At 41.8% G+C, this 56,333-nt stretch overlaps 1 protein-coding gene and 1 long non-coding RNA gene across 8 annotated transcripts; one reads left to right on the top strand and one right to left on the bottom strand.

Annotated features, from left to right (window-relative positions):
• Positions 1–2,554: 2,554 nt before the first annotated feature.
• Positions 2,555–18,972, bottom strand: LOC115191980 (SLAM family member 5-like). Of its 7 annotated transcripts, none has more exons than XM_029750064.1 (6): positions 18,792–18,972; positions 7,387–7,704; positions 7,014–7,295; positions 6,773–6,893; positions 6,109–6,179; positions 2,555–5,135 (listed from the first exon to the last, which is right to left on the bottom strand). In XM_029750064.1, the coding sequence occupies exons 1-5, from the start codon at positions 18,859–18,861 to the stop codon at positions 6,155–6,157; spliced, it is 816 nt and encodes a 271-aa protein (XP_029605924.1). In that variant the 5' UTR covers positions 18,862–18,972; the 3' UTR covers positions 2,555–5,135; positions 6,109–6,154. The 7 variants fall into 7 exon arrangements, with proteins under 7 accessions (XP_029605924.1, XP_029605920.1, XP_029605926.1 ...); XM_029750060.1 differs by having other exon boundaries at positions 6,777–6,893; XM_029750066.1 differs by having other exon boundaries at positions 6,773–6,830.
• Positions 18,973–22,851: 3,879 nt separating this feature from the next.
• On the top strand, positions 22,852–23,775 carry LOC115191513 (uncharacterized). The gene is made up of 3 exons (XR_003877714.1): positions 22,852–23,142; positions 23,366–23,418; positions 23,708–23,775. It is a non-coding gene; the product is annotated as an uncharacterized LOC115191513 (long non-coding RNA).
• Positions 23,776–56,333: the final 32,558 nt, after the last annotated feature.

Genomic DNA, 56,333 nt, shown 5'->3' with positions numbered 1-56,333 from the left:
AGTGATGGCTGTTTAACAGTCTGATGGCCTTGAGATAGAAGCTGTTTTTCAGTCTCTCGGTCCCAGCTTTGATGCACCTGTACTGACCTTGACTTATGGATGATAGCGGGGTGAACAGGCAGTGGCTCGGGTGGTTGTTGTCCTTGATCATCTTTTTGGCCTTCCTGTGACATCGGGTGGTGTAGGTGTCCTGGAGGGCAGGTAGTTTGCCCCCGTGATGCGTTGTGCAAACCTCACCACCCTCTGGAGAGCCTTACAGTTGTGAGCGGAGCAGTTGCCGTACCAGGCGGTGATACAGCCCGACAGGATGCTCTCGATTGTGCATCTGTAAAAGTTTGTGAGTGGTTTTGGTGACAAGCCAAAATTCTTCAGCCTCCTGAGGTTGAAGAGGTGCTGTTGCGCCTTCTTCACCACGCTGTCTGTGTGGGTGGACCATTTCAGTTTGTCCGTGATGTGTACGCCGAGGAACTTAAAACTTTCCACCTTCTCCACTACTGTCCCGTCGATGTGGATAGGGGGGTACTCCCTCTGCTGTTTCCTGAAGTCCACGATCATCTCCTTTGTTTTGTTGATGTTGAGTGTGAGGTTATTTTCCTGACACCACACTCCGAGGGCCCTCATCGTTGTTGGTAATCAAGCCTACCACTGTAGAGTGATGTCTGCAAACTTGATGATTGAATTGGAGGCTTGCATGGCCACGCAGTCATGATGAACAGGGAGTACAGGAGAGGGCTGAGCCCTTGTGGGGCCCCAGTGTTGAGGATCAGCGGGGTGGGGATGTTGTTTCCTACCCTCACCACCTGGGGGCGGCCCGTCAAAGTCCAGGACCCAGTTGCACAGGGCGGGGTCGAGACCCAGGGTCTCGAGCTTAATGACGAGTTTGGAGGTTATTATGGTGTTAAATGCTGAGCTGTAATCAACAAACAGCATTCTTAAATAGGTATTCCTCTTGTACAGATGGGTTAGGGCAGTGTGCAGTATGATTGCGATCAAAACTCTTCAGAGAACTGGTAGGATTCTCTTGTGCATCCTCGCCAAAAGGTGGATATCAAGGAGGGGAGGACCGTGTTCCGTTTGCCTACTAACGAATTGAGACTCTCCTTGACCACTTACCGGTTTTCCGGGTCACGGAGGACAGACTTTTTACCAAATGATTAAAGTCAGGGGTTTTATTTAATAAAACGGGCCTCTGTTAGTTCCTCATGGAATAACGTTTCACAGCAGCCACACCTCTCTACTGCACTGCACACAGTCAAATTAGCTCCAATATTGCCTTGTTAAATCTTGTTCATTCTCTTAAATTAAATACCATGACTGTTTTCTCATTAGCTGGGATTGTCGTTTGAAATGTTTGATAGAACATACTTTGGTGATATCGTTATCAACCTACCGCAGACCCCTTAAAAATAAATGTGAATGCAGGGTGTGCTGTTAGTTTGCTAACACTCTTTAAGAGAGACTGGTAGAATAGCTAGCATAGCTAGCCATCGCTAGCATTCACTGGTTGAAGGTGAAGTAACTTTTGAGTGTAATGGAGTGGACTATTACATAAATACATGTCATTATGGTGTCCAATCAAAAACACATATGTTGACCAATGGGTAAAATAGTATGTTAATTGTGTAGATACTCCTCTAAGAAAACCAATGGTCCAAACCCATGTCTCTATCATCATCTGTTGTAAAGTGCTTACCCTTAGGGATGGCAAAAATGAAGGCGACTAAATCAATGGGCCAGAGAATGAAAGTGGTCAAAAATCTGGAAAATAGCATTGTGTCAGCTAGACAGGATGCTGTGCAAGTATTAGGCTAATTGACAGACACTGTTGACATCATAATTTTTCTTCTAGAATCTGGAGGACATAAAATAGATATTGATTTCGAGACATACCATGTAGTATTTTCATATTTTAGTATACTGTACGCTTTTCATATTAATTCAAAGATTCCTGTTCTTTTTCCAAGATTTCTCACAAACAACTTTGCAGAGGACCGACACATGTAAAACCCTCAAATGTTACTGCGAGAAAGCGCCACCGCTCTGTCAGAGTTCGGTGCTTATTATCAGATGCATGAAGTTACGAAATCAGATTTTTTTTTATATGTTAATGATATGTTAGAGAAAGACCCCACTGAATGACTCAGAACATGAATAATCATATTTTACTTTCCCTTTTTTTTTACTTTATTTTTTTTAAGATAAGGAAGTTACATTTCATCACCAAAGCACGTTTTCATCCATTTAGAGTTGGTGGATGGGAGCCATAATCCAGGTATAACGGGAGCTATAATCCAGTGTCGTTATTGCTTGGATTAACTGCTTTCCATTGAGAAAGATTACTTCCGTACCCCACTTCCGTGATTGTAGTTGAAAACGTAATTTTGTGGAGTTATGCTATAGATCAGGAATCAAATTAAAAGTGTAAAGGTAGGCTACTCACCACTTTATCCATGCTGCTACAGACTGAAAGCTAACGTGTGTTTTATATACGAAGGTTACTCATTTCCTGTAACAAAACATGGGAGTTAAACAAATTACAACATTGCGCAATCTGATTTTCTTGGAAAATTACATAACATTTGTATTTATTCCAGACCCTCATTAGCTACTCTTCCTGGGGTCCAGTCACCATTACGCAATTACATACAAAATAAAACAGTACATAACACAACATATTATTACGCTCTACTCTACCACAACATATCTATAATACATAATCAATAACACAGCAATATAACAATATTAAAATGAACATAAATACACAAACTGATAAATGAGGCTCTCGTGTTTTGCTACCAAATGGGATTTAAAAAATAGCATCAACATGGCATATTTCTCAAATGTTTTAATTGTTACTCACAATAATGTGATAATAATGGCACATTGGCACAAAAATGCGTGACCAAAGTCTAAAGCACAGAAAGGTTAGAGAACATTTTGGTTGCACATGATTTAAGATACACTTACACAATTGACAGTACACTGTCTCAGAGGAAACACTGCATTATGTACAGTATACTGTCTCAGAGGAAACACTGCATTATGTACAGTATACAGTATACTGTCTCAGAGTGAAACACTGCATTATGTACAGTATACAGTACATTGTCTCAGAGTGAAACACTACATTATGTACAGTATGCAGTATACTGTCTGAGTGAAACACTGCATTATGTACAGTATACAGTACATTGTCTCAGAGTGAAACACTGTGCATTATGTACAGTATGCAGTATACTGTCTGAGTGAAACACTGCATTATGTACAGTATACAGTACACTGAAATATAAAAACATTCAACCACTAGATGGAGGAAATGGATTGGAAGAAAAGGCCAACGTTTTCTCTAAACAAAGCTGGAAATGTATAGGATTTTTATATTAAAAGTTAGTAATTCACTATTTGCAGTCATTATTGTAAATATATCTTCTTTAAATGTACAGCTGCCTGGCATGCAAAGTGACAGGAAAAAAGGTCACACAAACTCACTAAATAGAGAATCCACCAACCAATTACAGTGGTCCCTCCTATTTGGCCCTGGAAGTAGGTGACATTAAAACTACAATCTGGAGTTGTGATTCTGGAGAAATGTTTCCACTCTCAAACTCATAGAAGCAGCCATGGCTTCAAGGAATGATAGTTTACACAGGTATTCTGAAGCAATGCATTATTTGTTTACAAAGATTTAAATGACAACAAAAACAAACGGGGAATGGAGTAATATACCATCATATTTTGGGTTGTGATAGGGTATGTAAAACATTAATATATTTCAAGCAAGGGTATTGATGTATTGATGATCAGGAAATATACACATTTTATGACTTTAAATGAAATGTATGGGTAAGTCTTTGACTTAATATATTGAAGCTCAGTACAAAATGTTTATTTTTATCAGTTTGAATAAGTAAAGAGATTATTTTTAAAATAGTGAAAAGTGAATTATATCTTCATATTCAGTCTCAGTAACTACTCTGAAATAGAGTAGTATAATATGAAATAGCCTACGGTGCAACAACTCACTATGGTATCAACAGATTTGGTATTTTCGGGTCACAGTAACCTGTGCTAGCACAGATATATACAAAGGCTGCACTAATGTAGGTTGAGCACAACATGCTCTGATAAAAGGAGAGTGTACAGTGTCAGCAGGAGTCTGCAGGAGAAAGTGATTGTATTCTTAAGGGAGGATGTGCTACATAGATAAGGACAGCCAATAAATGGTCCATCATAATAAACGAAAAACAAGCTAATTAAGAGCTACAATTTAGCTCAGACCTACCTTTTGCGAAAAGCGTTAAGAGGAAAATGTCACTCAAGATCAAATGGCAAATCAAGATCTATCCCTCAGAAATGTTTCAATACAACATACATGTTGGAAGGAAAACATTTATCAATTGACCTTTTGTTTCTAAAGGAGCCTAACAGCCATTGCTTCTAAGGAGTAGGAGGCTTTATCTCAAACGCCTGCTTTTTTCTATTATGTACACAGCTGCTATCCGCTGGCAAGCTAAACAATGACCAGCTATAAAAAGATACAGGGGAGGCACCTACATTTAAACAACAGAACAGACAATATTGAAAAGAAGCTTTGGCACAGCAGTAGCATAGCAAACACACTACAAAATTGGATTAAAAGACATGTTCCATTTGTTTTAACCTATACATTGGGATTTGGGATAAAAGGCACTTGAACAGAGAGATGATCCTTATCCTGCTAACAACTCAATGCATAGTTATTGAATTGGTCCGTATCAGTGGATGTCATCGAGGTCTCTATTTGACAGAAGGTCTGTGAGAATGACCTACAAAGAATGCCTGAAATTATATCAGCACAGCAGTTCCAGGGGATTTTTCTCCCATAACAACTCTAAAGGTTTTCTTGGTGAATATTTTTTTTTACTATTATTTGGTTTCAATGTCCTCTTTATGATATACTGTCACCTACATGATGTGAGTTATCCTATTGACTTCCCGTTTTTCTCCTTCATGCCGTGTCAACATCCCCGCTGGCAGCCATGCGATGTAACAGGAGTGTATCATAAACTGATGTCAGGTTAGGGTTTTCTCTACGTGACTCCAATTCTGGTATATCTGTTCTGTGTGACTCCAATTCTGGTATCTGTTCGCTCCTCCTAGGCAGGGAGAAGGAGGTAGGAGAGGGAATGACGGAGAGGGACAGGGGAAGAAGGGGCAGAGAGAGGGGAGATAAAAGTGGTTAGGAAAGTAACACAATTAAAAAAGGATCTTATGCTTCTTTATTAGAAACGTTGTGCCAGAGGAAGGAAACGGGACACGCCTGACGCTCTCTTGTCTACTCTCATTGTTCTGCATTAAGGAACTCAACAGTCAACACAACACATCTGGAACCTTTCCTAAAGCTTTTGGGAGGAATCATGAAGCCTAACTTTAAAAGTCCACAGACTTTGCAAATACTGTAAAAGACTATATAAAAATCAAAGGAATTACTAATCTAATCTAATCAAATGTTATTTGTCACACGCTTCGAATACGAAAGGTGTAGACCTTAGAGTGAAATGCTTACTTACTGTACAAGCCCTTAACACTTATTTTTCTTCAAACTGCATTGTTGGTTAAGTAAAAAATAGATAATAATTAAAGAGCAGCAGTAAAATAACAATAGCGAGGCTATATACAGGGGGTACCGGTACAGAGTCAATGTGCGGGGGCACCAGTTAGTCGAGGATTGAGGTAGTATGTACATGTAGGTAGAGTTAAAGTCACTATGCATAGATAATAAAGAAGGATTAGGAGCAGCGTAAAAGAGGGGAGGGGGGGGGCAATGCAAATAGTCTGGGTAGCCATTTGATTAGCTGTTCAGGAGTCTTATGGCTTGGGGGTAGAAGCTGTTAAAAGAAGTCTTTTGGACCTAGACTTCGGTACACCATATGTGCTGTGTGGATTCTCATTGTGCAACCAAATGGGCAAAACTGGTTGCAATGACATCTGGCCGTGTATCAAACTCAGGTGGTCTGTGCAACTCAAGACCACATTAACCCACTGGCACAGAGCTAAAGCCTACAGTTGTAGACATGAGGGCTGCAAAAGCTGCTGTATTGTCAATCAGCCTGTAACATTTTTCCTAACCTGATTATCTGTTCGTTTTTTAGGAGTTATCTCTGCATACTCAGTGTCAACTTGCACTCTTTCGGATGAATCTAAGAAGACAAATAAATGAAAGTAAATATAGGGCTAGGGTGAAGTGTGACTAACTGACAGAGACATACAGACGCTCACCCCGAAGGACAGGTTTTTTAGTAACTAATTTGTTACTATGAGTACTGGTCTCTGTGCTTGCAGCCATTTTGGTGTCAGATAAGCCAAGCTATTCAAGTGATCATTGTCAGAGAGCGTGTGTGTGTGTGCCTGCCTTCTGCTTGTTCAACATTTAGAGAAGTTGTCTGGGATAACGACACTGTCTGACCAAGTAGAGGAAGTGTGGAAGATATGACACTTTATTTGACCTGCATCCTGTGTTCAAGCAAACATTTCCTACCTTTTCCAAAACACTACCCTTGATTGTTAAAAAAAGGCTAAGCATGTTTTGACTTAGGGGAGTGACCTCACACATCTCAAAGATGACTGTCCTGTGTGGCTCAGTTGGTAGAGCATGGTGTTTGCAATGCCAGGGTTGTGGGTTCAAATCCCACAGGGGACCAGTATGTCAAAAGAAAATGTATGCATTCACTATTGTAAGTCGCTCTGGATAAGAGCATCTGCTAAATGACTAAAATGTACAAAAAATAAATACCTGCCTTGTGAGTGTCCATTTCTACTCTTCTTTAGATAGATTGCAAGTCCAACCAGCCCTGAGGCAACCAAAACGCAGATTACAGCAATAATAAACAAACCCAGAGTCTTCTCATCACTGTCTGAAATAAAACACAAGGAAATTATTTTTGTAAAGTATGTTTTGAATGAGCTCAACTACACTTCAGTTTGACTTGGTAATTGCTATTTTCTGGATGGATTTAATTCAGAATGTCTCTTACCTGCATCATTAGGATGACCATCTTCGCTGCAACATTTTGGGACATGAACTGTCTCATTGCTGACAGGGTTAGCAGCCACACAGCTGTAGGTGGAGTTGTAGTCCTTTCCCTCTACCTCCAAACGGAGAGATAGATCGGTGGTGAGGTCAGGACTGCTGGTCTGGTTTAATATTTCTTCTCCCCTGTACAAGGTCAAGGTCACCTCTTTTTCGTTGTCCACATAACACACCACACTACAGGAGCTGCTGTCACACTCTGTCACCTGAGGTTTGGAAACAACATCTGGAAGAAAAAATATGAATAAATTGGAATTGGATCCTATATTAAATATTTTAGTAATGTACAACACACACACACACACACACACACTTACTGTATACAGTGAGCTCAAATGTTATAATTTTTTTCCCTTCATCTGTATTCTCCACAGTATAAACCCCAGCATCGTCTATCTGAAGGTCTGACAGAGTGAAATATCTTGTAACATTGTTCAAGTGGAGGCGGTTTTCAAATCTCTTCTCAAGGGTGATTTTGCCTTCTTTACCAGGGTACACATTTGCAATACTGCCAAGGTCTCCATAAAGTAAATTGCCAGACTTGATCACCCTCTCTGGAAAAGAGAAAGACTGTCCCACGATGCCTTTCACCCGCTGACTCTCAGACTGGACTGTTTGCTGGGAAGCACAGAGTACTGTGGAAAGAGAGAGACTCAATATCAACACAATGACTGCAGTCACACACTAAATCTCACAATACCTGGATAAGTGTTTAACATGTCGGTAACCACATCCATATGATATTGTGATCTGATGTCAGACTGCACTGAAGATGACAATGAAATTCAATCATTGTGCAGCAAAATCAATTTTTGCTGCACGTCTGCAATGTAGTCATCTGGAATGACACTACTGACTTGAGTATCTCAGTCCTTATTAGTTATTTACAGGCCTAATGTGATAATTGGGCTCAGGAAATAATTGTTAGGACTGGTATTTGTTCTTCCCCAATTGACTGTTTTTCCCCCCAAATAAAAGTCAAGGATATCACTGAAAAAGCACATGACTTTACAGAGATATTTCATTACCGGCTAACATAACTTTCCACTATAGCCTCTTAAACAGCCTAGATTGTATCATTTGAATTTCAGGGTCAGAGGAACATTTCAGCATGATAGAGGACTATTGTAGGCATTAGCCTATGTGTTATTTGTTGAAACAAGGTTTTGTGTTGAGAACACAGAAACAGAGATCAGGGGCATAATGGTTGTCCTACTAGCAGCAGGAAAGAGGCAGGAATTCTGTACATATGGACACTGCAAAAATATTCTGATTATAAGCAGTTGTAGCCTGTAGAAAGGTGTCTGCTAAACTACTCAAATGTAATTATCTGGACAGGCGTAATGTATATCAATAATCAGTGGTGGAAAAAGTATCTAATTGTCATACTTGAATAAAAGATACCTCAATAAAACATAAAAATGAGTCACCCATTAAAATACTACTTGTGTAAAAGTGTAAATGTGTTTGGTTTTAAATCTACTTAAGTATCAAAAGTAAATGTAATTGTAAAACATACTTAAGTATCAAAAGTAAAAGTATGAATCATTTCAAATTCCTTATATCAAACAAATCAGAGAGCATTATTAATTATTTCTTTTTATTTATGCATAGCCAGGGGCACACTCCAACACTCACACATAATTTACAAACTAAGCAGTTGTGGTTAAATGAGTCTGCCAGATCAGAGACAGTAGGGATGACTAGGCATGTTCTCTTGATAAGTGCGTGCATTTGACTTTTTTTTGTCCTGCTAAGCATTCAAAATGTAATGAGTACTTTTGGGTGTCAGGGAAAATGTATGGAGTAAAACATATATTGTATTCTTTAGGAATGTATTGGAGTAAAAGTTAAAGTTGTCAAAAATATAAATGGTAAAGTACAGATACTCCCAAAAACTACTTAAGTAGTACTTTAAAGTATTTCTTTTTTTTCCCTAAATAGTATCTTTCTTTTTTTCCCTAAATAAAAATGTCCTAACTGCAAAAGATTTGAAGGTTTTAGGCATAGCCGCAGGAAGTAGTTTGGGGGTGGGGGTGCTGCTATTGAGGGTGGATGTTTTTTTTGCCCGCACTACAGACGGCTATATCCGCTAATACAGGACTATTAAAGGCCCAGTGCACTACTTTTGTGAAAAAACAAATAAAACAATTCGCTTCTGATTTTTTTAGGGGGTGCAGCAGCACCCTCAGCATCCCTACTTCCCGTGGCTATGGTTTTAGTTGTTGAGTAAGGTAGAACAAATGTTTCAGTGTCACATCCTCTGAGGGGACATAGGCTTAATGTATGGGGCAGGTTGGCTCAATTAGGCATTAGGTTACCCAGGTCATTAGCTCAATAATCTGGTTATTGGCTCATAGGCCCAACAGCATATTATTGGGCTTGTACAATAACAACTTTTCAGTATTAGTTCTACAGGTGGATAGAAGAAAACTCATGCACACCCTACCAACATAATGTATTTGTCCTCCAATAGCGAACTGTATACATTGTCTATCTGAATATGTGACTGTGTCTCTGCTTGTGAACACAGACTGGTTTCCTTTCCCATCATTCTGTCACATCGTGTGGTCTGCTTTTTCTGTCATGTTAGTGGTTTGACCACACTGAGAAGCAGCCCCACACAGTCCTCCCTGCGTACAGGAGTCCAATCTCACACACAGACCTACTGTATGTGGTGAAATAAGTTTCCACTGCAATGAATATGTTCCACTGCAGCGAACAGAATAGTTCTCAGTAATGCTAAAGGTCTACCCGTGACTCTTATAATTCTTTCAGTCGTCTGATCAATGTAGACCTGATAGGGGTCTTTGGATTTCTAAAAATAAAAGTGAAATTGCACTGGGAAAAGGAAGGCTATTTTGCATGGGTGGGAAGGCCTAGGAGTGTAACTACATTACTTTTATTCAACACTGTTTTCACATTGTGTAAGCAAATTAACCTCCCTGGGCAAGGTGGGATGTTTGCGTCCCACCTAGTCAACAGCCAGTGGAATCGTGTGGGCGCGAAATACAAATACCTCATAAATGCTATAACTTCAATTTCTCAAACATATTACTATTTTACACCATTTTAAAGACAAGACTCTCGTTAATCTAACCACACTGTCCGATTTCAAAAAGGCTTTACAACGAAAGCAAAACATTAAATTATGTCAGGAGAGTACCCTGCCAAAAATAATCACACAGCCATTTTCAAAGCAAGCATACATGTCACAAAAACCAAAATCACAGCTAAATGCAGCACTAACCTTTGATGATCTTCATCAGATGACACTCCTAGGACATTATGTTATACAATACATGCATGTTTTGTTCAATCAAGTTCATATTTATATCAAAAACCAGCTTTTTACATTAGCATGTGATGTTCAGAACTAGCATACCCACCGCAAACTTCCGGTGAATTTACTAAATTACTCACGATTAACGTTCACAAAATACATAACAATTATTTTAAGAATTATAGATACAGAACTCCTTTATGCAATCGCGGTGTCAGATTTTAAAATAGCTTTTCGGCGAAAGCACATTTTGCAATATTCTGAGTAGATAGCCCGGCCATCACGGCTAGCTATTTTGACACCCACCAAGTTTGGCCCTCACCAAACTCAGATTTACGATTAGAAAAATTGGATTACCTTTGCTGTTCTTCGTCAGAATGCACTCCCAGGACTTCTACTTCAACAACAAATGTTGTTTTGGTTTGAAATAATCCATAGTTATATTGAAATAGCTCCGTTTTGTTCGTGCGTTGAGGTCAGTATCCAAAGGGTGACGCGCGGGCGCATTTCGTGACAAACATTTTTGAAATATTCCATTACCGTACTTCGAAGCATGTCAAACGCTGTTTAAAATCAATTTTATGCGATTTTTCTCGTAAAATAGCGATAATATTCCAACCGGGCGACATTGTATTCGTTCAAAGAGAGAAAGAAAAAAATGGAGTCCTCTCGTGCACGCGCGCTCCAGTGTCAGTGTTCCCTGCCTGACCACTCACAAACACTCCTGCTGTTTTTCGTCCAGAGACTGCAGAGCTCTCATTCCACTTTCTGGCGCCTTCTTAGAGCCAATGGGAGCCTTAGAAAATGTCACGTTACAGCAGAGATGCTGTATTTTCGATAGAGATGCCCTAGAAGGACAACAAATTGTCAGACAGGGCACTTCCTGCATGGAATCTTCTCAGGTTTTGGCCTGCCATATGAGTTCTGTTATACTCACAGACACCATTCAAACAGTTTTAGAAACTTTAGAGTGTTTTCTATCCAAATATACTAATTATATGCATATTCTCGTTTCTGGGTAAGAGTAGTAACCAGTTTAAATCGGGTATGTTTTTTATCCGGCCATGAAAATACTGCCCCCTAGCCCCAACAGGTTAGCTATGCAAATTGGTGATGAGACAATGAACATTGTGGTGATAGCCTCCCTAATGTTGCATGTTCTTCAGCACAAGGAAGCTAGCCTCCAGCTTACATACTCCAGACAAGTATGCATACGGTTTAAGCCTAATATCTTTCTGAGTTTATGTCTCACCCACACATACTCACATACCAAAGTCTTGTTCGTTTAGGATAAACATACTTCCATAGGGATTGTAACAAAGGATAGACAACACACAGACAGCGACTTGTTATAAGAAAAACAGTAAATAAAAATGTGTGCAACAGTTGAGGGGCTATTTCTGCAGCTGGCTACTGTAACAGTAAAACTGACAACAATTAACAACAAAGCATTGGCTATGCCATCAACTTGTAATTCATTTGCAGTATAAATGGTTATTTTGAATACAGCAATTGCAGTATAACTGCAAAATAACCAGTGTTAGGACATAACCACTACACCAGGGGTTAGGCAACCATGGTCCTGGAGTGACGCAGGCTATTCATGTTTTTCATTTAACCAACCTGGAAGGACAGGTGTGTTGAATTTAGGTAATAACTGAACTGATCAATTAGCTCAGCTGGTCAGGTGTGGTGCCTAGTTGGAACAAAATCCTCTATTACCTGCGGCACTCCAGGAAGAGGGTTTCCTATGCCTGTACTACACAATTACTGAATTGTACAGTATAATATAACATTAACCCTGCAGTTACAAAAGTGACTGTAACTGTGTTATTTTGGATGCAGCTATTGCAGTAGCAATATAATAAAACAACATGTGCAACTGCACAACTGCAATGATTTTTGTAGGGAAATATATTTCTCAATGGAAAATGACAGATCATTTCAAAACATCAGTTATGAGTTACTGAGTTATTGTTCCAAGTTCCAAGAGCACCTGGAAAAATTATATCTAGTATTAGATATCATATTTCAAATGATTTCGAGGAAGAGTACATTTGAGAAAAACAAGTGAGTGAAAGATTAAGAAGGACTAAGAATACAACATCAGAAGACTTTTATCCAGATAACTCAACTGGATAGCTAACAAGCTAACAGTTGTTTACAGAGTTGCTAAGAGTTTCTAGCTAATGGTTACCTGGTGTTAGCTAAAAAACCTCGCTAGCTAACAAATAACAAAAAGGACAATCAAAAAGGTCAAAGGACAGGACAAAAGACAGGAAAACTAGAACCTAAACTTACACAAGCAAGAGAAAACAATTCAGACAAAACAATCGATGTAGGCTTTGTTTATATTCAAAAACATATAGCTACAACTAGCCTAGTGCAAACCAGCTGTAACATATACTGTATCCAACTGTAATAAACTAAGACGGATACATTTAAAAGCCCCAAACTCAGCAACCTTGCAATCCAAAATGCAGGTATTGGTATTGCCAGTGAAGCAAGAGAGCACACAGAGGCCCTAAGTGCAGACTTTATGCAACAAAAATACAAATAAATCAAGGTGGATCTTCTCATTTTCAACGAACGTCCAAATTCTTGGCATGCATCCCTGCGCAAGGCAAACAAACATCTTAAAATGTGTGGAAACAAGACCATGAGACAATTGTATGTGGACACAAACCCAACATGTAATATTAATATATATAATAACAGAACAGAAATGATCCAAGGCTCTGAGGTCTTATAGGCAGAAACTCAAACAGGATGTACCAGGGACGAGAACCATTCAACGCTGGTCTGAACAATCGGAAGCCACGCTTCAATATTGTTTTGAACGCACGGACTGGAATATGTTCCTTTCAGCCTCAGAGAACAACATCGACCTATACGCTGACTCGGTGAATGCGTTTATAAAGAAGTGCATTGGAGATGTCGTACCCACTGTGACCATTAAAACCTACCCTAACCAGACACCGTGGCTGGATGGCGGTATTCGATCAAAACTGAAAGTGTGATCCACTGCATTTAACCATGGAAAGAGGTCTGGGAATATGACTGAATATAAACAGTGTAGTTATTCCCTCCGCAAGGCAATCAAACAAGCGAAATGCCGGTACAGGGACAGGGTGGAGTCGCAATTCAATGGCTCAGACACGAGACTTATGTGGCAGAGTCTACAGGAAATCACGGACTACAAATAGAAACCAGCCACGTCACAGATACCGAAGTCACGCTTCCAGACAAACTAAACACCTTCTTTGCCCGCTTTGAGGATAATACAGTACCAACGTCGTGGGTCCCTCTAACAAGGACTGAGCCCCCTCTCTCCTTCTCCGTGCCTGACGTGAGGAAAACATTTAAACGTGTTAACCCTTGCAAGGCTGCTGGCCCAGACGGCATCCCTAGCCGTGTCCTTAGAGCATGCACAGACCATCTGGCTGGTGTGTTTACGGACATATTCAATCGCTCCCTATCCCAGTCTGTTGTCCCGACATGCCTCAAGATAGCTACCATTGTTCCTGTACCCAAGAAGGAAAAAAATAACTGAACTAAATGACTACCGCCTCGTAGCACTCACTTCTGTCATCATGAAGTGCTTTGAGAGACTAGTCAAGGATCATATCACCTCCACCTTAGAAGCCACCCTGGACCCACTTCACTTTGCCAAAAAAACAAGTCAAATCAAATCGTATTAGTCACATGCGCCGAATACAACAGGTGTAGACCTTACAGTGAAATGCTTACTTACGAGGCCCTAACCAACAATGCATATTCAAAAAATAAGGATAAGAATTAGAGATAAATGTAACAAGTAATTAAAGGGGGGTACTATACAGGGGGGTACTGATACAAAGTCAATGTGTGGGGGCACCGGTTAGTTGAGGTAGTATGTACAGGTAGGTAGAGTTATTAAAGTGACCATGCATAGATGATAACAACAGAGAGTAGCAGTGGTTTAAAGAGGCAGAAAGGGATGGGGGGCAATGCAAATAGTCCGGGTAACCATTTAATTAGATGTTCCGGAGTCTTACGACTTGGGGTTTGAAGCTGTTTAGAAGCCTCTTGGACCTAGACTTGATGCTCCGGTTCCACTTGCCGTGTGGTAGCAGAGAGAACAGTCTATGACTAGGGTGGCTGGAGTCTTTGACCATTTTTAGGGCCTTCCTCTGACATCGCCTGGTATTGATGTCCTGGATGGCAGGAAGCTTGGCCTCAGTGATGTACTGGGCCATTCGCACTACCCTCTGTAGTGCCTTGTGGTTGAAGGCAGAGCAGTTGCCATACCAGGCAGTGATGCAACCAGTCAGGATGCTCTCAATGGTGCAGCTGTAGAACCTTTTGAGAATCTGAGGACCCATGCCAAATCTTTTCAGTCTCCTGAATGGGAATAGGTTTTGTCGTGTCTTCTTCACGACTGCTTTGGTGTGCTTGGACCATGTTAGTTTGTTGGTGATTTGGACACCAAAGAACTTGAAGCTCTCAACCTGCTCCACTGCAGCCCCATCGATGAGAATGAGGGCGTGCTCGGTCCTCTTTTTCCTGTAGTCCACAATCATCTCCTTTGTCTTGATCACTTTGAGGGAGAGGTTGTTGTCCTGGCACCACACGGCCAGGTCTTTGACCTCCTCCCTGTAGGCTGTCGGTGATCAGGCCTACCACTGTTGTCAAATTTAATGATGGTGTTGGAGTCGTGCCTGGCCGTACAGTCATGAGTGAACAGGGAGTACAAGAAGGGACTGAGCACGCACCCCTGAGGGGGCCCTGTGTTGAGTATCAGCGTGGCTAATGTGTTGTTACCTACCCTTACCACCTGGGTGCGGCCCGTCAGGAAGTCCAGGATCCAGTTGCAGAGGGAGGTGTTTAGTTCCAGGGTCCTTAGCTTATCGATGAGATTTGAGGGCACTATGGTGTTGAATGCTGAGCTGTAGTCAAGGAATAGCATTCTCACATAGGTGTTCCTTTTGTCCAGGTGGAAAAGGGCAGTGTGGAGTGCAGTACTGATTGCATCATCTGTGGATCTGTTTTGGCGGTATGCAAATTGGAGTGGGTTCAGGGTTTCTGGGATGATGGTGTTGATGTGAGCTATGACCAGCCTTTCAAAGCACTTCATGGCTACAGACGTGAGTGCTACAGGTTGGTAGTCATTTAGGCAGGTTACCTTCATGTTCTTTGGCACAGGCACTATAGTGGTCTGCTTAAAACATGTTGGTATTACAGACTCGGACAGGGAGAGGTTGAAAATGTCAGTGAAGACACTTGCCAGTTGGTCAGAGCATGCTCGCAGTACACATCCTGGTAATCCATCTGGCCCTGCTGCCTTGTGATTGTAAACCTGTTTAACAGTCTTACTCACATCGGATGCGGAGAGTGTGATCACACAGTCTTCCGGAACAGCTGGTGCTCTAATACATGTTTCAGTGTTATTTGCCTCGAAGCGATTATAGAAGTAGTTTAGCTCATCAGGTACGCTCGTGTCACTGGGCAGCTCTCAGCTGTGCTTCCCTTTGTAGTCTGTAATGGTTTGCAAGCCCTGCCACATCCGACGAGCATCAGAGCCGGTGTAGTACAATACGCTCATAGTCTTGTTTTGATTATTTGCCTGTTTAATGGTTCGTCGGAGGGCATAGCGGGATTTCTTATAAGCTTCCGAGTTAGAGTCCTGCTCCAGGTCCACAGACGACGCAATCGCCATCACACTGCACACTGCCCTATCCCATCTGGACAAAAGGAATACCCATGTAAGAATGCTGTTCATTAACTACAGCTCAGCATTCAACACCATAGTACCCTCCAAGCTCATCATCAAGCTGGAGGCCCTGGGTCTCAACCCTGCCCTGTGCAATTGGGTCCTGGACTTTCTGACGGGCCACCCACAGGTGGTGAAGGTAGGAAACAACATCACTTTGCTGACCCTCAACACTGGGGCCCCACAAGAGTGCGGCTCAGCCCCCTCCTGTACTCCCTGTTCACCCACGACCACGTGGCCATGCAAGCCTCCAACTAAATCATCAAGTTTGCAGATGACAACAGTAGTGGCCTTGATTACCAACAACAACGAGACAGCCTACAGGGAGGAGGTGAGTGCACTCGGAATGTTGTGTCAGGAAAATAACCTCTCACTCAATGTCAGCAAAACAAGGGAGATGATCGTGGACTTCAGGAAACAGCAGAGGGAGCACCCCCCTATTGACATCGAATTGACAGCAGTGGAGAAGGTGGAAAGTTCTTCGGCGTACACATCATAGACAAACTGAAATGGTCCACTCAGACAGCGTGGTGAAGAAGGCGCAACAGCGCCTCTTCAACCTCAGGAGGCTGAAGAAATTTGGCTTGTCACCCTAAACCCTGACAAGCTTTTACAGATGCACAATCGAGAGCATCCTGTCGGGCTGAATCACAGCCTGGTATGGCAACTGCACCACCCTCAACCGCAAGGCTCTCCAGAGGGTGGTGCGGTCTGCACAACGCATCACCGGTGGCAAACTACCTGCCCTCCATGACACCTACAGCACCTGATGTCACAGGAAGGCCAAAAAGATCATCAAGGACGTCAACCCCCTGAGCCACTGCCTGTTCACACCGCTACCATCCAGGAGGCGAGGTCCGTACAGGTGCATCAAAGCTGAGACCGAGAGACTGAAAAACAGCTTTTATCTCAAGGCCATCAGACTGCTAAACAGCAATCACTAACTCAGAGAGTCTGCTGCCTACATTGAGACCCAATAACTGGCTACTTTAATAAATGGATCACTAGTCACTTTATAAAATGCCACTCTAAGTAATGCTACTTTAATACTGTTTACATATCTTACATTACTCATATCACTTGAATAAACTGCATTTTATACCATCTATTGCACCTTGCCTATGCAGCTCATCCATATACATATATGTACATATTCTCATTCACCCCTATAGATTTGTGTGTATTAGTTAGTTGTTGGGGAATTGTTAGATTACTTGTTAGATATTGCTGCACTGTCGGAACTAGAAGCACAAGCATTTCACTACACTCGCATTAACATCTGCTAACCGTGTGTATGTGTGACAAATACAATTTGATTTGAATACTAGCTAAGTGGCTAACGTTAGGTAGCTGGATAACATTAGCTAGGCCAGGGGTTAAGGGTTAAGGTTAGGGTTAAGCTTAGGAGTTAGGTTAAAGGGTTAAAGTTAGGGTTAACTAAAAGGGTTGAGGTTAGGGTTATGGGAAGGGTTAGCTAGCATGCTAAGTAGTTGCAAACTAGCTAAAAAGTAGTAAGTCGTTGAAATGTTGCTAATTAGCTAAAATGCTACATTTGTCCGTGATGAGATTGAACTTTTGAACATTGAATTTAAGAATTAATAGTTTGGGGGGGCTTCAGTTTGCAAACGATATTGTGTGTATCACTCTCACAGCCATCAAACAACGGTCCGTGCTATACATAATCCTTGGGACGTCCCTATCCCATTGAAGTTGACATTGAAAAATGGTTAAGGTATGGGTTAAGGCAGGGGTGTCAAACTCATTCCATGGAGGGCCTAGTGTCTGCAGGTTTTGTGTTTTTCCTTTCAATTAAGCCCAAGACAACCAGGTGTGTGGACTTCCTTACTAATTAGTGACAGACAGCCTCTGACCACATAATGACAGAAACCACAAACATTTCCTGTTTAATGTCCCACTCGAAAATAGCTTAAATGCCACTGAGTTTTAATGTACATTTTACCTGATGACTTTTAGATATTGATATCCATGAAAGAATTTCATCATTTTGGGATGAAGCCATGTCCATTGTCCTTCAATGATTCATCATGGTTGACGGAATTCCCAAGTCCCAACACAATAAAGGTGCATGCTTTATTATCCCAACCATAGTCATTAGTATTTTCAAACATCAATGGGCAGGCACTGTGAGCCTAAACACAGTGAACATGTGACTTCTGTCATTTGGCCAAAATTCTAATAGAACACAAATTAGTTTCAAATGACAAGCTACAGTCTCAGTCTCAGAGAACTATAAAAGGTTATCAGCCTGTTGTTTCCAAAATATTATTAATCTCTCATCTAAATTGGTCTATGAATCAATAAAGTATTGGCATACGCTGTAGTTGGTGTATAGATCAAACTTTTATATCCTACAACTCTTTCTTCCCATTAAAGAGCTCTGTTTTTAGAAACTAGTCTCTGTCTATATCTATCCCTTACTGTAAATATTTGTCTAATGCTCGGACATTATACGGGAGGATGTCTCCGGAAAGGGAGGAATGTTATTTTGGAATGAGTCTTAGCGATAGGCTACACACAGTGTAAATGTTGCACTGTTTCAAATATTTTGCATTTTTTATGTTACTAATTAAAACATAGAACATTTAAAAATAAAAACATTAGGCTACTTATATATCATTTCCACATAACATTTTAGTTAGTGCAGCAAAACAACAAAAGAAACATACCTTCAATGAGAAAATATAGCAGCATGAACGTCAGTCTTGCAAGCCTTCTCCATCCGAACAAATGGTTCATTCCTCTAAATCTTCAGCTGTTCAGTGGTGTGTGTTGTGAAGAACTGGAAAGATGTGACCTTGTCTTGGTACAGAGGAGAGAATAGACTCAACCAGACCAGCAGTCCTCTGGTGTGTTTCTCATTATGCAGATTCCTCTACAAAAAGTTTCTTAAACAGAAGGAAACAGAACGGGGAGGGACCTACCTGAATTTATCCAATAGAAACTGTTGTTTTAGTTGCAACTCTTTGGACCAATGTTTACACCCCTGATCTCATCACCAGCCGGTCTCACCCTCTGGAGGTAGAGAGATAACATTACAACTCCATCTACAGTGGTGTAGTTGCAAACCATGTCAGTAATCCCACCATCAACATCAACATCACAACACCCTGTTGAGATGGAGGCTTAGGAGAAGAAGTATGCGTGAGAAATCAGATTATCCATTACTGCCATCAGCACTGAGCTCATTACACTATAATACCTATCTCTATTGAGATAAATAGAGCAGTTAGTAGACTTGATATGTAGTGACAAACCAAAGTGTAGGTTGTTAAAAACCTCTTAAGGATCCGCCCCTTTTTTTCAATTTTCTCCTAAAATGACATACCCAAATCTAACTGCCTGTTGCTCAGGCCCTGAAGAAAGGATATGCATATGCTTGGTACCATTTGAAAGGAAACATTTTGCAGTTTGTGGAAATGTGAAAGGAATGTAGGAGAATATAACACAATAGATCTGGTAAAAGATAATACAAAGAATAACAACCGTTTAAAAAAAAAACAAATTGTACCATCATCTTTGAAATGCAAGAGAAAGGCCATAATGTACTATTCCAGCCCAGGTGCAATTTAGATTTTGGCCACTAGATGGCAGCAGTGTATGTGCAACGTTTTAGACTGATCCAATGAACCATCGCATTTCTGTATCAAGACTGCCCAAATGTGCCTAATTTGTTTATTAATAACTTTTCCTGTTCAAAATTGTGCACTCTCCTCAAACAACAGCATGGTATTATTTCACTGTAATAGCTACTGTAAATTGGACAGTGCAGTGAGATTAAGAAGAATTTAATCTTTCTGCCAATATCAGATATGTTTATGTCCTGGGAAATTTTCCTGTTACTTACGACCTCATGCTTATTGCATTAGCCTACGTTAGCTCAACCGTCCCATGGAAGGGACACCGATCCCGAATACATTTTTATAGAGCACGTTCTAGTGGAGAAAAGAGAATTTCACTATTAACTGTTTGCATGACAGGTGAATCCAGGTGAAAGCTATGATCCCTTGATGTCACGGTCACCTGTGAAATCCACTTCAATCAGTGTTGATGAAGGGGAGGAGACATGTTAAATAAGGATTTTTAAGCCTTGAGACAATTGAGACATGGATTGTGTATGAGTGCCATTCAAGGGGTGAATGGGTAAGACTAAAGATTTACGTGCCTTTGAACAGGGTATGGCAGTAGGTGCCAAGCGCAACAGTTTGAGTGTGTCCAGAACTGCAATGCTGCTAGGTTTTTCACACTCAACAGTTTCCCGGTGTGCATCAAGAATGGTCCACCACCCAAAGGACATCCAGCCAACTTCACACAACTGTGGGAAGAATGGGTGCTGACATGGGCCAGCATCCCTGTGGAACACTTTAAACACCTTGTAGAGTCCATGACCCAGCAAACTGAGGCTGTTCTGAGAGCAAAAGCGTGTGCAACTCAATATTAGGAAGGTGTTATTTAATGTTTGTATTCACACCCATTGACGTATTCCAAATTTCGTTGTGTTACAGACTAAATTCAAAATGGATTAAACAGATTTTTTTTCTCCTCACCCATCTACACACAATAACCCAATAGCACATTTATTGAAAATTAAACACAGAAATACCTAATTTACATAAGTATTCACACCCCTGAGTCAATAACTTGTAGAAGCATCTTTGGCAGCTATTACAGCTGTGTCTTTCTGGGTAAGTCTCTAAGAGCTTCTCACAATATTTGCACATTATTATTATTCTTCAAGCTCTATCAGGTTAGTTGTTGATTATTGCTAGACAGACTTTTTCAAGTCTTGCCATAGATTTTCAAGCAGTTTTAAGTGAAACTGTTATTAGGCCACTAGGGAACATTCAATGTAGTCTTCGTAAGCAACTCCAGTGTATATTTGGCCTTTTGTTTTAGGTTATTGTCCTGCTTAAAGGTAAATTTGTCTCCCAGTCTGTTGGAAATCAGACTGAACCATGTTTTCCTCTAGGATTTTGCCTATTCCATTTGTTTTTATCCTAAACATACTCCCAAGTCCTTCCCGATGACAAGAATACCCATAACATGATGTAGCCACCACCATGCTTGAAAATATGAAGAGTGATGTATTATGTTGGATTTGCCCCAAACATAACACTTTGTACGCAGGACATAAATGTCATAGGCGTCGTAAGGATAGGACCAAGGCGCAGCGGGAAAAGTGCTCATACTTAATTTATTTAAAGATAACACTTAAACAACATAAACGTACGACGAAAAACAGTTTGATAAGGCACACAGGCTATACAGAAAATAACCACCCACAAACACAAGTGAAACAAACCTCAACTAAATTTGGCCTCCAATTAGAGACAACGACAACCAGCTGGCTTTAATTGGAGGTCCTACCAAAAACACAACATAGAAATAGAAAACTAGATTTAAACATAGAAATAGAAAACATAGAACCTAAACCAAAAACACCAAAACACACAAAACAAACACCCCCTGCCACGCCCTGACCAAACTACAATGACCAATAACCCCTTTTACTGGTCAGGACGTGACAATAAAGTACATTTCTTTGCCTTATTGCAAACAGGATGTATGTTTTGGAATATGTTTATTCTGTACTGGCTTCATATTAGTATTGTGGATTAACTACAATGTCGCTGGTCCATCTCCAGTTTTCTCCTATCAAAGCCATTAATGGCTCTGTAACTGTTTTAAAGTCACCATTGGCCTGATGGTGAAATCCCTGAGCGGTTTCCTTCCTCTTCGTCAACTGAGTTAGGAAGGACATCTGTATCTTTGTAGTGACTGGGTGTATAGATGCACCATCCAAAGTGAAATTAATAACTTCACCATATATAATTCAATGTTTGTTTTTTATTTTTTATCTATCTACCAATAGGGTGCCTTTTTTGCAAGGCATTTGTCTTTGTGTTTGAATCTGTGTTTGAAATTCACTGCTCGACTGTGGGACCTCACAGATAATGTGGGGGTACAGAGATGAGGTAGTCATTCAAAAAGCATGTGAAACAATATTATTGCACACAAGACCATGCAACTCATTATGTGACTTGTTTAGCTAATTATTTTCTCCTGAACATATTTAGGCTTGCCATAACAAAGGGGCTAGAAAAGCTAGAAAAAGTGCAGCTGCTACATCTTTTCAATACTGTATTTGAAAGTTGTTACACATGTTGCCTCTATCAGATCAGAGTGGCATGTCTCTTTCTATGAGCATGTACATCACTCTGCAAGGTTCTTTGAATAAGGCCCTGATGTTAGTCTCAAAACAACACCCACAAATGGAGAGAGAGTGGGAGCCTTGTGGTTGCTATATCTCAAGTAAAGCCACACAAATACATGTATCAAAATGAACGAGTGTCAATGTATATGATTCCATCAACGCCCAAAACACCCCCATTTTGTCTGTGTGTGTCTTAGTGTCCTCTTCTCTATCGCCATCTATTACAGAGTGTGGTTATTGCTTATTTGTTCTCTCTGAGGTCAGTAACCTATATGGGTCCGTCTCTGTCATTCTCACTTGCTTATAGGGGAGATGTGGTACCGCCCTCTATCTCTGCACAGCGTCTCTCAAGCAAGAGAGCTTACACCACAAACCATGCTCACAGTCCCCTGCACCCACATTTAGCAGGCACTCTCATAAAGAGAACTTCTTTTTGCTGTGAAGTACACTACCACAAGCTCACCAAAATCATCTTAACTGGATTAAATGCTCATAAAATAATTTTAAGATACAAGGGTATGATGAATGATGTTTATTTCTCTTTATGGAGAGGTGTACATAATGTCTCTGTCTCTAAGCTAAACAGGATGTGGTGGAGCTGCAGAGAAACAGAGATGACAAAAAACGGTGGCTTGGAGAAATGCACCATCTCTGACTAATATCATCGACCACACTCCCAAGGTGACAAGCATCAAAAACTTGTTCAAATTAGATTCGTTGAAAGTGTCAACATTTCGTGTTCAGAGTAGGGCTAATGCCAAATAAAGTAGTATTAGTTGTATATAATTTGACCTTTTGAGAATATGGTAAGTGCTTTATTTATCTCTTCCCCATGCTGGTGTCTTAGCAAAGATAAGGGATGGCTGCTGTGTAAAAGTAGAAAGCCTCAAAACAGCATGGTTGTGTAATGAATCCATGAAAAGTAGTGCTCCTAATCAATCATCTAATCAAATACTATTGATAGCATACACATATTTTGCAGATGTTTTAGCTGGTGCAGTGAAATGCTTATGTTTCTTGCACCAACAGAGCAACACTGAAGGTAGCATGGCGGTTTGGAGCGTTGGGCCAGTAACCAAAAGGTAAAAATCTGTCGTTCTGCCCTTGAGCAAAGGAATTAACCCTAATTGCTCCAGGGTCACTGTCAATATTGGCTGATCCCTGGCTGTGACCCCCACTCTCTGAGGGTGTCTCAGGGGGAGTGGGATCTGCAAAAAAAATCACATTTCCATTTCACACCTCACACTTGTACAGGTTGTACATGCAGTGTAACATGACTATATAATTGCCCTGTAATTATAACAATACACACAAATCCAAAAAAGAAAATAATTAAGAAATATCATGTGTCTGCCTTCTAAATGGTAACAGGGTGAACATGCCGTGGCTCGGGTGACGGAGGTCGATGATGATATTCTTGACCTTCCTGTGGCCGTAAGTAAGGCAGTAAGCTGAGATCTGGTGTTTGGAGGGTGTTTGTATATAAACCCAGCTTATTGTACGTGTTATAATACACAGAAATTAAGTGTTAAATCTAAATATTGGAATTTTTAAGAGAATGTTGTGAAAACACTTTTTGGGGGTTTCAGTGCAGGTAAGGCAGCATCAAAACACAATAACTCTGTTTCTCAAGTAATCAATGGTTTAGAAATGAAAATGGTTTAAAGCCTAAATATTTATTGATATTAAGGGCCAATTGAGAATATTTTTTTGTGGAATTCCACCCTTATTTTTTCTATGCTTTATTAAGACAGATTGGAAACAGGAGGGGCAGTAAGATGGTACATTTCTTTGGAATTTTACCCTCTCAACCACATAGCTACGTTGTAAGAATTTATTCTGCGGTGAATAAAAAATTAAAATAAAAAACATATAGCATGCATTCCGAAAGTATTCAGACCCATTCCCTTTTTCCACATCTTGTTTCGTTACAGCCTACACACAATACCCCATAATGACACTGTGAAAACAGGTTTTTAGATTTTTTTGCAAATGTATTAAAAATAAAAAACTGAAATACCTTATTTACATAAGTAATCAGACCCTTTGCTATGAGACTCGAAATTGAGCTCATCTGCATCCTGTTTCCATTGATCATCCTTGAGATGTTTGGACAACTTGATTGGAGTTGTAGGAGTTGTCCGTAGAGCTCCGAGACAGAATTGTGTCAAAGCACAGATCTGGGAAAAGGTACTCTCAGACCATGAGAAACAAGATTCTCTGGTCTGATGAAACCAAGATTGAACTCTTTGGCCTGAATTATGGAAATTGGATGTTCAGTCAATTTTAATGGGTAATGCAATTGTATTGCCTAACGTGAAAATATTGTAATGTACTGGAATTTACAGTACTATAGCATACTAGATTCAAAGGGCAATTTTGAAACATGCGTCATATTTTTTTTGCTATTGGATTAATTGGTTGTTAAAATAACTTAAACACAATATCTGCTAATATTGCCTGTCTGTCTGTGTGATGCCCGAGTTTGTCTATCACTCCATGTGTAGCCAGTTGATGTGATAACCATCTATTGGGTTGACAGAAATACTTTCTTTCTGCAAAACCTTCTCATGTTAAATGCAGAAATGCAGAAATCTATGCAGAATCTCTCTCTCCATTTCCTGGTTGTTTATGTGATCAAACAAGCAACTATAGTGTAGAGAATCATTGTACCATCTAAACCGCTGTGGAATATCTTTTCCATAATGAAAAATATTGTATTTTCAGCTGTTTGAAGCTGTTGTACAAAAACAAAAGTAAAATACACAAAAACAAAACTCAAGCACGGCAAGCATATTAATAGTGCACACAAAACATATCTACCGCTTCTTAGACTTGCTTTCAATAAGAATTACAGATCTATAGCTCAAATGTCTATGTGAATTTCTTCGGGTCACCCAAAAAGTTACAAATTGCAGCTTTAACTGCAAAGTGGCTCACCTGATGGAAGTATATCATGAGTAAGTGTATCATTTGTATATATTAAACTACTATCTCTTTGAACAATTGTAATTTTATGAGTGGAAAACTAAAAACATCTAAAACCAGGAAAAATTCAGAGAATATCATTTGTGAAAATAATAAACACAGTTTGGGGGAAGAAATCACAGATTTTATAGGGCCCTCTTAGAGTTATTAACCATTATTTTACCAGGTATATTGACAGAAATCTGTGTGCTACTTTCTCTTGTACACTAAGGACCTGGGGAAGAATTGCAGGGGAGAGGAGAAGAGAAGAATGTAACTATTTGAAGCTAGAAAAAAATGTGTAGCTCGCGACATGTTTTTAAATGATTTAAGTACGGAGCTGTGAGGGGAACGGCACCTCCATACCTTCAGGCTCTGATCAGACCCTACGCCCAAACAAGGGCACTGCGTTCATCCACCTCTGGCCTGCTGGCCCCCCTACCTCTGAGGAAGCACGGTTCCCGCTCAGTCCAGTCCAAACTGTTCGCTGCTCTGGCACCCCAATGGTGGAACAAGCTCCCTCACGACGCCAGGACAGCGGAGTCAATCACCACCTTCCGGAGACACCTGAAACCCCACCTCTTTAAGGAATACCTGGGATAGGACAAAGTAATCCTTATAACCCCCCCCCCTTAAAAGATTTAGATACACTATTGTAAAGTGGTTGTTCCACTGGATATCATAAGGTGAATGCACCAATTTGTAAGTCGCTCTGGATAAGAGCGTCTGCTAAATGACTTAAATGTAAATGTAAATGTAAGTAACTCTCGTGCTAGAAAAGGTTGGAGAATTGAATTCGAATCGAGCTAGTAACAGGACAGAAAATTGAATTAAAGGAAATAGAATTGAAATCAGTGAAATTCTATTAAATTAAAATGCCTCTTCTATTCTATATTAGGTGTAGTAGTCTATACAAATACACAAACATCAAACATGTCATTATATACATTCATATAAAATATTTTTGAAACAATAGATTTTCAGGACAAACTCATAAAATGAATGATCAAGGAACACAACACCTGCATGCAAATATTCTAAGTTATTATATTTCATGAATCACTTACGTTTCATTCAATATGGGGAAAATACTACATTTCCCAGAATGCATTAGTCTAACATAAGTTTACTCTGGCCCGAGGCCTTAAAAAAGAAGCTAAACAAATTTGGTGGAAATATAATTGGCTATTCTATGCACTAAGGTTAAAAGAGTATATGAACATTGTTTCCAGAGAAAAGTTACATATTTTTTGGTATCTGGAAGTGTGACCTGTCAGATTCAATGAAACTCTCACGTTCTATGACTGAATGGAATATCTTTGAATTGCACCAGAGAGGAAGAGGCGAAGTGAGTGGTTTTGCTCTGCCAAAAATCTGTCCACGAAAATAAGCCCACGAAGTGAGGAATTTGTATTATGGAGATCAAAAGACAATGTCGAATTTGGTTAAAAAAAAATGTAATTGCTAGTTTGCTATGTGAGGCTTATTTGATCTAATATACAATCTAATATATAAGAAAACCGACTACTTTAAAATGGATGCTGCCTCAATGGCGCTGCCCATGCTGTCAAGTAACTTGTCGGTATCCTCTCATGTCTGACAAAAACAGGCTTTCATCTTTCCTCAAAAATCCTCAAAAGTTACTGCGAGAAAGCGTCCCTGCTCTGTCAAAAGAGTTCAGTGCTTATTATCGGATGCATGAAGTTACGAAATCCAACTTTTTTATATAATGTTAATGATATGTTAGAGCAAGATCCCACTGAACATAAATAACCATATCTGTCTTGGTAAAATGTATTGTATAACATAAGGAAGTGAAATGTCATCACCAAAGCACACTCACACTCTCAGAGTGGGTGGACAGGAAATATAATCCAGTGTCATTATTGCTTTATTTTTTTTATTTTTTACCTATTTAACTAGGCAAGTAAACTGCCTGTTACTCAGGCCCAGGAGCTAGGATATGCATATAATAGTAGAAATAATAGTAGTAATGGTAGCATTGGATAGAAAAAACACTCTGAAGTTTCTAACAATGTTAAAATAATGTCTGTGCGTATAACAGAACTGATATATATGGCAGGCGAAAGCCCGAGGAAAATCCATCTGGAAATGTTGTTTTTGAGGTCACAGGCCATTTCAATGCTAGCCTATGGGATATACAAATAGAAAGGACCCAGATTGCAGTTCCTATGGCTTCCACTAGATGTCAACAGTCTTTAGAAAGGGTTTCAGGCTTGTTTTTTGAAAAATGAGCAAGTAGTTGTAGTTTTTCCAAGGTGTCTCTCATTAGACAATTAGTCTTGTTGGCGAGTGAATGAGGTGCACGCTCTTCCTTATTTATCTTCCCTATTGAACATACTATTCTCCATCTTAAATATGATCATTTATTTAGATATTAGAGTACCTGAGGAATAATTAGAAACATCGTTTGACTTGTTTGGACAAACTTTACCGGTAACTTTTTGGATTAGTTTGTATGCATGTTGAACGAAAAGCACATGATAGAGGGATATTTAACACATTTCCACTAGCTAAACAGGTGGGGCTCAAAACTGTGCCTCACCTGCCCTGAATGACGGGTAGCCACTGTTCATGCCACAAGAGGTACCGGATCCTGGAAAATAGGTTTCGGAATGAAACAGTCCGAAACTGAGAGGTGCCGGATCCTGTTCTCAAATTAAGCACTGGTTTCATTGTCACATCCTCTAAAGAGACATAGGCTTACCGCATGTGGCTAGGTTAGGTTACCCAGGTTATTAGCTCAATGTACACAACGTATTTGTCCTTCTATAGTGAAGTGTATAAATTGTATATACAGTGTGGTCAGGAATTATTGGATCCCTTGATAAAGATGAGCAAAAAATACTATATACTACACTATATTGTATACTCAAAAATTTTAAAATATAGTATTTCATACTAATACAATTGTTCAGAGTAAGAGATTTTGTTTAACAACTAATACAAAGAAATCTCAAAAAGATGGGGTCACGATAATTGTATCTCCTGTTTTCAATACTCCAGCACCCTCCCCTTGCAAGGATAACGACACTGAGCCTTTTTATAAAATGTTTTATGAGATTGGAGAACACATTGGGAGAGATCTTAGACCATTCCTCCATACAAAATCTTTCCAGATCCTTGATATCCTTTGTCTGCGCTTATGGACTGCCCTTTTCAATTCAAACCATAGGTTTTCAATGGGGTTCAATGGGGTTCAAGTCCGGAGACTGGCCATTGCAAAATGTGGATTTTGTGGACAATTAACCATTTCTTTGGGGATTTTGATGTGTGCTTGTGGTTACTGCCTTGCTGGAAGATTCACTTGGGGCCAAGTTTCAGCCAGGTCCTGGCAGAGGCAATCAGGTTTTTGGCTAAAACGTCCTTGTACTTGGTAAAGTTTGCGATTCCGTTGACCTTAATAAGGGCCCCAGGACCAGTGGAAGCAAAATAACCACATAACATCAAAGATCCACAACCATATTTTAAAGTAGGGATGAGGTATTTTCTACATATGCATTGTTCTTTTAAACAATGCATATGATGGGACTCCTGAGTGGTGCAGCGGTCTAGGGCACTGCATCTCAGTACTAGAAGCATCACTACAGACACCCTGGTTTGAATCCAGGATGTATCACAGCTGGCTGTGATTGGGAGTCCCATAGGGCGGCGCACAATTGGCCCAGCTTTGGGTTTGGCCAGTGAAGGACGTCGTAAATAAGAATTTGTTCTTAACTCACTTGCCTAGTTAAATAATGGTTAAATAAAAAATATAAAAACCCAGCACTGGTGTGCATGGCCAAGGGGATCTATTTTCATGGCATATGAACATAGCCCTGGTTCCAATCCAAGTGCCAATGACATTTAGCAAAACTCCAGGCAGTGCTTTGGTCAGATGTCATGAAAATAGAGGTCTTTGGCCACTCACACCAATGGTGTGTATTATTTATTTTATATAGTCTTTTTTGCTCATCTTTATCAAGGAATCCAATAATTCTGGACCCCAATGTACACATGTGACTGTGTCTCTGCTTGTGATCACAGACTCATTTCCTTTCCCATCAGTCTGTCACATTGTGTGGTCAGTGCTTTTCTGTCACATGTTACTAGTGGTTTGACCCCACTGAGAAGCAGCCCCACAGTCTTTTCTGCGTACAGGAGATCCCATTTCACACACAGGCCTATGTGGTGAAATACCACTGCAATGAATATGTTCCACTACAGCGAACAGTATAGTTCTCAATAATACTAAAGGTCAGTTTTACAATGGTCGGATCCATGTAGGCCTGTATGGGTCTTTGGATTTCTAAAAGGGAAAGTGTTAAACTAGAAAAAGAAGGCTATTCTGCATGGGTGGGTAGGTCTGGGAGCATAACTTTACAGTGCTTTTATAAAACATTGTTTTGAAATTTTCAAAGTGAATGAGGTATGCAAATTGGTAGAGATGAACATAATCTTCATCATCACCGATTTGCATACTAATTTGCTAAGAAAACATTTTCTGCCTGTTCTTCAACAGAAGGGAGCCTCCAGCGTACAGACTCCAGACACTTGATAATATAGCATGCATACGGTATAAGCCTAACATCTTTCTGTGTTTATGTCTCACCCACACAAACTCACATACCTACCTCATGTTCATCTAAAATGGTTTAGTATCCTATTTTCTAGATTTTGACTTGCATTTTCCACTATAATTTAATTGACTTTAAATTATGAATACTTACCTAAAACTTCAGTAGTTTCCACTCCATTTGACATGCATGAGAGAAAACAACAATTTCTCAAATTCTAAACATTTTATTTGAACATCCTTATTATGGTTCATGGTTTTGATGCCCAAAGACTATTTTAAATGGAAAACAACATGACTTAACAGGACCTTTAAATAATCCTGAAATGGGCACAGGTCAACAAAGCCCCTAGCCCTGCAGTCACACACTGAAAGACTATACCAAATAGGTGATCTCACTTTTCCTACAATTGTTAAAAATCTTCCTATATTAAATCACAGTCCAAAATAGAAACACCACAATCATTACCATCGCTATGGGTACGTTTACACAGACAGCCCAAATCTGATATTTTTTTCCTCTAATTGGACTTTGGACCAATCAGATCAACTCTGAAAAATATATGATGTGAAAAGGTCTAATGTGATTGGTCAAAAGACCAATTAGTGGAAAAAATATCAGAATTGGGATGCCTCTGTAAACAAACGGTCTACCGCAAAAAAAATAAAAATAAAACAATTTCCATGGATTGGGCAGCCGAAGTCCATGGACCAATAATAGTTGGTTTTATTCATGCACGTGATATGGGATGGAAGCTACTGAAGTTTTAAGGAAGTATTTTTTTATGTGGTCCATTAAAATGTAAAAAATAGACAAAGTCATAATCTACAGAAGTAAATGCTGTGCATTGGAGGGAGGAGCCATGAACCGATGACAGTTGGTTGCATTCATGTAAGTCATATAGTGTGGAAGCTATTGAAGTTTTAAATAAGTATTTTTGACAAAATTATTTCTAATTCATAGAAAATAGAGAAACTAAAAAAATGCAATTGTTAATGCTGAGCAATCAGTGCTTTTTGAGGTCGGTTCGGTTTCAGTTCAGCTGGCCTTTTAGGCAGAGTTGCACAGAAAAAGCCATATCTCAGACTGACCAAGAAAAATAAAAGATTAAGATGGGCAAAAGAACACAGACACTGGACAGAGGAACTGGTGTTTTGCGGGTACTATTTAATGAAGCTGCCAGTTGAGGACTTGTGAGGCATCTGTTTCTCAAACTAGAAACTCTAATGTACTTGTCCTCTTGCTCAGTTGTGCACTGGGGCCTCTCACTCCTCTTTTTATTCTCGTTGGAGCCAGTTTGCATTGTTCTGTGATGGGTGTAGTACACAGCGTTGTACGAGATCTTCAGTTTCTTGGCAATTTCTCGCATGGAATAGCCTTCATTTCTCAGAACAAGAATAGACTGACGAGTTTCAGAAGAAAGTTATTTGTTTCTGGCCATTTTGAGCCTGTAATTGAACCCACAAATGCTGATGCTCCAGATACTCAACTAGTCGAAAGAAGGCCAGTTGTATTGCTTCTTTAATCAGGAAAACAGTTTTCAGCTGTGCTAACATAATTACAAAAGGGTTTTGTAATGATAAATTAGCCTTTTTAAATTATAAACTTGGATTACACAACGTGCCATTGGAACACAGGTGTGATGGTTGCTGATAATGGGCCTCTGTATGCCTACGTAGATATTCCATAAAACAAATCTGCCGTTTCCAGCTGCAATAGTCATTTACAACATTAACAATGTCTACACTATATTTCTGACCAATTTGATGTTATTTTAATGGACAAAAAATGTGCTTTACTTTCAAAAACACGGAAATGTCTAACTGACCCCAAACTTTTGAACGGTAGTGTACATGTACGCAATTATTTTGCAAGGAATAATTGGAAATGTGTACGTCTGATCTAGAGTGCCTTCAGAAAGTAATCACACTCCTTGACTTTTTCCACATTTTGTTGTGTTACAGCCTGTCAAAGTGGAACTATGTTTTTCGAAATTTTTACAAATTAATAAAAATGTCTTGAGTCAATAAGTATTCAACCCCTTTGTTATGGCAAGTCTAATTCAAATCAAATCAAAATCAAATTTATTTATATAGCCCTTCGTACATCAGCTGAAATCTCAAAGTGCTGTACAGAAACCCAGCCTAAAACCCCAAACAGCAAGCAATGCATGTGAAAGAAGCACGGTGGCTGGGAAAAACTCCCTAGGAAAAACTCCTGAGAAAGGCCAAAAACCTAGGAAGAAACCTAGAGAGGAACCAGGCTATGAGGGGTGGCCAGTCCTCTTCTGGCTGTGCCGGGTGGATATTATAACAGAACATGGTCAAGATGTTAAAATGTTCGTAAATGACCAGCATGGTCAAATAATAATAATCATAGTAATTGTCGAGGGTGCAACAAGCACGTCCGGTGAACAGGTCAGGGTTCCGTAGCCGCAGGCAGAACAGTTGAAACTGGAGCAGCAGCATGGCCAGGTGGACTGGGGACAGCAAGGAGTCATCATGCCAGGTAGTCCTAGGGCTCAGGTCCTCCGAGAGAAAGAAAGAAAGAAAGAGAGAATTAGAGAGAGCATATTTACATTCACACAGGACACTGGATAAGACAAGAGAATACTCCAGATGTAACAGACTGACCCTAGCCCCCCGACACATAAACTACTGCAGCATAAATACTGGAGGCTGAGACAGGAGGGATCAGAAGACACTGTGGCCCCATCCGATGATACCCCCGGACAGGGCCAAACAGGCAGGATATAACCCCACCCACTTTGCCAAAGCACAGCCCCCACACCACTAGAGGGATATCTACAACCACCAACGTACCGTCCGAAGACAAGGCCGAGTATAGCCCACAAGGATGTCCGCCACGGCACAACCCAAGGGGGGGGCGCCAACCCAGACAGGAAGACCACGTCAGTGGCTCAACCTACTCAAGTGACGCACCCCTCCCATGGACGGCATGGAAGAACACCAGTAAGTCAGTGACTCAGCCCCTGTAAAAGGGTTAGAGGCAGAGAATCCCAGTGGGAAGAGGGGAACCGACAAGGCAGAGACAGCAAGGGCGGTTCGTTGCTCCAGCCTTTCCGTTCACCTTCACACTCCTGGGCCAGACTATACTTAATCATAGGACCTACTGAAGAGATAAGTCTTCAGTAAAGACTTAAAGGTTGAGACTGAGTCTGCGTCTCTCACATGGGTAGGCAGACCATTCCATAAAAATGGAGCTCTATAGGAGAAAGCCCTACCTCCAGCCGTTTGCTTAGAAATTCTAGGGACAATTAGGAGGCCTGCGTCTTGTGACCGTAGCGTACGTGTAGGTATGTACGGCAGGACCAAATCGGAAAGATAGGTAGGAGCAAGCCCATGTAATGCTTTGTAGGTTAGCAGTAAAACCTTGAAATCAGCCCTTGCCTTAACAGGAAGCCAGTGTAGGGAAGCTAGCACTGGAGTAATATGATCAAATTTTTTGGTTCTAGTCAGGATTCTAGCAGCCGTATTTAGCACTAACTGAAGTTTGTTTAGTGCTTTATCCGGGTAGCCGGAAAGTAGAGCATTGCAGTAGTCGAGCCTAGAAGTAACAAAAGCATGGATTAATTTTTCTGCGTCATTTTTGGACAGAAAGTTTCTGATTTTTGCAATGTTACGTAGATGGAAAAAAGCTGTCCTTGAAGCAGTCTTGATATGTTCTTCAAAAGAGAGATCAGGGTCCAGAGTAACGCCGAGGTCCTTCACAGTTTTATTTGAGACGACTGTACAACCATCCAGATTAATTGTCAGATTCAACAGAAGATCTCTTTGTTTCTTGGGACCTAGGACAAGCATCTCTGTTTTGTCCGAGTTTAAAAGTAGAACATTTGCAGCCATCCACTTCCTAATGTCTGAAACACAGGCTTCTAGCGAGGGCAATTTTGGGGCTTCACCATGTTTCATTGAAATGTACAGCTGTGTGTCGTCCGCATAGCAGTGAAATTTAACATTATGTTTTCGAATGACATCCCCAAGAGGTAAAATATATAGTGAAAACAATAGTGGTCCTAGAACGGAACCTTGAGGAACACCGAAATTTACAATTGATTTGTCAGAGGACGAACCATTCACAGAGACAAACTGATATCTTTCCGACAGATAAGATCTAAACCAGGCCAGAACTTGTCCATGTAGACCAATTTGGGTTTCCAATCTTTCCAAAATATTGTGGTGATCGATGGTATCAAAAGCAGCACTAAGATCTAGGAGCACGAGGACAGATGCAGAGCCTCGGTCTGACGTCATTAAAAGGTCATTTTCCACCTTCACAAGTGCAGTCTCTGTGCTATGATGGGGTCTAAAACCAGACTCAAGCATTTCGTATACATTGTTTATTTAGTCAGTACTATGCTAGGCAAGCAGGGGACACAGCATTCAGAAAAGTTAGCTGGCCGGGGCCAGTAGATGGATCTTCGGCAACATCGTAACAGAATAGCCTGTTGAGACCACATCGGGCGATCACGTCGGCAGTCCAGTCGTGATGGATCGCCGGGGCTCTGTGTCGACAGTAAAGGGTCCAGGCCAATTGGCAAAAGAGGTATTGTAGCCCAAGAATTAGCTGGTATTTGGGCCTAGCTCGAGGCTAGCTCAAGGCTAGCTGGTGCTAGAATCCAAGTGTTAGAATCCATTCAATTAACACCATCACAAATATCATTCATTATTCATTTGTTAAGTGCAGGTCTTAAGGAATTAATTCATGAATTTCAAAAAATTCATTTCAAAAGAACAGATTGGCATATTTTGAGTTTAAATATATTACTGTGCTTTGAGTGTTGCAAATGTTGAAATAGGGCTCAAGGGGTCAGAATCTGATCTTTATGATACTTTATAGACATGAAAACGTCTTATCTGCTTGTGACTCTAGAGGAATGAGGAAAAGTCACTTTTTGGCACTCCATTTCATTTCCCTGCCTGTGTCAAAATTAAGCTGCACTGTTAATCAGATGCTTCATATACAATTTAACAAATTATAATATTCTCACCCATCAGACTACTGACAATTGAATCTTGTCTGACTATTATTAGGCTGACTATTATTTTATGTGTGAAATTAGTTTCAATATAGTTTAGGTGTAGTTTCGATGGGCCATCAGCCCCCCAAAAACACGTCCTCATAAAACTGCACATCACACAATTCCGTTTGTGATATTAAGATTCTAACAATGATAGTGTGTTAGACTTATTTAGGAAAGGTCAAGCACGGGGAAGACATAACTTTAAAAACGCGAATTAATTTAAAAAGTCAAAGTATTTATGACGCTCTCAGCAAACTGATATTTGAAAATAATAGAAACCTTAACCTGACAACAAATGAGATATTGGCAAAACAAACTAATAGTTAAAACTAAGTAAATATAAATAAACATATCTAGCAAATGGTTACATTCGTGGCCGCCTAGCCTAGCCTACCATCTCCTGGACACTGAGCTTAGCATACCATATCTTGGTCGCTGAGTCTAGCCTGGCCCATATCTCCTGGTCACTGAGCCTAGCCTACTATCTCCTGTTCACTGAAACAGTGAGAGGTTGTCAAGCCTATTGTGATTATTACTGTTATTTCAGGGCATTGTGTTCTAGTCTCATAGTCTATTAATTATAGGCCTATGGTTTATTATGTAAGTCGTAGGCCTACAAGTGTAACAACCGTCGTTAGGAATGGACCAAGGCGCAGCGGGAATGTGAATACTCATGTTTATTGATGAGAAACAAGTAGAGCATCCACATGAAAACCAAAAAAACAATACTCACGACGGCAACAGTGTGACAGGCTAAACAAGCAGTGATCACAAACAACTACCCACAACCCCAAAGAAAAACACACACTCCTATATAGGACTCCCAATCAAAGGCAACTCAACACACCTGCCTTCAATTGGGAGTCCAATCACCCACACAACATTTAACAAACACAAACCACCTGCCACATCCTGACCACAACTGATACACTACCTCCCTCTGCTGGTCAGGACGTGACAGTACCCCCCCCTCAAGGTGCAGACCCCGGAATGCACCTAAAAAAAAGAAAACACAAAAAAAACAATCCCCAACAAAACAATAACCCCTAAACAATAAGGGAGGGAAGGGAGGGTGGCTGCCGTCACCGACGGCACTGTGCTACACCCTCCCTCCCCAACCCACCTATCCTGGAGGTGGCTCAGGTGCATGACGTGGACCTCGCTCCACCTTCGGCGTCACCCACTTTGGTGGCGCCGATAGCTGCGCCGGGCAGACGGCCACTCGGGCTGACCCTGGCAGACGGACCACTCTGGCTGGACCGGAAGACATGCGGGCCACTCGGGCTGGGCCGGAGGACAGGCGGGCCCCTCGGGCTGGGCCGGAGGACAGGCGGGCCCCTCGGGCTGGGCCGGAGGACAGGCGGGCCCCTCGGGCTGGGCCGGAGGACAGGCGGGCCACTCGAGCTGGGCCGGAGGACAGGCGGGCCACTCGAGCTGGGCCGGAGGACAGGCGGGCCACTCGGGCTGGGCCGGAGGACAGGCGAGCCAGTCGGGCTGGGCCGGAGGACAGGCAGGGCACCCTGGCAGGTCCGAGCAGGCGGGCACCTCTGGCAGATCCTGACTGGAGGGCGGCTCTGGCGACTCATGAGGGGCGGGCGGCTCTGGCGACTCATGACGGGCGGGCGGCTCTGGCGACTCATGACGGGCGGGGCGGCTCTGGCGACTCATGACGGGCGGGCGGCTCTGGCGACTCATGACGGGCGGGCGGCTCTGGCGACTCATGACGGGCGGGCGGCTCTGGCGACTCATGACGGGCGGGCGGCTCTGGCGACTCATGACGGGCGGGCGGCTCTGGCGACTCTTGACTGGCGGGCGGCTCTGGCGACTCTTGACTGGAGGGCGGCTCTGGCGACTCTTGACTGGCGGGCGGCTCTGGCGACTCTTGACGGGCGGGCGGCTCTGGCGACTTGACGGGCGGGCGGCTCTGGCGACTCTTGACGGGCGGGCGGCTGTGGCGACTCTTGACGGGCGGGCGGCTCTGGTGACTCTTGACGGGCGGGCGGCTCTGGCGACTCTTGACTGGCGGGCGGCTCTGGCGACTCTTGACGGGCGGGCGGCTCTGGCGACTCTTGACGGGCGGGCGGCTCTGGCGACTCTTGACGGGCGGGCGGCTCTGGCGACTCTTGACGGGCGGGCGGCTCTGGCGACTCTTGACGGGCGGGCGGCTCTGGCGACTCTTGACGGGCGGGCGGCTCTGGCGACTCTTGACGGGCGGGCTGCTCTGGCGACTCTTGACGGGCGGGCAGCTCTGGCGACTCTTGACGGGCGGGCAGCTCTGGCGACTCTTGACGGGCGGGCAGCTCTGGCGACTCTTGACGGGCGGGCAGCTCTGGCGACTCTTGACGGGCGGGCAGCTCTGGCGACTCTTGACGGGCGGGCAGCTCTGGCGACTCTTGACGGGCGGGCAGCTCTGGCGACTCTTGACTGGCGGGCAGCTCTGGCGACTCTTGACTGGCGGGCAGCTCTGGCGACTCTTGACGGGCGGGCAGCTCTGGCGACTCTTGACTGGCGGGCAGCTCTGGCGACTCTTGACTGGCAGACTCTTGACTGGCAGGGCAGCTCTGGCGACTCTTGACTGGCGGGCAGCTCTGGCGACTCTTGACTGGCGGGCAGCTCTGGCGACTCTTGACGGGCGGGCAGCTCTGGCGACTCTTGACGGGCGGGCAGCTCTGGCGACTCTTGACGGGCGGGCAGCTCTGGCGACTCTTGACGGGCGGGCAGCTCTGGCGACTCTTGACGGGCGGGCAGCTCTGGCGACTCTTGACGGGCGGGCAGCTCTGGCGACTCTTGACGGGCGGGCAGCTCTGGCGACTCTTGACTGGCGGGCAGCTCTGGCGACTCTTGACTGGCGGGCAGCTCTGGCGACTCTTGACTGGCGGGCAGCTCTGGCGACTCTTGACTGGCGGGCAGCTCTGGCGACTCTTGACTGGCGGGCAGCTCTGGCGACTCTTGACTGGCGGGCAGCTCTGGCGACTCTTGACGGGCGGGCAGCTCTGGCGACTCTTGACGGGCGGGCAGCTCTGGCGACTCTTGACTGGCGGGCAGCTCTGGCGACTCTTGACTGGCGAGGCTAGGCTGACGCACTAGACGCCTGATGCGTGGGGCTGGTACTGGACGTGCCAGCCTGGAGACACGCACCTCCATGCTAGTGCGTATAGCGGGAAACACCGGACCTTCGAGGCGCACTGGTGGTCTTGAGCGCAGGGTTGGCATCACCCCTTCCGGCTCGATGCTCACCTCACCCTGGCACATGCGGGGCGCTGGTACAGGGCGGACTGGCCTGTGCGTCCATATAGGCCAGATGGTGCGTACCTCAGCGTAACATGGCGCCCTCCACCTCATACGCACCTCCCTGTAATCACGGGTAGCTGGCTTACGGCTCTTCCTTGGCCTGGCCAAGCTACCCGTGTGCCCCCCCAAAAAAAATTATTGGGGGTGCCTCTCAGGTTTCCTACCCAACCGTGTTCCAGCATAACGTTCCCGTTGGTTCCTCTGTCCAGCTGCCTCCACTCTCCTGACTGCCTCCACCTGTTCCCATGGGAGGCGATCCCTTCCGGCCAGGATTTCCTCCCAGGTGTAGCATCCCTTGCCGTCCAGGACGTCCTCCCATGTCCATTCATCCACCCTATTCTCCTGTGGCTTCCTCCTCTTCCGCTGCTTGGTCCTTTGGTGGTGGGTAGTTCTGTAATAACCGTCGTTAGGAATGGACCAAGGTGCAGCGGGAATGTGGATACTCATGTTTATTGATGAGAAACAAGTAGAGCATCCACATGAAAACCAAAAAAACAATACTCACGACGGCAACAGTGTGACAGGCTAAACAAGCAGTGATCACAAACAACTACCCACAACCCCAAAGAAAAACACACACTGCTATATAGGACTCCCAATCAAAGGCAACTCAACACACCTGCCTTCAATTGGGAGTCCAATCACCCACAATCACTCTCTATTGTGAAATCATGTTAGATGATTTGTTGTGTTCGATCGATCGATTACAGTAGGGTATTGTGTATGGTTTTCTGACAATTAAAAGATGATTTGAGTGCCAACAGTTTTGCCCACCTACATTTTTTGCAATGTTATCCTCTACGGGCCACGGGGGCAGTATTGAGAATTTTGAAAGAAATATGTGCCCATTTTTAACTGCCTCCTACACCAACTCAGAAGCTAGGATATGCATATTATTAACACATTCGGATAGAAAACACTCTGAATTTTCTAAAACAGTTTGAATGGTGTCTGTAAGTATAACAAAACTCATATTGCAGGCAAAAACCTGTGAAAAATAGATTTAAAAAAATGAGAATTTTGTGACTGTACTATTTAGTGTCATTGTTTTAAAGATACCACAGTGAGAAAGGATTCAGTTCGCAACTCCTACTGCTTCCACTAGATGTCAACGATCTTTAGAAAGTTGTTGGAAGCATCTGTCATGAATACAGACCGAATTAGAAAGCTTACAAGTTGACACGTCATCACTTCATTTTTTGCGCCTGCGCATGAATCTGAGAAGAGTGCCTTTGTCATTATCGTTTATTCTAGACACTTGATAGGTTGTGTGAAAATATTACTGATGTTTACTGATGTTTCACGTTAAAAATGGAACAAAAGATTAGTGCTAAACAACGTTTGACATGTTTAAACAAACGTAAATAGATTATTTACTAGGTTTTCTTTAGCTTTTCGACGTGACTTTACACTGCCCACCTCATTTTGTGGGAGCCTACTGAACGCTAACTATTTGGACATAAATTATGAACTTTGTCAAAAGAAACCACATTTGTTCTGGACCTGGGATCTCTGGCAGCGCCTTCTGATGGAGATAATCAAAGGTAAGGGGATATTTAGAATGTTATTATCGATATTAGATGATGCTAATGCTAACGGTATAGCTTAGCTTAGCTTAGCATATAGCTTATTGTTGTTAGCATAGTACCCAGTTTATGCAAAATGTGATTTCCCAGTAAAGTTATTTTGAGATCTGGCCATTCGGTAGCAATTACGAGATGATAATATATTATTCTTTGAATGACAATATTATAATTTACCAATGTTTTCGAATAGTAATTCCGTGATTTGTAATGCTGGATTCACTGGGTGCATTCGAGCCGAAAAAAATTCTGAATTTCACCGCGACTGTAAATGCTGTTTTTGGATATAAATATGAACTTGATGGAACTAAAAATGCATGTATTGTATAACATAATGTCCTATGAGTGTCATCTGATGCAGATTGTCAAAGGTAAGTGCATAATTCTAGCTAGTTTTCTGTCTGTTGATGCCCTTCTTTGAATTGGCTAAACATTACACGCAGCTATTGTCAATGTACTCTCCTCACATAACCTAACTTTATGCATTCTCCGTAATGCCTCTGAAAATCGGACAGCGTGGTTAGATTTAGGAGATATATCTTTCAAATGGAGGAAAATAGTTGATTATTTGATTTTTTGAAATGATTACTCTTGCAGTTTTGAATTCCCCGCCATGGTCACATGACAATGAATCCCAATACCGGGATAAGATCGGGATAAGATCCTCAACAGGTTTTAAACCTCTGAAAGGAGGAAAATATGAGAAATGATTCAAACTGACACGTAGCATCAGCGGCGTATTACATAGAGACCGACCCCAAGTTTGGGAACCAATGTACTAACTTCTCTCTGCTTACTTCTTCTCTCTCTCTCTCTGTCCTCTGCTTCCTCCTGCATGCATTGCAGCCTGCCTCAGCCTCACCACTGAGCGCTACATCAATGTTTGTCTCAGTATTCTACTCTCTGTAAAGCAGTTATTAGAACTTAGTAGGGTATTTTTTTGCTCCTGCTGAGTTAGGCTCCATTTAATGTTGGCTTCTTACTTCATCTTTCTAGCTGGCTAAGTAATACTAGCCAGAGCCCTTGGAGGACTGGCTCATTGTAAAGGATAGAATATAATTAGTGGAATGGAGCCAAACACGTTGTTTCCATGTGCTTGATGTGTTTGGTACCATTCCATTTCATGGGCCCCTCCTCCTATAGCTCCTTCCACCAGCCTCCTCTGGTGCATTCATTTTCCGAGAGTCGTTTTTTTAATTATTTGGGGATGTCTGTGGACATGGCAGGAGTTGCGGGGCAGTTTTAAAATTGCCTTTTGTCCCTTGAAGAACACTGCAAAGATTCCTGGGTACACCACAAAGGCTGCTGGGATAAGAGTATAGTATTTTCATCCATGCCTCTCATCTTTGTTGTGTGGTGTTGTGTGGGTGAAAAACAAATACAATACGTTACATTTATACTGTACCTCACATAATACAACACAGAAGCATACAAGGTAATGCAAACTGCAAACAGTTGAAGAAGCAGCAGATATTCTTCCTGGGGTCCACAAGTTCAAGTATATAATTATATAAGTTCACAGTGAAATTCTACATTTTCTCCAATAGAAGGTGCTCTTGACCAATCTAAGCTCAGGTTCATCACAATACAACAAGTCTACTAAGCCCTTGTCTCAGGAGAGATTTATACAATAGTGTATTGAGCTCAGAGCTGATGGCAATAAAGGATAATGATTATCTTACCTTGCTCATCTCCCGGGTCTCCATCTTCACAGGGTGTAGTGATGTTGACAGTGATGGTCTGGTTACTAACAAGGTTGGCAGCTACACAGCTGTAAATTGAGTTGTAATGTTCTCTCTCTACCTCCAGAGGGAGTAAGAGGTTAGGTTGGTGGTGAGATCAGGTCTGTTGAGATCTCACATGCACCTGTAAGGTCCTAACCATTAAGACATGGAGGGCTCAACTTAAGTTGAGGCTGTTATGTCTTGTCGGTATGTCGGCCTATGTTTACCTTTATTTACTTAAATGATATGGTGGGAATTATGTTAGAGCAACTATTTGTGCTGAACATACCAGCAGCCTATTTTACAGCTACGCCTAAACCTTAAGTGTAATCCTGTATGTCTAAATAATATAATTAAAATGAAAGGACGTTGCTGTCAGGCGTGTGTCCTATTGAACGTCTGGGGAAAAGGTTTTCCATATTCCCCCTCAAAACATAGCAATTAATATTTCAAGACTAATTCATTTAGTCATTCATGTAATAATTAAAAAATTATATATTTATGTTCATATAAAGAAAGATGGTGCAGAGGTTGAGTAGATACAGGCTTTCATTTAATTCATTAAATTAATTTCATTGCAACATTGATATTTCCTATTTTAACTATAGGTTGGGTTGTTGTATTGAAACAATGTGTTTTATTTGCATCACTGCAAACCATTCATGTCTTTACTTCTGTTGAAGATAGATACAGAGATAAATAAATTGAGAGAGGTACAGTAAATAGGGTAGTAAATAAAGCTTTTTCATGGGAGAAAGAAGCTCTTACAGGTTGTGGTTTGCACAATATCTGCAACCTGGCCTCAGGGGAATACGTAAGATTACTATATAATATTTTCCGGAGACCTGCCGGAGACCTGGAACTCCACGTGGGTCGTGCGCGCTGGGACCACCAGGTTAGAGTGGCAGCGGCCACGCGGTGTGAAGCGTTTGTATGGCCTGTGCAGAGGGGAGAGAACAGGGATAGACAGACACATAGTTGACAGGCTACAGAAGAGGCTACGCTAATGCAAAGGAGATTGGAATGACAAGTGGACTACACGTCTCGAAAGTTCAGAAAGTTAAGCTTACGTTGCAAAAATGTTATTGACTAAAATGATACAGTACTGCTGGCTGGTGAAGTAGGCTAGCTAGCAGTGGCTGCGTTGTTGACTTTGTTTGAAGGTGTAGCTGGCTAGGTAACCTCGATAGTTTCAGTACTACACCTTTATCATGGTACAAAGGCAACTATGTAGCTAGCTAACATAACACTAATCAAGACGTTCCTTTGTAATGTATTTAGTTTCTACAATGCTGCTCGTCGGTAATAGTTGGCTAGGTTTGGAAAATGGCGTCGCGGGGGACGAAAATAGCTGGCTAGCTAACCTCGATAATTACTCTAAACTACACAATTATCAAACTATGACAAAGACAACTATGTAGCTAGCTAACACTACACTAATCAAATCGTTCCGTTGTAATGTATTAGTTTCTACAGTGCTGCTAGTCGGTAAAGGTTGGCTAGCTAGCAGTGGGTTTGATGTAAGAAAATGTGCACAGTACCTTCATTCAATTAATCAATATTAAGATGAAATGTTTACATTTTAGTACAGGACAACTGTTCTGCCAACTCTCCTATATTAGGCCTATAGAATGTCTCCCAATCTGAATCTTCTCTGTTCCCTGAGTTCCTTGATGATATTAATAAATTATTCACAACGTAGAGGCTCAACTGAATTTGGTTTTCACATTGTTCACTACATATATTTAATACACTTAATTAGTTATACATTTAGGCTGGTTTCTAGTGAAAAAGTTCAACACCCAGACACCTCTGCACCAGAAAGACTGAGAGTGTATCGCTAATCTCTGTTGTATACAGTAATGTTACTAATTTCCTGTAAAAAAAACACTGGAGTCACAACATTGCGCAATCTGAACTTCGTGGAAAAATACATCACATAAATACACAGAATGATGAGGCACTCATGTTATCTCACCAAATGTGTTTTCTGACCAAATGTGATGTAAAATATAATTGGCATGGCGTAATTTACAAGACATGTTTTTATATCAAATATAAATTGTCACAAGAAAGCAAGGTTTGAGAACATTCTGAGAACATGCTGACACATTATTTGCTGACACATTATTTAAGTTATACTTACAATATACAGTACACTGGCTCAGAGTACAACATGGTGTAGTATGTACAGTACAGTATACTGAAATATAAAAATATTCAACCACTAGATGTGAAAAATACATTAGAAGAACAACACTGTTTCCTTGAAAGCAATGCTTGAATTCTAAGAGGATTACTCATCATTCTTTTCAAGTTAGAAATGCATTAAATGGCATTAAAAGTAAGAAGACAAACTGTCCCAAATACACTTAAACTCACTAAATCAAGAAACACACTTGAAATCCACCAAACAATTACAGTGGTCCCTCCTAATTTGACCCTAGAAGTAGGCTACATTTGATATTTTATTAGGATCCCCATTAGCTGTTGCAAAAGCAGCAGCTACTCATCCTGGGGTCTACACAAAACATGAAACATGACATATTATACAACGGGGGTCTAATCCTGAATGCTGATTGGTTAAATGAGCACTCCAGACCGTGTCTATTCCACAAGTTACCACCAACTAAATCTATGACGTTAAAATACCTATTTACTCTGTTCTATCTGACTACGCAATCTACTGTCTCATCAGCCCAGGCAGGGAAGTTAAAAACTTGATCTCCATTACAAAAAGCATCTAGACATTATCTCACATTTCTTTTAGACTAACATTTAGTTTTCAACAGCGGAGATTTGTATAAACCTTGCTGTCTGTCTCTCTGACATTTGCAATATTGTTTCAATATTGAAATTCGATCTCCAGCTGTCCCATAGTAATGAACGTGTCGGGAGTCGGGACGAGAGAGGCAGGCAGCGTTTCTCAGACAGTCTAAATCATCAATCAGCTGGCATGATTTTGTATGGATATATACAAGGGAATGTCAATTGAAAAAAGGTCAAACTAAAAAAAGTGCAGCTAGTTTGCAGTCTTTCCAGTTTCAGTTGGAAGTTATTATGTTAGCTGTGTTGTTGGCTAGCTCCTCTGAACAACAGTGTCCTGACGAGAGAGCACATTTTCTATGCCAGTCGAAATCGTACCTCTTTAGCTCATTGTTATGGATGTATCCAAATAAATGTCACTAGAAACAGCTTAAACAAATGCAGCTACAGTGGTTATTCTGTCTGCACTGTTTCACGTGAGCCTAAGTTAGTCGTAGTTGGCTAGCTAGCAAGCAAGGGATAAGAACGTTGCCAGCCAGTATGGCAATGGAACATTTAGAACGAACGACTGGGTCACATCCATAGATACAGAACAAAAAGACTGAACGACTGGGTCGCGTCTCTGGCAACCGAACCAATAGAACGAACGACCAGCAACCCTAGATTGGTTTCGGGACTATATATTGTGGAAGGATGAAATAGTATGAATAAATTCATAAAAATATGTCAATCATTATTTGAATATGTTGATAACCCGTTGTATAAAAGTGATAATGCCCGAGAAGCCGGTGTTTGGAGGATATGTTGGCACTTCGTCTCAGGCCTAACAACACCCGTGCCAATATATCCTCCAAACACTGGCTTCTCGGGCATTATCACTTAAATACTGAACATTAATTGACACCAGCTCAAGGACAGAACTACATCAATTTAAAAAAGGCACACATAGCTTACATATCAATACATGCACACAAACTATCTAGATCAAACTTTAAAACCAGAATCTGGAGGTTGTGTGTTTCTGGAGAAATGTTGCCAATCTTAGACTCTTGAATGCAGCTATGGCTGCAACAACTGACAGTTTTCAGAGGTATGTTGTAGCAGTACATTCTGTGTTTACAAAAATGACAACAAAAATATAAACAATGGAGTAAACTTAAATAATATTTTGGGTTGTGATAAGGTAAGTATATTTTTCAAGCATGAATGGGTGATTGATAACCATTTATTAGTAGGAAATATCCCAGATTGTATACCTTACTGAAGAATGGCGCCAAAGGAGATGGCTGATGAGTCGGGGGGGGGGGGGGGGGGGGGGTTACTTCAGACGCTCGAAAGGGCCCTCATGCCCGTCATTCGCAGGAGAAAGAGACCGAGGTATTGTGGACGAAGATCCGGGAGCCTTGTTAGGATCCGTCGGCGAGAGGGTAATTTTCCATTACCATCGGTCCTATTAGCCAATGTATAATCAATCAATAATAAAATTGAACTATGATCATGTATATCCTACCAACAGGACATAAAAAACTAATATCTTATGTTTCACCGAGTCGTGGCTGAACGTGTAACATACAGCTGGCAGGTTTTAAGCTTTTCCGGCAGGATAGAACAGTGGCCTCTGGTAAGACAAGGGGTGGCGGTCTATGTATATTTGTAAACAACAGCTGGTGCACGAAATCCAAGGAAATCTCAAGGTTTTGCTCGCCTAGAGTATCTCATGATACGCTGTAGACCACACAGTTTACGAAGAGAGTTTTCATCTGTATTTTTTGAAGCTGTCTACATACCACCACAAACCGATGCTGACACTAAGACCGCACTCAGTGAGCTGTATACGGCCATAAGTACACAGGAAAACACTCATCCAGTGTGTACACGCTCCTGGTGGCCGGGGACTTTAATGCAGGACAACTCAAATTGTTTTTACCTCATGTATACCATGTGAAACCAGAAGGATAAACTGTGCTCTCTGCTACCGCACGGCAAGCAGTATCGGAACGACAAGTCTAGGTCCAAGAGGCTTCTAAACAGCTTCTACCCCCAAGCCATAAGACTGAACATCTAATCAAATGGCAATCCTGACTATTTGCATTGACCCCCCCCCCCCCCCCCTGTTACGATGCTGCTACTCTGTTTATTATCTATGCATAGTCACTTTAATAACTCTACCTACATGTACATATTACCTCAATTACTTCGACTAACCGGTGCCCCCGCACATTGACTCTGTACCGGTAGCCCCTGTGATATAGTCTCTTTATTGTTATTTTACTGCTGCTCCTTAATTATTTCTTACTTTTATTTATTTACATTTTTTGGGCATTTTTGCTTAACTGTATTGTTGGTTAAGGGCTTTTAAGTAAGCATTTTACTGTAAGGTCTACACCTGTTTTATTCAGTGCATGTGACAAATACAATTTGATTTAAATTATATGTATGGGTAAGTCTTTGACTTGATATATTGAAGCTCAGTACAAAAAATCTCATTACAAAAATATTTTTGTTTCCAACGTAACCTAATAGCCATTGCCTCTAATGAGAAGGTGGCTTTATCTCACCAAACATCAGATTTTTATCTACACAGCTGCTATCCACTGGCAGGCTAAACAATAACCAGCTGTAAAAAGATACAGGGGAGGCACCTACACGTAAACAACAGAACAGACAGTCCTGAAAAGAAGCTTCGGCCCAGCAATAGCATAGCAAACATACTAGTTAATTGTATTAAAAGAGGTTCCATTTGTTTTAACCTATACATTGGGACAATGGGCACTTGAAAAGAGGGATCACCCTACTAATAACCCTAGGTTTAGCTATTGAATTTGTCTTTATCAGTGAATCTCATCAAGGCCCCAATTCAACAAAAGACTGAGAATGACCGACAAAGAAAGTCTGAAATGATAACAACAACACAATGGTTAAATGGGAATTTTCTCCAATAACAACTGTTAAGTTTTCTAGACAAATATTTACTATAATTTTGTCTCCACGTTCACTTTAGGATGTAATGCCTTCTCTTGGATGTGAATTATCATGTCACCCTCTTATTAACTTCCTGTTCTCCCTTCATGCTGTGTCAACATCCTCATTGGTAGCAATGCGATGTAATTGGGGTGCATCTTAAACTAATGTTCAGGTTACGGTTGTCTCTAAGTGGATCCAGTTCTAGTATACTTCTTCGTTCATCCTAGACAGGGGGGGTAGGGAGGGAAGGATTGAGAGGGACAAGGAAAGAGGAGCAGAGTGGGGGGGCGAGAAAATGTGTAGGAAAGGAAAAGAATAAGTAAAAGGATCATCTTTCATTATTAGATACTTTATACAAGAGAAAGGATACAAGACAAGTCTGATGCTCTCTTATCTATTCTCATTGATCTGCAGTAGGTAACTCAACAGTCAACACATCTAGGACCATTCCTAAACCTAGTGGGGGGAATCATGGTCTTGTAGCCCATATACAGGTAACGAGCTGAGATTAGGAGCACACTCTTAAAGGGAGTGCTCCTAATCTCAGTTTGTTACCTGTATAAAAGACACCTGTCCATAGAAGCAATCAATCAATCAGATTCCAAACTCTCCACCATGGCCAAGATCAAAGAGCTCTCCAAGGATGTCAGGGACAAGATTGTAGACCTACACAAAGCTGGAATGGGCTAGAAGACCATCGCCAAGCAGCTTGGTTAGAAGGTGACAACAGTTGGTGCGATTATTCGCAAATGGAACAAACACAAAATAACTGTCAATATCCCTCGGCCTGGGGCAAGATCTCACCTTGTAGAGGTGCAATGAACATGAGAACGGTGAGGAATCAGCCCAGAACTACACGGGAGGATTTTGTCAATGATCTCAAGGCAGCTGGGACCATAGTCACCAAGAAAACAATTGGTAACACAATACGCCGTGAAGGACTGAAATCCTGCAGCACCCGCAAGGTCCCCCTGCTCAAGAAAGCACATATACATGCCCGTCTGAAGTTTGCCAATGAACATCTGAATGATTCAGAGGACAACTGGGTGAAAGTGTTGTGGTCAGATGAGACCAAAATGGAGCTCTTTGGCATCAACTCAACTCGCTGTGTTTGGAGGAGGAGGAATGCTGCCTATGACCCCAAGAACACCATCCCCACCGTCAAACATGGAGGTGGAAACATTATGCTTTGGGGGTGTTTTTCTGCTAAGGGGACAGGACAACTTCACCGCATCAAAGGGACGATGGACGGGGCCATGTACCGTCAAATCTTGGGTGAGAACCTCCTTCCCTCAGCCAGGGCATTGAAAATGGGTCGTGGATGGGTATTCCAGCATGACAATGACCCAAAACACACGGCCAAGGCAACAAAGGAGTGGCTCAAGAAGAAGCACATTAAGGTCCTGGAGTGGCCTAGCCAATCTCCAGACCTTAATCCCATAGAAAATCTGTGGAGGGAGCTGAAGGTTCGAGTTGCCAAACGTCAGCCTCGAAACCTTAATGACTTGGAGAAGATCTGCAAAGAGGAGTGGGACAAAATCCCTCCTGAGATGTGTGCAAACCTGGTGGCCAACTACAAGAAACGTCTGACCTCTGTGATTGCCAACAAGGGTTTTGCCACCAAGTACTAAGTCATGTTTTGAAGAGGGGTCAAATACTTATTTCCCTCATTAAAATGCAAATCATTTTATAACTTTTTTTACATGCGTTTTTCTGGATTTTTTTGTTGTTATTCTGTCTCTCACTGTTCAAATAAACCTACCATTAAAATTATAGACTGATCATTTCTTTGTCAGTGGGCAAACGTACAAAATCAGCAGGGGATCAAATACTTTTTTCCCTCACTGCACACACACTTACAGTACACAGTTCGCTGAAATGTATGTGCCATCTTCTCCTCATCTGCATTCTCCACAGTGTAAACCCCAGAATCGTCTATTTGTAGGTCTGACAAAGTGAAGAATCCAATAGCATAGTTCCAGTGAATGTGGTTTTTAAATCTCTCCTCAAGGTTTGTATTACTTCGTGTACCAGGGTACACGTGTGCAATATTGCCAGGGCCTTCATATTAAGGATCGGTGTCCCGCTAGCGGGACAACTTCCGGTGAAGCTGGAGGGCGCAATTCAAATAAATAATCATAAATATTATAGATTTTAAACATTTATGTATATATGTCTTATATCGGCTTGAAATTCTTGTTAATCTAACTGCACTGTCCGATTTACAGTAGATATTACAGCGAAAACATACTATGCGATTGTTTGAGGACGGCGCCCCACATAAAAATATTTTTCCCCTTGCACAGGTTTCATAAATTCACAAATAACGATTAAATATTCACTTACTTTTTGAAAATCTTCCTCTTATTTGTCATCCAAAGGGTCCCAGCTACAACATGTAGTGTCATTTTGTTAGATAAAATCCTTCTTTATATCCCAAAAAGTCCATTTAGTTGGCGCCATGAGTAATCGACTCGTTCAACTTGCAGAGAAAGGAATCCGAAAATCTATCCCTAAACTTTGTTTCAACAAGTCAAAATACGTTTCTATTTACTCCTCAGATACCCTAAAATGTAATAAAACTATAATATTTATTTCGGAGTATGTTCAATAGGAAACCGATTTTAGCAGGTGCATAATGTCTTCATGGCGCACGCAAACACGAATTTCCAAGACTGTGTCCCTCTACTAAAACTGATATTTCTTATTCGTTTTTGAAGTTATAAGCCTAAAACCTTGAACAAAGACTGCTGACACCCTGTGGAAGCCATAGGAATTGCATCCAGGGAGATAATGTTCAATATGACCTTTCTCTTGCATTTCTAAGAGGATGGTCTCTCCAAAAAAAATCCAGTTGGTTTTTATTAGGACTTTCTCCTACCATATCTATTGTTTTATATTCTCCTACATTATTTTAACATTTCTACAAACTTCAAAGTGTTTTCTTTCCATTGGTACCAATTATATGCATATCCTGGGCCTGAGCTATGGGCAGTTTACTTTGGGCATGTCATTCAGACAGGAAGTGGAAAAAAAGGGGCCTAGCCCTAGAAGAAAGTAAACTACCAAACTTCAACACCTTCTCTGGAAAAGAGAGAGACTTTCCCACAATGCTTTTCGCCTGCCAAGTCTCAGGTTGGGCTGAATGCTGGGCTGAGCAGAGTACTGTGGAGAGAAAGAGAGACTTAATATCAACGCATTGACTTAAATATCATAGTTCTTCTCTAAAAACATAGCAATGTAGCAAATTACAGTTTCTCAATTTCTTGAGAAAATGTGTCCAAACTGAATTCACTTTTTCTAAACAATTAACCTCTACGGGCCACGGGGGCAGTATTGAGAATTTTGAAAGAAATATGTGCCCATTTTTAACTGCCTCCTACACCAACTCAGAAGCTAGGATATGCATATTATTAACACATTCGGATAGAAAACACTCTGAATTTTCTAAAACAGTTTGAATGGTGTCTGTAAGTATAACAAAACTCATATTGCAGGCAAAAACCTGTGAAAAATAGATAAAAAAAATGAGAATTTTGTGACTGTACTATTTAGTGTCATTGTTTTAAAGATACCACAGTGAGAAAGGATTCAGTTCGCAACTCCTACTGCTTCCACTAGATGTCAACGATCTTTAGAAAGTTGTTGGAAGCATCTGTCATGAATACAGACCGAATTAGAAAGCTTACAAGTTGACACGTCATCACTTCATTTTTTGCGCCTGCGCATGAATCTGAGAAGAGTGCCTTTGTCATTATCGTTTATTCTAGACACTTGATAGGTTGTGTGAAAATATTACTGATGTTTACTGATGTTTCACGTTAAAAATGGAACAAAAGATTAGTGCTAAACAACGTTTGACATGTTTAAACAAACGTAAATAGATTATTTACTAGGTTTTCTTTAGCTTTTCGACGTGACTTTACACTGCCCACCTCATTTTGTGGGAGCCTACTGAACGCTAACTATTTGGACATAAATTATGAACTTTGTCAAAAGAAACCACATTTGTTCTGGACCTGGGATCTCTGGCAGCGCCTTCTGATGGAGATAATCAAAGGTAAGGGGATATTTAGAATGTTATTATCGATATTAGATGATGCTAATGCTAACGGTATAGCTTAGCTTAGCTTAGCATATAGCTTATTGTTGTTAGCATAGTACCCAGTTTATGCAAAATGTGATTTCCCAGTAAAGTTATTTTGAGATCTGGCCATTCGGTAGCAATTACGAGATGATAATATATTATTCTTTGAATGACAATATTATAATTTACCAATGTTTTCGAATAGTAATTCCGTGATTTGTAATGCTGGATTCACTGGGTGCATTCGAGCCGAAAAAAATTCTGAATTTCACCGCGACTGTAAATGCTGTTTTTGGATATAAATATGAACTTGATGGAACTAAAAATGCATGTATTGTATAACATAATGTCCTATGAGTGTCATCTGATGCAGATTGTCAAAGGTAAGTGCATAATTCTAGCTAGTTTTCTGTCTGTTGATGCCCTTCTTTGAATTGGCTAAACATTACACGCAGCTATTGTCAATGTACTCTCCTCACATAACCTAACTTTATGCATTCTCCGTAATGCCTCTGAAAATCGGACAGCGTGGTTAGATTTAGGAGATATATCTTTCAAATGGAGGAAAATAGTTGATTATTTGATTTTTTGAAATGATTACTCTTGCAGTTTTGAATTCCCCGCCATGGTCACATGACAATGAATCCCAATACCGGGATAAGATCGGGATAAGATCCTCAACAGGTTTTAACATGTAGCCCCAAACTGAAACACGTCGGCCAAAATGACACATTTCAAATGCAGTATGACTCAAAACATTAAACACGACACAATATCAATTACCTCCATCAAACATATAACTTGTTAACTAATGAAAAGTTATTTTTAAAGTTATTCAAATGGCCCAATAATTACTAACTACAGCTATCAATATACCCTAACATGGTTAACCCTCTTTAATATTTTGTGTGTAGTGGTCTGGGTGTAGCTGGTGCAGAGGAGTCAGGCGCAGGACAGCAGAGATGAGTAACACAAGTAACTTTACTCAAATATTCCGATAACATGTCTTAATAATACCGAGGCCACAATAACGGACCGAACATACATAAAACAATCACACACAAAATCCATGGGGAAAACAGAGGGTTAAATAATGAACATGTAATTGGGGAATTGAAACCAGGTGTGTAAAACAAAGACAAAACAAATGGAAAATGAAAAGTGGATTGGCGATGGCTAGAAGGCCGGTGACGTCGACCGCCGAACGCCGCCCGAACAAGGAGAGGGACCGACTTCGGCGGAAGTCGTGACACTGTGCCGATTCTTGATACTATAATTATAATTTATATTGCAGGTCAAATCGCAAGGCCTGAACTGTCAGAGCCACATGTAGGGAACCAGAATCTGCTGCAACTTGGCTAGGCACACTGACACACTGCACTGCAGCCCAATTCCAACCCCATGGTTTCAAAAACAATACTTACCTTGCGAGCTTAAAATGTCAGAACCTCAAGTTCAAAACAACAGAACACCTGTCGTGACTTGGTAAAACGTACATGTGCACTGCATAGAGTCCAGAGTCGATAAACCACTGCAGCCCGAGGCTCAAACCCGCAGGAAACCTGCAGTAACCGAGAAACTGTGTACCCGCACGCTGCCACGGCAGCCCAAGGCTCAAATCGACAGAAAACTGAGGTAACCATGATAATGCACACTATAAGTGCTGCCGCAGCCCAAATCTCAAACTAACAGGGAACTGTGATAACCCCGGATAAATGCACAACCTGTACGCTGCCTAACACCCACTCCCGGACTCAGCCATAAGAACACTATGAGCCACACTGGGAGCAGTGACATTCAAGTGATAAAGCCTCACAAAGGTATGTGGGGAACCTCATTTCGCTGCAGCACAGATATCACCAATCGTCATGCCACTAAACAATGGCCAAGAAGCTTTCTCACCCATGTGGAGGAGCTGAGAAAGGGAAAAGTTTGAAAGCTGGGACCTGTAAGACATAAGCATAATCTTGGGAGTCACCAGGTGCAAACTCCAAACAGGAAGGTTGTACTGATAGCGTGTGGAGATCCCGAACGCGCTTGGCCGACAACAAGGCCATAAACAGGGCAGTCTTGTAGGAAAGGACCTTCAGATCCTCAGACTCCAATAAGGCTCAGCGAGCATCCAGGACCAAAGCCAGGTCCCAGGTCGGTGCCATAGGCTATGACACGGGTCTGAGCCGATGCACGCCTTTCAGGAACTGCACCGCCAGAGGATGAAACCCCAGGCTAGAGCCGTCAATCCCTACATGAGATACTAAGATGGCTGCCATATTGACCTTCAATGTGGAAAAAGAAAGGACCTGCTCGAAAAGCTCTTGCAAGAACATCAAAATGTCCAACCACCGAGGGGTGCATTCTCCACTCCATAGAGATATCTGGGAAGATACGTCGCCCTGAGTGACAGGAAATGCACACTGCTCCATAAGAACAGATAATGTGCCAGGTTAAGGAGAGAGAGAGACCGCGTCCCTCCCCCCCTTCCCCATGCCTGTTGATATACGCCACCGCCGTCCTGACCTTACCAACACATGACGGCCCTCCAACATTGGAAGGAAATGCCTCAGCGCTAGCAAAACTGTCAGTAGCTCTAGGTAAATGAAATGCTGCACCCATTGCGCAGTTGACCAAATCCTTCTGTCCGAAATTGCTCTTATCCCACACACCGCTCTCCCCATCCCAGTAGGATTCTTCTGTCATGATTACTCTGCGGGACACTACTTGGCCCATCAGAACCCTGCCTCCATATTCTTATTCAACTCTTGCAACAAATCGATATATGATACCTCTGCAGCATTGTGACCACATTCAATGACCAGACTGCCACACCCATAGCCTGGAACCCTTTGTTCAGTTGGTCCTCCGAGAACCAGCACTGTTTATTCAGAAGCACTGCGCAAGGATTAGCCTGCTTGTTAACCTCTGGAGCTAAGTAACTCACCAGCTTTCCATCCATCGGTGGTGTGCAAATGAGCCCCACCTCCTCCATACCCTCTACATTCATGAACTCGCCATAACCTCGTAGCACCAGCCTGGCCGAAAGAAGGTTCTCTCAGGAAGCCTTTAACTCATCGACAAAATATTTAAACGGGGTAAGCGACACTTCACCGCTGCAGGGACAGGAGGTAAAGACCTTCCCCCAAATCTGTAGGAACTCTGCTGCGGGGGAGAAGACAGCCAATCCACCCCAAGGTAATCTGCTCCATCAAAGTCGCCTTAACCACCAATGGTTGCTCTCCCCGCCTAATCCAAAGCTGGGGCTTTAGGCTCCCCCGGACTGATGTCATTCTATTCACACTCTGAAAATCCTCCAGAGCTACCAGGGATAGTATATCATCCCGGAACACGTACACTAAACACTGCCAGAGAAATCGGTTCTGCTCTCTCCCGGCCTCAGACAAACCCATTCCAAAGGTCTTTTCACCGGAAGACTCTTTGCCAGCAGCCCCAATCTCTCTCACAAAGTCAGCCCGACGCTCAATGGAAGTTGAACGCAGACGGAGACAATTGTCACACGAACTGGTACGAGCCAAAGCCTCCTGAGTCTGTGTTTTCCCCAGGCAAACAAGACAGCACTCCTGAGTAGCTTTCATTTTCATTGTGAAACCACATGCCCTCAGGTATGGCCGGAGGTTCAAACTCGGCTGGTTAGCCTTTGTGAACTTACTCTTACCACTGGCCATCTTTCTCAAGCAAGGAAGAACTCATTACACAAGCAGAGCAGAAAGTAGTAGGGTTTTAGTAAACACAAATCCTACCCAAGCAAGAAAGCACTGGCTACACAAACAGAGCAGAAAACAGTTGCATTTTAGCAAACACAAAAACCAATACCAAGACCCAAAACTCTCAACATCTAGGGGGATGAGAACACTCACCCCACTAACCTAAGTCAGAGCCAAATTTCCTAGCCTTAGTGTGCTTGAAAAGTTTGTAAATTGTTTGACACATTCTTCCTTCAAGCGAGTTGAAGAGCGATGAATTGAAGATAAGAGTGCGAGCCCCTGTATTATAACCAGGAAGGCGGGGCTTCCGAAGTACGGTAATGGAATATTTTGAATTTTTTTGTCACGAAACGCGTCGGGCGCGTCACCCTTCTTTACCCTTCGGATAGTGTCTTGAACGCACGAACAAAACGCCGCTATTTGGATATAACTATGGAACCAAACCAACATTTGTTATTGAAGTAGAAGTCCTGGGAGTGCATTCTGACAAAGAACAGCAAAGGTAATCAAACTTTTCTAATAGTAAATCGGAGTTTGGTGAGTACCACACTTGGTGGGTGTCAAAATAGCTAGCCTGTGATGGCCGGGCTATCTACTCAGAATATTGCAAAATGTGCTTTCACCGAAAAGCTATTTTAAAATCGGACATAGCGAGTGCATAAAGGAGTTCTGTATCTATAATTCTTAAAATAATTGTTATGTTTTTTGTGAACGTTTATCGTGAGTAATTTAGTAAATTCACCGGAAGTGTTCGGTGGGAATGCTAGTCACATGCTAGTCACATGCTAATGTAAAAAGCTGGTTTTTGATATAAATATGAACTTGATTGAACAAAACATGCATGTATTGTATAACATAATGTCCTAGGATTGTCATCTGATGAAGATCATCAAAGGTTAGTGCTGCATTTAGCTGTGGTTTGGGTTCATGTGACATTATATGCTAGCTTGAAAAATGGGTGTCTGATTATTTCTGGCTGGGTACTCTGCTGACATAATCTAATGTTTTGCGTTCGTTGTAAAGCCTTTTTGCAATCGGACAGTGTGGTTAGATTAACGAGAGTCTTGTCTTTAAAATGCTGTAAAATAGTAATATGTTTGAGAAATTGAAGTAATAGCATTTCTAAGGTATTTGAATATCGCGCCACGGGATTACACTGGCTGTTGAGAAGGTGGCGTCCCACTGGCCCAGAGAGGTTAAAAAACATTTTTTTAAATGTCATACCAAGTGACTGACAAAGTGGAAAGATAAAAACTATAATGGATATATACTGCTCAA

This window comes from Salmo trutta, chromosome 4 (assembly GCF_901001165.1).
Source record: "Salmo trutta chromosome 4, fSalTru1.1, whole genome shotgun sequence".
Classification (NCBI taxonomy): Eukaryota; Metazoa; Chordata; class Actinopteri; order Salmoniformes; family Salmonidae; genus Salmo; species Salmo trutta.
The sequence above is the reverse complement of the archived record's forward strand: the minus strand, read 5'-3'. Positions and strand labels throughout refer to the sequence as shown.

Excerpts from the sequence above, each read along its gene's own strand:
- LOC115191980 (XM_029750059.1), bottom strand. The coding sequence starts at position 18,861 with ATGAACCATTTGTTCGGATGGAGAAGGCTTGCAAGACTGACGTTCATG. Across the intron at positions 7,705-18,791 it reads GCTATATTTTCTCATTGAAG|TACTCTGTGCTTCCCAGCAA; the intron begins GTATGTTTCTTT and ends CTCTTTCCACAG. Across the intron at positions 7,296-7,386 it reads ATTTGAGCTCACTGTATACA|ATGTTGTTTCCAAACCTCAG; the intron begins GTAAGTGTGTGT and ends TTTTTCTTCCAG.